General features: G+C 39.5%; 4 protein-coding genes and 2 long non-coding RNA genes across 6 annotated transcripts in view; 2 read left to right on the forward strand and 4 right to left on the reverse strand.

Annotated features, from left to right (window-relative positions):
• Positions 1 to 2,470: 2,470 nt before the first annotated feature.
• LOC124275470 lies at positions 2,471 to 8,625 on the reverse strand. Its single transcript, XR_006898296.1, has 6 exons — positions 8,315 to 8,625; positions 7,537 to 7,682; positions 6,138 to 6,397; positions 5,599 to 5,787; positions 3,450 to 4,443; positions 2,471 to 3,348 (listed from the first exon to the last, which is right to left on the reverse strand). It is a non-coding gene; the product is annotated as an uncharacterized LOC124275470 (long non-coding RNA).
• Positions 8,626 to 9,892: 1,267 nt separating this feature from the next.
• Positions 9,893 to 18,488, forward strand: LOC124275471 (R3H domain-containing protein 4-like). The gene is made up of 7 exons (XM_046711047.1): positions 9,893 to 10,046; positions 11,729 to 11,898; positions 14,063 to 14,181; positions 14,628 to 14,766; positions 16,715 to 16,800; positions 17,093 to 17,234; positions 17,808 to 18,488. The coding sequence occupies exons 1-7, from the start codon at positions 9,985 to 9,987 to the stop codon at positions 17,915 to 17,917; spliced, it is 828 nt and encodes a 275-aa protein (XP_046567003.1). The 5' UTR covers positions 9,893 to 9,984; the 3' UTR covers positions 17,918 to 18,488.
• LOC124275473 lies at positions 18,416 to 18,629 on the reverse strand. The gene is made up of 2 exons (XR_006898297.1): positions 18,534 to 18,629; positions 18,416 to 18,473 (listed from the first exon to the last, which is right to left on the reverse strand). It is a non-coding gene; the product is annotated as an uncharacterized LOC124275473 (long non-coding RNA).
• Positions 18,630 to 22,258: 3,629 nt separating this feature from the next.
• On the reverse strand, positions 22,259 to 52,023 carry LOC124275474. The gene is made up of 4 exons (XM_046711048.1): positions 51,709 to 52,023; positions 30,938 to 31,166; positions 26,942 to 27,091; positions 22,259 to 23,904 (listed from the first exon to the last, which is right to left on the reverse strand). Exons 2-4 carry the CDS (start codon positions 31,125 to 31,127, stop codon positions 23,693 to 23,695), a joined length of 552 nt encoding a protein of 183 aa, XP_046567004.1. The 5' UTR covers positions 31,128 to 31,166; positions 51,709 to 52,023; the 3' UTR covers positions 22,259 to 23,692.
• A 14,406-nt stretch (positions 52,024 to 66,429) lies between these two features.
• Positions 66,430 to 67,905, reverse strand: LOC124275236 (mitochondrial import inner membrane translocase subunit Tim29-like). Its single transcript, XM_046710718.1, has 2 exons — positions 67,763 to 67,905; positions 66,430 to 67,188 (listed from the first exon to the last, which is right to left on the reverse strand). The coding sequence occupies exons 1-2, from the start codon at positions 67,866 to 67,868 to the stop codon at positions 66,686 to 66,688; spliced, it is 609 nt and encodes a 202-aa protein (XP_046566674.1). The 5' UTR covers positions 67,869 to 67,905; the 3' UTR covers positions 66,430 to 66,685.
• A 223-nt stretch (positions 67,906 to 68,128) lies between these two features.
• The window catches only part of LOC124275502 (protein YIPF1-like), a 10,805-nt gene continuing 6,844 nt past the window's right edge, over positions 68,129 to 72,089 (forward strand). The window contains exons 1-5 of the mRNA XM_046711084.1: positions 68,129 to 68,199; positions 68,406 to 68,442; positions 69,204 to 69,304; positions 70,666 to 70,834; positions 71,602 to 71,715. Of these exons, the coding sequence (XP_046567040.1) occupies positions 68,158 to 68,199; positions 68,406 to 68,442; positions 69,204 to 69,304; positions 70,666 to 70,834; positions 71,602 to 71,715 (463 nt within the window). The 5' untranslated portion in view covers positions 68,129 to 68,157. The remainder of the gene's footprint in view (positions 68,200 to 68,405; positions 68,443 to 69,203; positions 69,305 to 70,665; positions 70,835 to 71,601; positions 71,716 to 72,089) is intronic.

Below are 72,089 nucleotides of genomic sequence, written 5' to 3' on the forward strand. Positions count from 1 at the left end.
TTTCAACTGCTGCTCATGACCAAATGTATACAAATAGATAACTGTATATATGTTGTAGGTTTCACGCCGTACATGCTTCTTGTAGTGAGAGGGTATGAATGGCTGTATTGAAAGTTGAATAGTTTATTGACAGCCAACAAATCAGACTGGTCACCGCACAAATATACCCACAAAAGAGGCAAGCGCTCGTCCTATACTGCAATACAATTTTCGATATTAGCTGTCGTTCATATGAATAGATATTCAGGTTATATAGATAATGTGCATAATAGCATAAATCGTTTCGTCGCTCCAGTGAGTTTATGATTTGTACAGCCTCTTGTTGACAGTAGTGTGTCACTGACGTGGGTATTGGACAGCATTTAGTAAATGCATGTAGATGGGGCGATGTTAGTGATTTTAGGCGGGCGAAGAGAACAAATAAATGTGATTGCATATTTCTCGCTGCTGATATAGAGGGCGTCCTAAAGGCGAAGGTTGATAGGTTCAAATCCCTGATTCGCACTGTATATGGTCCTCGGTGTTTCTTTTATACAAATTACGGTATGTATGTATAATATGGGAGGAACGTCCCACGTAAGGCGAGTCATAGGCATTTATCACTTGGTGAACGTTAAACGTGGTACCTGTTGAATCTCTCTGGGTTAGCATAATAAAACCGGTATTAGTCCGGCCAAGCACTTGCAAACAGCTCACGCATGCACTCTCACACACACAACTTATGTCAGCCCAGTCTGCTTTTCTATGTGTGATGGCTCAGCAACCCATGCTTGCCACAAAAGGCGACTATGCTTGTCGTAAGAGGCGACTGAAGGGATCGGGTGGTCAGGCTCGCTGACATGGTTGACACATGTCATCGTATCCCAACTGCGCAGATCGATGTTCATGCTGTTGATCACTGGATTGTCTGGTCCAGACTCGATTAATTACAGACCGCCGCCATATAGCTGGAATATTGCTCACTCTCACACTATATGTGCTGGCATTCTAGTTAAGGTTTCTTAAAATCTAAAATTTATTATTACGCAAAGGCTCATATAACAGTCGGGCTGATTATGAATGAAATATTAATCAGAAAGTAATTTAATATAACCAATAAATGTAGTTTATGAATGGCATTTATTATCCAAACCATGTCATATTTAATTAAATGAATACAACTGCCAACTCCTCCTCCACTCTCAAGCAACCTGCTGTTTCAGTATATCACAAAACACATGCTGGTTCCTATATGAAAAGTTTATCTTGCATCAGAATCAAACGACAGCAATGCCGTATTATTTCGCTATACGCCATAACCTGTCCTTTGTCTTTTACATGGGTATAGCATAATTTTGTCAAATTATCCCTGCCATCGTGAAAAAAATACACGAAGTCTGTCAAACGAGGTGAATACAGCTGACATTGTTCTAATGGTGAGTGAGTTTGGTTTTACGCCGCTTGTAGCCATATTCCAGCAATATCACGGCGGGGGACACCAGAAATGGGCTTCACACATTGTACCCATGTGGGGGAATAGGTGTGAGGAGCGAACGGTTTAACCACGAGGCTACCCCGCCGCCCCTCTCCAGATAAAGAGGGGCGTTGGGATTTCTTAGTGGTTAAAGCCACAGCTCCTCACGCCAAAAACCCCAGTTCGAGTCCCCAATGTGTACAACGTGTAAAGCTTATTTCTGGTGTTCCCCGCAGTGATAGTGCTGGAATATTGCTTAAGTGGTAGAACCACACTCATCACTCACTCCAGATACATGTGTAAGAGTTCTCTACATTTTACTGGTGCCTGGAACATATGCTCCGTATCTTGACGAGTTGCTTCACTTTGTTTCATTACCAGTTAATCATACAAGCTTTTGGATCTGCAGTATAAGTTTCAGTAAGTCACAAAGCAAGGCTCAAAGTAGGCCATGACTAACTTTGTCTTTATTGTTCTCATTATGTGTGTTACCAACTGAGATAAGTACAACTGATTTGAAAGGAGCCTCAGCGCAGAACCAAAATCATAAACAAGAATATGTATTTCAAACATATTTATTAGTAAAATCTCAAAGTTCTTTCTCAATAAAATATTATCAAAAGAACCACTGCAATGGTATACGAATACTTCTCACCTGAAAATGTATAAAAACAATAAATAATTTGCCAAACTTTAAAAAAATGTTGGCTGTAAGGCACTGTCACTGGAAAAAATATTCATGTTACCCGTTAAACCCCACTCTCTCTTACACACATACCACATATCCATGTGTGTTTAGCTATAGATTTAGACATACATACACTGGTGTTACATATATGTGTATGACTGACTGACTGAGTTTAGTTTTACGCCGCTTTTAGCAATATTCCAGCAATATCACGGCGGGGGACACCAGAAATGGGCTTAACACATTGTGCCCATGTGGGGAATCGAACCCGGGTCTTCGGGGTGACGAGCCAACGCTTTAACCACTAGGCTACCCCACCGCCCTATATGTGTATGACACATCCAAATCTGCAGGGCAGAGAAGGAACCCATACCATAACATTATGACACCAAACACACGAGCACATCTACTAGTAATATCTATAAGTGGAATAAGAAACATATTATCCCTACTGAACACTACACCTGTACAATCTGAGCAATTAATCAAGGTTGAATACCTTTCTGAGGTCATATGTATACAAACATTGAGCATCAAATGCCTTGCAATTTCGGAGACATTGAAAATCTAAAGATTTATGAATATAACATACAACTTTATGGATGACAACTTCGTATTCATTGCATGAGTCTCTATGCAATAAATAAGAAGTTGTCATGCATAAAGTTGTATGTTTCATTTTTGAGTCACCAACTTCAAGAATGACGATCAAACAATAAAGATTCATGATAGACAGATGTATCACATAAAGACAAATATTAACTTATAACAAACTCCTCAATTATTCACACTACTCACAGTTATCATTTCAATATGCTTTTCTACATCAAAAACAAGGCAGAGAACACAATTTGGTAAATCAGTACCTTGCTAAACATGTAACACTACAGTACTTATGATGTATGCAACAAATAAACATAAAGACTTAATAGCACACCATCAATGGGAATACAACTGAAATACATACAGCAATCCTACAAGTCAGCTGCAGTACATGGCAAGTAATGGCTTTATGATGTGTAATATATTTATCATTTTATGGGTAGTTTTTTTTGGCTGGATAAAGGGGTAAAAACGGCATGTACTGCAGTCATGAACACATGAAAATGCAAATATGAAATGTCAGGTAGGTACTACTCTCAGTACTGACATACGATCATGCTGCCCTTATCAGTTGACAATCAACTCAGAATTAACCATCAGGAATCTGGAAAAATTACTTCTACCAAGTGGGTGGTGGGGTAATGGGGTAGCCTAGTGGTTAAAGTGTCCACTTGTCATGCTGAAGACCCACGTTTGATTCCCCACATGGGTAATATATGAAGCCCATTTCTGGAATTCCTCGCTGTGATATTGCTGGAATATTGCTAAAAGTAGCGTAAAATTATACTCACTTGCTTCCACGAAACAGGACTGTTGAATGTTTGGCAACTTCGGTGAATAAATGTATTTTCAACATCAAAATTTCAGAATAACATTATATAATGAAGAGGCCATCATGATAGTGTCCACTTGACGCGAAAGTTTGCTAAATACAAAGTGTATTCCTAATACAGGATATTTTGCATCCCAAAACACGTGTGATAACTTCCATATCTGCATATATGTGATACATGACCTCATGAACCAAATCTTGCATTTATTCCACAAAGCATTATGATACACACTAAGGCTGTTAGATTCACTCATAAATTTGCTGAATTGAAACATATCCTGTCATGAATTGAATTCATTCATTGCAAAGACTAGAATCGAATATTCATGATATTTTTCAGTGACTTCAGGTCTTAATTCTCAAAATGTGATATGCAAAAATGAATATATTCAATCCAGGAAGGATAACGTCAACACTCTAACATACCCAGTTTGATAGTACTGTGGTCACTGGTCGTTATCGTGAATAATTAACATTGTCAGCATGATCAAAACATGTCAAATAACATATTTTGTTATGGTTTCGCTCAATATACTGAATAATATATAACACTGTAACACCCAGTATTCGTATTTGTTACCCAATATTCGGGATATGTATCAAATTTGCCTCATTGTGGATTTGTTGCAGTCCTAATGCACTCATACATTGGTGAATAATACAGCCATACACATGAAGATGGCTACTTCCCCATCTGCACAGAACCTAAAACAATGGGTGCTCCTGAAGACAGCTCACAGCACTTGAACCACATTTGTGACCTATCAATTTTGTCTTTACCATACTGTATCTTCGCCACACCAGGCATGAAAAGAGGGCGTTTGAAGGTGGCATCAACATGAATAGGATAGGATTTCTTCACATTGTCTGGAAGATAAGAAAGCAATTCATTTGAAACATACGGTATCAAAGTCTCATCAAACCATTCCCCATAATCCAGGATTAGATGCTGCACATTAGGACTATTCTGTTTAACAAATAACATTTCCATAAGTGATTTTTTTAAATTTAATAATAATATTAACCCCTACCAATACTTTTGCATGTTATTGTAACCATATGAAGCATTATAAAATCTCCAACCTTGCCCCTGTTTGCCAAAGATAAGATATCCCACAAGCCTGTAAGGTCAAAATTTAATGAGGGAAGCTTACAGTAGGAGGACTCTCGATGTTGGAGAGATAACTGAATAAATGGACACAGTATTAGACATCTAAAGGCAAATGATATTTGGACATTTATTGATTTTATCAACATTTGATAGGACATTCTCTAATATCTCTACCATATTTGAAAACCATCCACAGCACATTTTCAGTTACAATCAGTGCTCCAGAAAATAACCATTCTTAAAAGCCACAGTAGTATCTGATGTGATATTAACAGATCTGGACAAGTCCAGCTGCACATCCATATGACATCAAGGCAAAATGTTGACTTGGAAGAGTTTTAGTCCGTATTAGAGTTGATCAGTAAAATACTAAAAGAATACCATAGATGTATGGTAGCAATTCCAAAAAAACACAGTCTTGTATCATATTTGATGACATAGCTTTTTTCAAGGCACTACAAGAGTTATACACTGGGTTGTTTGTTTAATGACACCTTCTGCAATATTCCAACTATATGGTGTAATAAACCAGTAGTTTTCTGGGGCAAGGGTTGAATAACCTGCAATATACATGTATATCTCTGGATTTCCTCTATGAATCCAGCTGATAAAGAATGCCTTTTTATAATTGGATTGGTTGTTCACATCTTGTGTTACAGATATTCTTGGACAAAATGTTACGGCAGGTTCCTTTGAGATTAATGTCTAAGGAAACATTTTTACAAATACAAATACATAAATACATCATGTTAGGACGTTTCAAATTTAGAACATTTGAAATTGGGCATGTTTTACTTTAGAAATTTAAAGGAAGGTTCATGTTTAGAATAAAAAATATGAATTATCCATGCTTTAATAGGATGAAGATATTTTGCACAGGACTATCAGATTATTCCAAAGCCTGAGATTACCATTTCCAAAGAGTTCATCCAGTGTCCTAGCCAGAGTCCACATTCCATGTGCTATTGGTGCCCTGTAACCCAGCAGTCTGGCTGTCCAGGGATATATATGGTGAGGGTTCCAGTCTGCTGTAGCTCGGGCATATTGCACACCTGTATCTAGGGGTACTTGAAGGAGGCACTCACCAAGCTGGTTATCATCTGTGTGAAATAGAAACCAAAGAACGAATCTTTCTACATTGAATTCCAGGAACGTATTTCTCATCATTGTTCAATAATTAACTCTGGTACAGTCAGATTACATCCTAGATCCTATCATTGCAGCAGAAACCTGTTAACAATCAAGTCTTGTTCAAGAAGGGGGGAACATAGCATAAAAATCTGTGAAATATTGATGATGGCATGTGAGAAATTCTAATCTGATATGTATTGTGGTACTGAATGATCAGGTTACCTGTCGTTACTTGGAAGACTTGAGGACAACTGAATGAACAGAATATGTCTTTTTGACCATGTTACATAAAACGTAAGACCAACTTTTCAACTCATACCAACAGTTTCGGTTGTAGCTGTTCTCAGAGTGTTTCTTGATGTTCCACTTTCTGTGCTTTTGGACTCCTGGACAACACTGTGAGCATACCTTCCCAAACACACAAGTTGTGACAGTCAGTGACCTTAAATTCAGCATATCCTTCAATCCCTTTCTCTACTTCCACATAGTGTACTACTCTAGCATGGAGGTCGAATCCACCATCCAGGAGATCATCCAAAGGACAGTGCTGAGTTATTGTCTGCTTAATGTGAATCAGACCTGTAACAATAATAAAAAAGACAGCGTAAGAATGCTGTGAAAATAACAAGGAACAATGAACATGAACAAAGCATGAGGAACAATTGACAACAAGGGTGTTGGGTGATAACGTGCAGTTATCCAAGTCACAGAGCTTGATCACTTCATCCATTTCAGTTGATGTTCAGTGGTAATGGGGTAGCATAGTGTTTAAAACAGTCACTCATCACGACAGGTTAAACCCGGGTTCGAGTCAGCACGTGAGGTAACATATGTGAAGCCTATTTCTGTACCCTGCTGTGATATTGCTTTAATATTGCTAAAAGCAATCACTCTATGATCAGGCAAGATATGTCCAAATACACAAAATAAAAAAAGTCGACCCCTCCCTTTTGGAGAGAAGACCAGATTGTTATACAATGTCTGTAGGGTATTATATTGATTGACTAATCAGTACTGATCATTCAATATGTTCACTTACAGAAAAACTGCAAAGTCAGTTCAAAAGCATAATGACAGTGCAGTGATCGAAATAGTGTTTAATCTGCATGCCATGGCATGACACACACAATTGCTTGAAAATATGTCTTCACTATTAAATAATAGTTCAATATGATGTGAATAACGAATCCCAAAGTCCTGAGCAAAATGTCTACCAATTTGGAAACAATAGTGACCTAAATATGGTATTAATTAAGGTAATGTATCTGGTCTTTGTCAGTGGGTTAACTATTACATACATTTTCAAATTTAGTGGAGAATAAACCATAAGCATTGGATACTGTTTCCCCAAAGGGATCAGTTCAGGTTTCATCATGACTGGTTTGTTTGTTATAGGTGACATTATTATTATTGCCTGTTATAGTCTGGTTTGTGGATAATTTGTATTAATCACAGTTCCAAATTATGGTATATCCTTTGTAGTGAATTTGCTTCATCTCTATTCACAGTTGATTTTAGTTGTAAAGAATATTTGATAAACATCCGCGATGAGAATGGGTATGAGTGAAAAAAGAGGAAAATGAGCAAAGGGTCTTGGGGGTTAAGACAATTCACAAGAATGACCACAGTGCTATCAAATTCACGGAATTCCGCGGATCTGCGGAAAATTCACATCCCTGAATCTATCAAAAAATAATACTTGAAACACATATTCTCACCTAAGGGGCTCAAAAAAGCTTTCAAAGAGGTTGCAAGAAACGTTGATAATCGCATAAATAAAGTTTCAGGATAGCAGATAGGAACAGCATCATGTGTCTTCACACATGATATCTTCTTGTATGCTTCTATGGACTTTGTATCCAGTCTACAAAAAAGATGAGAGTATTATGTTAATCAACAAGTGTTCCTATGCCAGTGTTGGCAATGTGACAAAACAGGCAATGGTCACTGATATACCATATAGAAACCAGAAAGAAAAAATGAATACGATAACAACAATATTTTTTTAGAATTCAATATGATATCTTTATGAATCCTGTCAAATTTGTTATTAAAACAGGGGCAGTGGGGTAGCCTAGTGGTTAAAGCGTTGGCTCGTCACACCGAAGACCCGGTTTCGATTCCCCACAAGGGCACAATGTGTGAAGCCCATTTCTGGTGTCCCCGCCGTGATATTGCTGGAATATTGCTAAAAGCGGCGTAAAACTAAACTCAGTCAGTCAGTCAGTGTTATTAAAACATTGAAGCTTTTCTTAACCTGTCAAAAGATGCATATTTCATGCACATTAGACAACATTTGAAATGTCACTGGACTAAGACTACACATGAAAAAATATTTTTACTACAATACAATATCAGTAGAGATGGTCGAACAAATACTTGACTGCAACGCAAGTGTGAATCTTCAGGTTTTGGTGGCATTGGTGCTCTCTGTAAGGGACAGACACTGATTGTCTTACACAAGAGAGAGCTTACATAGCATGATACGATACATACCTGCAATTCGTAATTGACACTTTATGCAAAGGGTTAGCTGGTCTGATATTCCTTTCGTTTAACACGTGTGACTTCCCACCTGTTCCGACTTGAGTGGGCGTGTCTCGAGCAGACGACACACCTGCGCCGTTCTTGTTAATGTATAAACGTCCTTGTTTTCGTCCGACAATTCGGAAAACAGCCCTTAATATTATCCTTTGGAAGGAAGGTTTGTTCTCAAATGTATACTCAACCTTGTCATTTAAAAATAGTACATATCTTAAGAGAAAAATCGTGAGCACTAGTATCAACATGCCAAACATAAACACGAGTGCGGCCATTTTGAATAAATCAAAATTTGGATCTCGAAAGGTACGAGATTATTCATCGCTCTGAAAACATCATTTTTACTGATCGTGTGTTACCGTTTATATTTTACGCTCTTTATTAGAAGAAATACATTATTATATATCAAGCTGGAAAGAAAAACATTTTTTTTTCATGTATGGTATGATTTTGTTACATACAAAAGCTGGACCCGTACACGAAACGAGATTATTTAAATATCCAATAGTAAATATAAATTACTATTACCTTTTGAAAATATATTTTTTGTTCATATTTATTCTCCCAGAACAAGTGTTTCTTCATCATAATGTACCAAATTAAAAAGTAGAAATATTTCCATGATGCATTTAAAAATAAAGCATTGTCTGTGAACGGATTTAAGCTTAATTATTTGACTAAAAGAGGGTTTCCTTTTAACAAAACGAAGTCACTTGAGAAATTAATTAGGTATTGGAAAAAGAAAACCAAGTTCTATGGATAGTCAACTTCTTTATTGCAATTAGTACGACATTTCGATGTACGTACTAACGCCGTTATCAAGCAAGCGATGAATCGCCTTCATCTTTACAACTTCTAAAATGGTATTGGAGATCCGATCACTGGAATCTGATTTGTGTCCGAACCATGGACATATCGCTTGCTTATTTAAAGGTTTTGATTGATTTAATTTTTTAAATCCCCAAATTCATTTATTAAGAAGGACTGTGAAAAATAAGAAAGCTTAATTTGCTAATCCCCACACTGTACAATGACACCAAGCATGGGCCTGGGGAAATACACACTAGGGAAACATGTTACTGAGCTGTCCCTGATGTAGGCTACAGTTTCACGGATTCAACAATAAAACATTCTTTTCACCTCGAGCATGACAATAAGAACGTTTGGTAACATTGTGCGTGCGACACTGACACAGAAATCTCACCAATACTGAATTGGAATTTAAACTGATGCGTTGTGCATGTAATATGAATTTGTAACAATGACAAGAAAAATGTCAACCATCAAACTGTTCTCTTTTACAACAGTTTAGCAGACGCCTGACGCCGGTGTTATTTTCGTGCCAGCTCCTGTTAACGTTCAGAAGTTAGATTGCGTTTACATGTTTTCATGTTGGTTTTCCACTTTCATGCCTGAACATATGTCTTTGTGTAAATTCGCGATTATGTAAGATTCCGTTATTTGAATGCACTTCACAATGTTTCGTCTCGCTTTAGTCGAATAATCCATCTTTTGTACGTTACCGTTGTACATTTCGTCATTGGCTGGCAAGAAGTAGTCTGTCGACATCAGGAAGGTCGAAGAGAAGTGAGATTGAGCGCTCTTGAAGATATTCAGGAACAACGATGGGTGTGACAAGAGAAAACAGGGATCTGTTCATCTATGAATTTGTTGAAGATGACCTCGAGTATGTACCATCGACGCATAGACCAAAAATAATATTGACAACCCAACTGTCAAATTTCTATCATTGCGCCAGATTTTCATATGTGTAATGTGAAACATCCCCGAAATAACGTGGAACATATCGGCTGATTCTTATAAAAGGAGTTGTTTGGTTGTTATATTGTTGATGACAACATGAGGTAGCTGTTATAAGTATTGCAAAACAACGTTCCAAGCGGTTTGGTGATGTTACTAAAAATAGCCTTGCACGAGTTCAATGTTTTTGATCACAAATGGGTCACGAGTGAAGCAGGTGCGGAACGTTATGACAACTGAGAATGTCAAGCTGGGGTCATGTTCACAGGGAGACAGAGAGGATAGGTGTATGTTTGTTAATTTTATGCGCATGGTGACGTAGGATATCACTCAGGTTTCATGCAGAATTGAAATGTCAATCGGATAATTTATTTCGTGTTTCAGCGCTCATATTGTACTGGCCGAATCATAGTTCGCCATAGTAAATATCCGACAATAAATGGGGCCTACCAATACGTTTAACGTTGTTGAACTAGCCGAATCATTGTTCTAATTTATAATTGCAGGGGACGGACAAAATCCCAACCGAACAACATTTTGGTTGTTTATGTTTTTAATAAACTGTCACAATCAGCCTATCAAAACTTCTGCGGCAAAACTTCAAAGTGACAAATTCACAGCTGAATGCAACTTAAGTGTAAAATTAGATGAACTCCAATTTACGCTTTATCCTTAATTTAGACCCTCATACAACAGTGGTATTGGTAATGCTGTAGCTTTTGAAGTTTCCTCACTTACGGCAAATAACCTCTTGTGTCTTCATGTATATGTATATGTATAAATATATATAGTAAGAGTTTCTAATGAATATATTTGTAACATATATGTACTGATGTTTTGTATATGATGAACAAACATAGTACATAAGATACAGTGCACACTTTAATATTTATTGAGTCACATAACTTCCCCCCAAGAAATCTGACAGTCAAAATGTGTATGAATAACTAGTCATAACAAACTAAAATTTGTGGTTAGTTTGAGTTTGTTATAACTAGGGATGGCAATGTGCCACTGATCCGCGGATTTTCCCTGATATTATTTCAAATTGTTCAATTGTGAATCGTCTAAATCCATTGAGAAACCCTCAACTTGATGGCACAATATTAAGTTTTCCGCTGAAAATAGATTTTCCTGTTACCATCTCTGTATAACCATAGTTGACTTTAATTATTGTTCCAGATTAAAACGGCATGTGAAGATCCGGGTTTGAAAGAATATCGATCTTCAGTAACCCATGCTTGTCGTAAGAGGCGACTAACAGGATCGGGTGGTCAGGCTCGCTGACTTGTTTGACACATGTCATCGGTTCCCAATTACGCAGATAGATGCTCATGCTGTTGATCCCTGTATTTTCTGGTCCAGACTCGATTATTTACAGACCGTCGCCATATAGCTGGAATTTTGCTGAGTGCGGCATAAAACTAAACTCGCTCACTGACTCCCAGGTTTAAACAGTTAATACAAATATATGCTGGTAATATGCACGATGTTGAGTGGTTCCCCTTTTTTCCATTTCTGTTTCTGGTTGATTCTCCAAGATTTACAGTTTGCCAGTTCTGTCCAACTGCAGTGACATATAATATCAGTCGATGACTTTCATTTCAGGTTATTAGAACAACATGCTGATGATGATTCCTCCACAGAGCTGCCTCCACAGAGCAGCAGGAGGAATGCTAATCGAAACCGTACAAGAGGCAGATCCGGACAGATTCTTGATAATCAATGCTTGAACAGGAGAAAGATGGGGGCTAAGCAGGCCAGGAGAACAGAAAATTGTAAGTTACGAAAACAGGTTTATTTGTATAACAAGTTTTATGGATAACAACTTCTTTATTTTCGTGAGTGCGACGTTTCGATACAGATTCTTGTACCGTTGTCAAGCAGAGTGATACATGAAGTGTAGGAGCTGCATATATATACTGTATATAACAATGAAACAACATAATAGACAAAGGAAACAACATAATTGCCATGATTGGCTAAGCAGTAAGCTGATGAAGCCAGTAAGTACATAAAGGATAGTGAATGGAAGCCAGAGATGTAGTTACAATGAGATGTTTATACAATGGATGCGATGTTTATACAATAGACTGGGCTTGGTGGAGGAGTGGATCATAAGCAGATGGAATGAAGTATCCTTGGTCACGGTTGATGGTAGGCTTGTGGCGTTTGATGTGAATGGCTTCTGTGAGCTTGCGTTTAGTGAAGTCCGTTTGGTTGTTGGTGGAACGCAACCACTACCCACCTGAAATAGTCAACAGAACCATCGAAGCAACGCTTTCACCTCCTGCCAAAAGGTCTAAACCAGAATCAGCCCCCATCAAGATATCCATTCCCTACATTAATAAACCATCACACCAAATCAGCCGACTCCTGAAACAACAGGCAGGAATAGACACTACCTTCTCAGCGTCCTCCAGCCTCAACAACCTCCTCCATGCCAACGGAAGAAAACAACCCACCGTCAACAACAACAACCCGAAATGTGTTATTTACAAAATAGACTGTGATTGTGGACAATGCTACATAGGTGAAACATCCGACCCATCAACACCGAGTCAAAGAACATCGCACCTCTGTTGCTAATTCCGACACCAAATCAGCTATCTCTGACCACATCAAAGCCAACCCCAATCATCAAATAGAGTGGTCCGACATCACCATTCTAGCCAACAACCAAGCGGACTTCACTAAGCGCCAAGCTCACAGAAGCCATTCACATCAAGCGCCACAAGCCTACCATCAACCGTGACCAAGGATACTTCATTCCATCTGCTTATGATCCACTCCTCCACCAAGCCCAGTCTATTGTATAAACATAGCATCCATTGTATAAACATCTCATTGTAACTACATCTCTGGCTTCCATTCACTATCCTTTATGTACTTACTGGCTTCATCAGCTTACTGCTTAGCCAATCATGGCAATTATGTTGTTTCCTTTGTCTATTATGTTGTTTCATTGTTATATACAGTATATATATGCAGCTCCTACACTTCATGTATCACTCTTGCTTGACAACGGTACAAGAATCTGTATCGAAACGTCGCACTCACGAAAATAAAGAAGTTGTTATCCATAAAACTTGTTATATATTGTACGTCTCAACTTCTAAAATGCCACTCAAACAAGGTTTATTTGTTTTTAATTGATATAATACTGGATAAGTGTGAACGATGTACAAGGCACCTGGACCTTCATATTAGTGTTCCCCGGCCGCGTCATACCAAAAAGACGTTAAAATATGGTACTTGTTGGTCCCTGCCTGGCGCTCGGCATTAATGGGTACAACAAGGACTGGTCAGCTCGGAGTCAGTATAATGTGTCTGAGTGGGGTATTCATGCTTCACTGCGGCATGGTATCTCAGTGGGCTAGCACTATAAAACCAGCTTAAGTCTGGGCTAGTACAAGCCGGCGCACATACACATACACATGCATGCACGTCGTCATATGAGCGAAATATTCTCAAGCACGACGTAAAACCCAATTTCACCTCACCTCATATTAGTGACACTGTAGATGTTGTAGTTAGTGCATGACAGTATTGTTTCTATGGCAGCTAACTCTCAGCACACAAAGTCAGCGATCCAACCCACGAAACTGGAAGTCTGCAAAATGGTACTCTAGTTCAGACAGGTGTAATAAAAAATACTACAATCTGTTATTTCCCAAACATGACAGATGTTACATGTTTAAATTTTTGTTATAATTCAATGCTTTGCATTGATTGAGAGTAAGTGAGAATAACTGTTGTATAGTGATGATGTTCCAAGTACATGTATGTTATAGCAGTTTCTAAAAAATCAAACCTGGAGTGTCCTTGCTATCTGAATTAAAGCAATACACAGTGTGCTATTTGTGTGAGTTTACTTTTTAAGATGCTGTTATCTCAAGGTTTTCTATGTACCCGTTATCAGTGATGTGTTGTGACTTGCAGTTCGTCAGCTGCTGACTCTAGTGGAGAAGGATGAAGTGGGGGAGCTGCAGCTTGACAACGTGTTTGAGCCCAGCAGCTCTGCCTTTGAAAAACTCTTCTCAGAGAGAGAGAAAATGAAGGTACATATCAACAATCTTGGCCACCTTGTCCAAAACAGCTGCTGTGGCCATTACGTCCTGTTGCTGGAAGTATGGAACAGTGTTATGGCATTACAACTGTAATTTTCTACTGATGATTTTCATATTTTTTTAATAATATGTTCAGTTATTATCATTATTAGGATATCTTGATTTATACCAATTTAATCTCCAAAAGAAAACTTTGAAGGTTATGGAGTGAGTGAGTGACTTAGCTTGATCCTATCGGCAGTACTTCCAAGTTTGAATGAATCCTTCGGTATCTAGAAATATACTCAAAAACAAACGTGAAGTTTAAATGTCCCAAAGATCAGTTCTTTAACTGAACATTTCAGGTATTCTCAACCATCATCTCCAGTACTGTTAATTCAGTTCTTCTAATAAATGTTGGCATCTGTGTATTTGAGAGAGCATCATATTCCCTTTAGATCTGGAATGATTTTGTGAACCGAAGTGAGGAGGAACAGGAGACGATCCTGCATCCATCGAGGAGCCAGAGCAAGAGAACAGAGTCGGCGGATGAGAACCTGGATGACTCGTGGGAGGAGATTCCAGATAAGAGAACTGGTGCGTCGTACCACCACAGTAGATCAGAGATAGTAGCATGGGTACAGATAATTCTAGGTGTCACATATCCTGATTGGTGCTGGAAACAGTTTGAACCTCGCTGTGATCCTAGTAGATGATAAATCTTAGAGGAAATGTTAGGCTGGATCCTTCTCTGTCTGATTTTGCAGAATGGATGAAAAAATGGCTTGGATGTTTGTAATACTGCTCAGTTCAGCACAGCGTGTGATACTGTTTTTTGGTATTAAATGTGTCACGTTCACACTTAAGTAAATTATTTATACTGAACTTGCAGATGAGCTTTTCGTCATTTCCAAATTTTGACAGATTTTTCATTATTCCATCAAGCTAGAGAAATTTGTTTTGCTGACAAGAAGTTTCAGGAAAAATGTTTACTATGGAAATATAGGAATCTTAACGTCATGTTACCCTTGGTGAAGCACACAAAAGGGATATGTGACAGCGTGTGAATCTTTCGACAAGAATCTTGTGTCCCATGTTTGCTGTCTCTGTACTGTGGCTCTGGGTGAAATCCTCCTGCTATCAGTGTCCATGATGACACTCACACTAGGCCTGTTGGTGGCTAGCCACTGCTTAATACACATCTGGGTATGTGCTTGACTACTCATGTGTACAGGTATTTCCTTGATTTTCTTGCTTGACTTTAAAGGGTATGTTTTATGTGCATGTGTGTTAATTTCATGGTGGTGATAGTAAGTTGTGTCCGTTGTGTAAATAGATACTACTAAACGATGTCCCATGTAATACCATATTTATGAAACGAGTGAATGCTTTCCCTCGTTAGATACCAATACCATTCATGAGTTTGGTATTACACTGGACATAGTATAGTATTTTATTTATTCATGAGTTTGGTTTTACACTTGGCATAGTTTAGTATTTTAAATATTACTCACCCAACATTAGCAAAATAATATCGAGCAAAGTACTTCTTTCCTAACAGGGATGGAAATAACTTTTTAAATTGATAGTGTACATGTAAAGTCAATTGCCCTGATAATTTTTCCACTATTCCGACCGTTTTCTTGCTGATTTTTTAAATAAACAACATAATTAACATTGGAAAGTCAACTGGACACCGGTACAGTGTGATATAAAAATTTGCTTGCCCAACAGAAAAAAACACTGGACTCGGACGTCGGGCAATGAGTTATTTCCACCCCTGCCTAAGAATTCAACAAGTGTGATCACTCTCAGCTTTCCGCGAGTCAAGCAAGGTCTAATACTATTGTGACAGAGGTATTGGCAATGTGAAGTCATAACTGTAAACCAGTTTTACGTCATATGTACAGCATCACATGATGTTATTACACAATGTGTAATGTGTAATAACATTGTAAAATTATTAAACAGTGACATCTTCAATGGGTGAGTAATAAACATGAATATACTTTCAGTGGTTTTGATATCCTCAGCATAATGCAGTCATCTCGGGATAGTGGACTAGGATGTATTTCGAAAGCTGTAGTCATGGAAACAAACCAAATGATATATGTCTTGGTGTGACAGTATATAAGCATAAATGTAGTCCAGTCCTGAATTGTTTTGTATTTAGCCAAAACATAGAGGTTGTAGTCATTTAATCTTATACAGATAATCTTCTCGTAACTGTCCCACAGCATTCATATCTTGTAGCATCATGAGGGGTGGTTCGTTAGCCTTGGGGTTAAAGCATTCGTTCGTCACACTGAAAGCATTGGTTCGATTCCCTATTTCGGTAGCTCATTTTTTGTATCCCACACCATGATATTGCTTGAATATTGCAAAACTCAATTTACTCACTGTAACATGGTGTCGCAGTGCATCAGAGGTTCAGTGTGTTTGGTGTTTGCTCCTATTACACTGGTGTGGCAGCACTTAGTGGTTGATGTGCCAACAGTATTCAGCCCATGTGTGTCCGAGCTATGAAGGCTTGTTTCCCTTTCAGCTCACCCAGCCTTCACTGCTGAGGAATGTTACAGGAAGGTGGACAGGAAGTTGAAGGATTTACTCAAGAGGAGACAACTACCTATGGTATTCTTTACAACCATGATTTCCATGTTGCCAACCTGTCCCAATTCTTTTGTGTATTTTCTCCAATGTTCAGAACCCTTCACACATTTGTAGATTTCTGTGGTGAACATCACATTTTGAATGTCAGCGTGTTTTTACTACTTTTTGACAGTTTTAGATCACATAATTGTTTCCACCTAAACAATCTTGTCACTCGTAGTCACATTTTTTGTGGCAAGTGTTGAGAAGGATGGTTGAAACATGCTCTAAATGATTGTTCCACAGGGATTTTAATTGTTGTTTTGTTGTGCAGGGAATCCTGGAGAATTTGGAGGAGGAAATTGTCTCATTTTTCAAGGAGTGGCCAAGCTCAGTGTTTGTGTCCAAGCTATCATCCAGTTATGAAAGAATGATGGTCCATGCTCTATGTCAGTTTCTTGACCTGCGATCTCAAAGTAAGTACAAGAGGAAGTCTTCCTGCTTCGATCCAGTTCAGGGGAAAGGTTTTGTCAAAACTAATATATCTGCTGATTGTCATGCATCCAAAATCGCTTGAAAGTAGAGCTGTGACGATACATCGTAGTATCGATAATCGTGATACTTTATCTGACGATAAATATATCGATACTTTTGTTCGTATCGTGGTATGTATCGTTGACCTTAAAATTGTTAATTTTCACTAGAAATTGACGGTTATGTAAAAATTTACACTGTTACTTGCTATCAAAATATACTTTTTTAAAGAAAATAACTAAAGATAGCATATCGTGATATACATCGAATCGTATCGTTCCCAAGATATCGCGATACGTATCGTATCGTATCGTGACATTTCCGTATCGTCACACCTCTACTTGAAGTCTCAGTGAGCCTATCAGGTCCTACAAAGAACTAGCGTATTGCCCAAGAATCAACTGTAGCTAATATCAAGTGATTGCTGGGTTTTTTGTTGTAATTTTGGAAGAATTTGCTTTGATAATGACATATTTAACTATTTTTCCTAACATTGAACTGTGGTTTGTTTGCAGGTTACGATGAGAATGGTGAAAGAAGAACACAAGTTGAAAACAAGCACAACACATTCCTTCCTCCGTCCCCTCTACTCAGCCAGTACTTACAAAAACATCGCACTGCTTAAACCTTCAGATATATGCTGTACCAGGGCCACGCTTGGTAATCTTAGGCCCCAAACAAGGATAGACGTTTCTGGTTCAGCTAAAATCTGCCCTTGACTAGTTTATTTCTTTATTTTTATTACCAGTTTACCTCAGTTATTGATACCTGGTTTGACCGTATATGCTGGGATTGGATTTGTTTGAAGTAGGGATTTGGGGGGTACTTTTTGAAACACATTAATGTTTATGTTGAGGTGTTGGTGCCCATTTTCAGAAAATATCTGTACATAACATCATCATTCTCCCACCTTGACATTCACTACTTCCATTGTTCGGGGTAAACTTTAGCCAAGTGGTTCCAGCAGATGCCCTGACAAGATTAGTTCTCCACATAAGTGTGATGCATGTAGCCTACTGGTGTCCACAGCCATCATCAGGCTGGAATGTTGATGTACGTGGTGTAAGACTCTGTGAGGTCTCTCACCATAAAGATCTGGTGCCAAATATTTCCTTATTTGGACTTTAATTAGCCAATTCAACTTTTGCAACAGTGAAAACAGAAAATATGATTGTTTGTCTCTGAATGTTTCTTCATGCAGTCACATAACAATTCCTGGCAATAATGTCACTGACTCTCACTAACTGCAATGTCCCATCCAAAAGTGTTCCAAGTAACATGAATGATTGTCCTGGACATATATCTATATGAACACAAAAAAACAGTAACATGTTTTAACCCATGAAATGTATACGTCTCAACATTGGATGAGAATATTCTGAATGTGGAACCGAAGTCTATGTGATTGGCTGCTTGGAAATGGTGCCATATTAATAGTATCCCAAAATGCCTTGCAGGGAACATGTTCAGCATCGGTTAATAAAAGTGATTTCCCTATTCAAGTGCATCAGATGCTGCCTCTAGTTACACGAATGTATGAAATAGCCTTGTATCCCTCTCAAATTACAAATATTATATTCCATGAATTGTTTCAACAGACTTGCGAACAAATGTGTTAAACCAAATAAGTCAGCATCTTAAGTTCGCTGTTCCAGAGGCCGATATATGGGCTGTATGTACATGGAAGTTAACATTAACTTGCCCTGTTTTATCTACCTCCTATGGAGGAAAGTGCTCCTAATTTATCATCAGTCATGTTGCCAGATGTCATGACAGTAGCTTCCGTCAGGCTCTTTCTTTAATATATTTTCCGTTGTTAATGTTATCGTTTGTTTATGGATACTTTGTAAATACTGCTTTGTTAGTCTGAATCTTTTGTATATAGAGATATTGTTTTGTTGTATTGAGGAAATCAAAATCTGAAATTCTAAATGATTTCTATATACTTTTGGGGGAATTCAGTGGCCCAACCTATTTAAGAATATGAAGTTTAGTTAATGACTCGGTAAAAATATTGTTTGTTACCTTACACAGCTAATGTGTCATGTCTGTCAATTGTATGATGAGAGTAATGAGAGAGTGATAGTTGATAGGGATTGTATTTGTTTGTCCTCATTATTCCATTATTTATCAAGCATCCCTATGTAAGAGGACTGCTTTAACGGTTTGCAATTACTTGACTGACACAGCTGCACTTGGTTTCAAAACTATGTGCTTGGAGGTCTTAATGATGTCATATCATTCATATCTCCATTATTGCCCATTCTATTTTTGTGTCTGGGGTAATGTTTATTCTGAAGGTCATAGTTTCAAGCTAAAGAAGGATTTACAGTTGGTCTTTTTAACTTCTGTTGCCTTGTGTAGTGAACAATCCCTTGTATTTGTAACACGTTTATAGGGGGGGTTACTCATGGTTTAAACTATAGCAGAAAATGTGATTGGCTGAAATAGAGGGTTAAGGTTATTATTTGGACAGTGAAAATTACTTGATCATTTAGATAGCTAAAGGCATGCCTCTTTCTGTTATAAGGTTGTCTTGCATTGGGTGTACTTTTTCCAATAATAGAAAGGTATATCATTATACCTTAAGTACTAGAGTCATAGTATCAAGCAGTAGTGAGAGCTGTTCAGATGAATGATGCCTGTTGATAGTGATGAGGTTAGCTAACAGTTGATTCATAAAGTCAAAAAACTGTTCACAAAACAGGTTTTATGTGGGAAACTTTGGGTGGGGGTAATCAGGTGAAGAAGGGGGCGGGGATGGGGACTTCTGTAATTATCTTTTTAGTTTTTATAATAACTTATCAATTATAACACTTTGGTTTTGTTAACCCACAAATATACTTCCCACATGTAAATTCGACAGCTTGCATGTAATTTAGATGTTAGCTTTCAAGTCAAAAGCATGTGTTTCTCTGCCAGAGGGTGTGTGTGTGTGTGTGTGTGTGAGAGGTAGCAACCATTTCTGATGTCATATTCTGTATAATTGTCAGTTGATGTGTGTTATGTTGCATTGTTCATAGTGCTAAATGTCTACTTGTGTACTCATCTTGTAGTATCTCTATTTTTATGAAACCATATTGGTGCATGTTCATGACTGTAGTACAACAAATCTTATCTTACCCTTCTTACTCCTTATATGCATTGCTGATACATGTGAAGGAAGAACTACGCCATGCCAACTTGTGTTATTTGTCCTACAAGGGGGGAATAACTCTTGCACCTCTAGTTCTTTCCCTCCAAAGCCATTCAAAGGGCATTGCTGTTGCTTGGGGTCAACATCATAACCATCACTATAAGTTTACAGAGCAGCTGGTTGATCTTCAGCAGAAGGGGCTCGGTAGGAGTGTATGTTTGTTTTACATTATCTATGGAACATGTTATTTTACCATACATTGGTTGTCTAATAAATACAACTGTACTGTATTGTTGAGTGTCCTGTTGTGCATGATGTTGATAGTGGATATTGCTCTGTGAGAATACTTGTTGAATGATGTGTTAGGGAACAGATGGCACAGTGGTCCAGGTTTTTATACATGGTGACTTCACTATGTATCCATGTTCAGGTTTCATAAGTGATTCCCCATGACGTTCATACTGGGCCACCCATGAAGATCCGGGTTAGAATATTGATCTTCAGTAACCTATGCTTGTAGTAAGAGGCGACTAACCGGATCGGGTGGTCAGGCTCCCTGACTTGGTTGACACATGTCATCGGTTCCCAATTGAGCAGATTGCTGCTCATGCTGTTGATCACTGGATTGTCTGGTCCAGACTCGAGTATTTACAGACAGCCGCCATATTTCTGGAATATTGCTGAGTGCGGCGTAAAACTAAACTCACTCACTTCTATTTTTGTAAGCACCGTATCATATGGTTGATTTCACCAAGGTGGTAAACATCTCATACCAGCATCACTTCGGGCTTTCCAAGAAATACTCGGACCGTTGTCATGGCCAGACAAAACAACAGTTGACTAACGATGTTCGTGTACGAATGTCCACTGGCCATCTGTGTAACTTGTTCAACCGTCTGTTACAATGCTTTGGAAAGATCGTATAGAAGGGCATTAGGAGAGAAGTTCAGTGTTGAAATTGATCACATAAATGTTCTGACATAAATTGATTGTATAATATGGTAAGACATAAGTGCAATATTCTGCTAGAATATATAACGCGTTATGGGATGGCAGTGTTTCTCGTAGTGACTTATTTGAAGAAAAGGTTTGATCCCGAAAAAACGATCATGCACCATGACAAAAAAATATTCAGTCTCGAACAAATGTATCACTTTCAGCTGTGATCAGACTGGGTTTCCTACACCGGCAAAGTGTGCTTATGCTCATATTGTTGACCATTGGTTGAGTTTCAGTTACATGACTCCAGCTGTTCTTTAACTGTAACATGGGCGGTGGGGTAGCCTAATGGCTAAGGCGTTCGCTCGACATGCCGACGACCCGGGTTCGATTCCCCACAAATGGGTACAATGTGTGAAGCCTATTTCTGGTGTCCCCTGCCGTGGTATGGCTGAAATATTGCTAAAAGCGGCGTAAAACCAAACTCACTCACTCACTTTAACTGTAACATGGTTATGGTGTAGAATGGCATTACTCTTTGTCGGTTATCACGGGGTTCAGATCGCAAATCGCTATCAACCTTTCAACTCGATTTCCTTAGAGAATTGGGTCTATAATAGGGCTTGTCGTAGGGGTGCTTCTTCGGATGTAATGGTCTGGGCCCCGTTTCACAACGCTCTCGTATGCCTAAGATCTCGTAACCTTTCTCGTAGCATTCGTACTTCCTATACTGTAACATTGACTTACGACAATCGTAGCGCTACGAGGGCTTTGTGAAACGGGGCCCAGGCTCGGTGTCCTTCGTGTCTGCGTGACAACAGAGTCCGACGCCTTGGTCATATCATACATCACTGGTTTGTCAAGTCCAGACTCATATGACAGTAAAAGATCAAAGGCACTTACGTTTACTAATCTACATCACTCGTTTAAAGTGCATAACACTGTTGAAATAAATACAATAATAAGCGGCCAAGAAGCCCACATAGTAAGCAGCTATGCATTTACAGATCAGCATTAACTATGGTCCCGACACTTGTGCTTATCTGTACAAACACATACACTGATCTCGACTACTGAACTACGTGGTACCAAAGCCTCAGTCAGCCACCTTCGATATATCCAGTGTAGATCTATATAAAAAGCATATGCAAATATGGCACTTACTCGTCACCACTTTCACCGCACGTACCACCTTAGCGGGGGATTTCTCCCGTGCATGGAAGTTAAGATTTAAAAAACCCAACTTTTCCAGGAAGCAATTTTGTAATACAGTCACACACCGAAGTGACATTCGAAAAGGCCAAGCGCAATTGCAATGCGGATATAACACCCTGGACAATCGAGGATGCCAGTCAGTGTGAACATAGCATGTGTACGAGGTTTTGCAATCGAGGTCAGTCTCAAACGATATTGTACGAGACATAGCGTTGTTGAAAAATCTATGTGAGAAACTATATCTGTACGTGTCAGAATATTAGCGCTATGGCTTCTCTAGTACGATCCATCATGGAGCGAGTAAGGATGAGTAATGTTCAAACACGTACGGCTCTTCCCAAAACAAGAAGATGGCATCCATCCTCGAAACTGGCACATCGTATTCATAACATGTTATCACTGTTCGGGACACTTCTATTGAAAAAATGCCAGTATCGGTTGCTTGACGAGATCTGGGAACGCATTTGGTTTGGTCAACTTATTTTAACGTTGTTGTTACGAGCCATTTGTTTAGCAGCTTGCAGTCAAGGGCATCTCAGATGATGCAAAGGGCTCTCAGAAATAGCTTAGTTTCCACTTTGAGGTACAGGAAGTACACGACACCAAGTGTAACAAATTGTCCGAAACGTTTCCAGCTCAACGGGAATTATGTTTAGGATTCAGAGCTCCGAAGTTTACGAAGGTTTTGTGGAGGTCCAGAGAGTGGAGGTGGCACTTTCTTGCGATGCCACCATTCCTCAACATGACTTGCCAGTTTTCCATGAAATCATCACGGACATACACGTAAAGATATATTTTGTTCTGAACATTTAACGTCTCCAGATGACATCGTCATGGTAACAGGCTACGTCATGTGGCCATAATTCACAGTGAAGGTTCTAGGTTCTGACTGGGAATGAAGTGATTCATGATGTTTTCAATCATTCTTAACATCCTCATTTGCTGTTCGTCTTTCAACATCATGTGTCCTTTGTTGTTCACATTTTCAAATCCAATAGGAAACCTTTATCAACACTGACAAAAAACGTAAAGTTTGTTTCTCAAATCTGTCGTTTCCTCGGAATTATTCTGTATCGTAGAAATGTCCCTTTTAAAGAGGGATCTTGTGCTTTAAAGGAGATCTTCGATTGTGATGTTCCTCAGCTCAATAAACGTGCACACTCCCGCTGCCGTGCCAACAAGAGTGGACACAATGGCAAAGGCAAATGACCAAGAAATGGACAATGAATCGAGATTGTGGCTGAAATGGCGGAGCTCCACTTTCCGGAAGTACTCTCCGACCTTGACCCCGTAGACGATCATTGTCATAATCTGGAGGCACACTGCAATAAAAGAAAGAATGAGCATCCCGTACTGTTGTCATGGAAATACAAGGATCATTACAATAATTGTTTCTGTCATGTCTACTGTTGTAGATAGTCACTCTGCATCCGGCTAAGTTCTGTTTACCTGTTCATTCTCTATGGCGGCGGCGCGGTCATTGTTTTATGGTAGTTTTTCCTGCGGTATAAACAGAGAAAAGACTGTTCCACCGACTGCTTTGTGTCGACAGTTCGTAGGGGATACCAATAACAACATTCGGGGCGGTGGGGTAGTCTAGTGGTTAAAGCGTTGGCTCGTCGCGCCGAATCCCGGGTTCGAATCCCCACATGGGTACAGTGAGTGAAGCCCATTTCTGGTGTCCCCCGCCGTTATGTTGCTGGAATATTGCTAAAAGCGGCGTAAAACCAAACTCAGTCAGTCAGTCAGTCAGTCAATAACAACATTCACATTATTAACCATTGGGGTCACATGGACACGCGCACACGCACATACACACACAAACACACACACACTAATGCAGTACTGACTTTGGTCTTATGCCGCATTAGACAGCAATATCACAGTGGTCGACCCCACAAAGGGTCTTCCGCATTGTAAATTAAACCCGGGCAACCAAATGGCGAGGGATGGCTTTGTCCACAAGCCTACCCCACCGCTCCTCATTGTGATGGACGCCGCCATATAACAGGAATATAGCTGAGTGCGGCGTTAAACAACGACCAAACCAAACCAAACCTTTGTGATGGTACACAGCACATATTTGAAATGACATGAATCAGACCATTGAAAACAAAACCCTGGTAACAGTAGCACATCTTTTCCCTACATGGATGTTAATACTGAGGATGACAAAATGTGCCGAGAAAGGAAAGTACAATCCTGAAAATATCTTTTATTACAAACTTTATCTAACCGTTACGAGGTTGGTTTCAGTCAGTAACACGCTGATTACTTAGATGCTAAACACTACTATCATGTCCGAACCACATACATCATCCAATGACCACTACGTGTTAGTTTCCTGTTTAGCCACTATCAAATGTGGATCTACACTAATAATAAATTTTCACTTTGTGTTAATTCACTGGAGTACATTTTGTATATGATATGTGTGGCTTTTGTGATTGGTCACTCGGCCAGATGACTGGGAAATGTTTTCTCTTGTAACGTGTGTAAACGTCAGAATGTGACGTTCATACACTTAAGAATGTCAGTTCCCTGGACATGTAACCTTCCTCTCGTCTAATTGAAAAGCCGTATATCGTGTAAATGCGACATTAAAAAAATAGTTTCTTATTTTTGTTAACAATCCTATCAAAACAATAAACAGTTCAGCCAAGTGTGCAATAATTTAAATGTGTGTTCAGGATAATGTAGGTATGAATAATTGACAACCAACCGCCAGTTCGTGAAAAACAATGGACTGTTTCAGCAACCGAGTGACGTCAAAGAAGTGTTTTCAGTGTTAAATCATTACAGTTTCATAATCTCAGAACCAGGCTAGTGTTGATTCAATGGCGTCCAATGAATTGTTTATCTGGACAGTAATGACGTTTCTTCAGCCAGAAGAACAAGATCACAAAAAGCTGCTCAAGGAGCAGGGTTCAAAGGGGGAAATACGTTATCTGTGAAAATATATTTCCAGAAAGGATACTAATTTGTAAGCACTTGATTGGCAAAGGGTTTCCGAATTCAGGTAAACAAACAAACGGTAATGAAAACCATCAGGTGAAAAACGCGCTCGTTAAAAATCTCAAATGGCTTGGGAGTTGCAGACTCCGTGTCTAGCCCCGACCCGTATGCGTAATTTCTCCCGTCGGCTCATCGTGAATCACGTTTCTCATGGCTTGTAGGGAACTGCTGTGTTAATTTGTATCATCTTTGCTCTTGTCTGAAGTTAAAGAGATTTGGGAAATTCCCGTCCCTTTTTCTGAAGATATTCTTTTGATACGAGCGAATGTTAAGTGGTTGTCTAAACAGAAGCAGTGACATCGTTGACTTAGGTCCCCTGGGATCTCGTTTATCATTTTCAGATTCGCCTGCACGTGCAACATCGTTAAACGAACTCTTTTTAGTCGAGATAGTTTGAAGTATATTTTCAATGCAATTTGGCATATGTAACAAGCGTAATTTTCACGTTTGTAGTGGCAAGTGAAATGTTTGTATCACTTCGCTGCGTAATTGGTGGCTTTGATGAGGGGTGTGAGTTGACATGGAGATCTCAACAGATGACGTCATTGACGTTTCTCAAACTTTTGTTGTCTGCAGATTCATTTAACAGAGAAATAATTCATTTTCTCACTGATTGTAATCCCACAAACGATTAAACTGTGTGACATACAGCTTCATTACCGCTGCATTATATCAGAAGAAGATAACACATGTTGAAAGTGTGTTTTTCACAAGGAAAATGTGCCTCTTGGATATGTCAAATGTGTTGTTGTCAAGTATATATGCTGCTATTTTTTCCTTTCCTGTTTTAAGATAGTTTGATGTATTTTTAACCGTAAATTCTCACAAGTATAGTGCAGATGTGGAGTTCATATTTACTGTTACACGCTGATGGTTCTGAAGCGGTTCCTTTTAATTTGCTATCATTCATCTTAAGCAAAAACGATATGTTTTCCTGTTGAGTTTGCCCTATAAATTCTGCAAAAGTAGGAAAAAAGTGAAATGTATTTTTCTCAAGAAGTTTTATGAATCTAACCTCAAGCCAACCATGGTATTGAGTCTTATTTCTTTCATTTTGCGTCCTTCAACTTGTCATCAGTAAACCAATTTGCCTATACTTATATCAGTTGAAGAAATTACACGAAATAAATGTTCATGTCGATAGGTAAGGTTCTCATGACAACGTGAAGTGTTGTCTGGAATACATACGATCAGCCTCAAATATAATTAAATATTTTCTTATGACTAAAATTAGCGTATGTATGTATAGATTAGCGTTTCTGTATCTTGATATTCACAGTTCAGTATAAATTCAACTTTCGCGTATATTTGGCATAGGTGTATGTTTCACTTGATTATACCTACCAACGCAGAAAGAGAGCAGGCAGAGCCCCATCGTGATTGGCCGGGACTTCGACAACGACGGGAAGACGATGTATGCGAGGTAGAGGAGGAATGAGACTGCGTAACACATCACAGCCAGAATAGAGAAGGCCTGGGCTGCCATACTGAAATCTGAAAAAAATAATCATGATGATGATAATAACGTTGAAGATAATTATAATATGTTCTCATTACAATTTGATTGTTTATATCGAGTCGACACCAGTCTCACAGAAATCAGCGAGGCAATGTTAATGCTATATTATGTGAATGAGTATTGTTTTATGCCGCTGTATCAATATTCAAGTTATTCAAGTCACACATTGTTACTATATGTTCAGAGGACTCGGGTATTCGGCGTGGCCTGCTTACGTCTTCATCCTGGAAGTATTAGTAGCAGCAGCAGCAGCAACTGCTGCATTTGAAGCGTCAGCTGCAGCAGCAGCATTGGGAGCAACGTTAGTAGCATTAACGACTGCTGTTGTTAAGTGAGCGACTAAGTAACTTGGTAGAGTCTGAAGGAGTTGCAGAATCTGCGGTGGTGGTGATTGTGGTAGAAATAGCTATGTAGTAGGAGGACGAGGTAGAGTGGCAGCAGTAGAAGTAGCAGCAGCAGTAGTAGTAGTTGTATTATTATTATTATTATTATTTATTAGCAGTAGTAGTAGTAGCAGCAGCAGTAGTAGAAGTAGCAACATCAGCAGTAGTGGTAATAGTAGTAGTAGACGTAGCAGCAGTAGTAGAAGTAGCAACATCAGCAGTGGTGGTAGTAGTAGTAGTAGTTTTAGTAGTAGTAGTAGTAGCAGCAGCAGTAGTAGTAGAAGTAGGAACATCAGCAGTAGTGGTGGTAGTAGTAGTAGAAGTAGTAGTAGTAGCAGTAGTAGAAGTAGCAACATCATCAGCAGTAGTAGCAGCAGCAGCAGCAGCAGCAGTAGTAGCAGTACACCGTGAAGATCCGGGTCAGAATTGCTCTTCAGCAACCCATTCTCACCTAACGAGGCGACTAACGCGGGACTGGGATGCTCTCTGACATGGTTGATGCATGCCATCGTACCCCGACTGTGTAGATCGATGCTCATGTTGTCAGTCACCGGATTGACTGCTTCAGACTTGATTATTTACAAAATCGCCGTCAAAAAGCTGGAATATCGCTGAGTCGGTAAACAACAAACAAACATAATGAGACTGACGTAAGTCGATTCTTACTAATACAGTAGTTTACCTACAGTCCGTTTGATTTCATTTGAAAAAATAGCGAGAAGTGACAACAAAATAATGATCGTTTGTTACACAACATTTTTATTCGGGTGTCCAAAATTATGTGACAAATCATCAGAGTTGGTCTGTCGATTTTATGTGACTGTGCAAAATTTGGTTTTGTTGCAATTATTAGAGTTTGTGTTAGTGAGCAATTCACGGTCTCAAATGAAATCAAACGGTCTGTAGATTAAAAACTAGTCTCTGAAATGAACATATTTTACAGAAAGAAAAGTTCACAAGAACAAATAATAAAACATAATGAAAAGGAGCCCTGAGACTTTTTTCATTTTCAGAAACTGTGAAATTCTAGACTTGACATGGGCTTTCTTGGATATATTTGTTTCAGGGTCTGTATGACAGACTATAGCTCACCTGGAATCGATCCATAAAAGAACTAGGTGTGAAAGCAACAACAAAGCAATATGATAAAAATAACAATTTGATACATGTAATATCTTTGGTGAAGATCGACAGATCGATGCTCAGTATTTCAATCACTGGAATGTAGGTTATTCACATACCGCCGTCATGTACCTTAAATATACGCGGCATTAAACAAAAACAAAGAGAAGAGAAAGAGTAGTAGCAGCAGCAGCAGCAGCAGCAGTAGCAGTTGTAGTAGTAGTAGTAGTAGTAGTAGTAGTAGTAGAATTATTATTAGCAGTAGTAGTAAAGGTACATATTATATAAGTGATGTAAGTATTCATGCTATCCAATACACAATAAACCATTCTTACCTTAAGCAGATAAGATAAAACGTTTGACATACAATACCAGTTCAAAGGTAAATACAGGCAATCAAGAAAATATTTCTATCGTTTAACCAATTCGAGAACAACAGTTCTTTAAGTGAACCATATGGAACTACCCATGTTCTCAAGGTAATAAGCGAGGTCGTGTCTTCGTGCTAACAAAACCTAATTACCACAACAGATGCACTCGCAAAATTAACGCACTTATGTTAAAACGTTCTCTTTTTCATTACAGAAAAAATGCGCTTAAAGAAAATTTGCAATCCACACGGTCATATTAGATTTCTCGTCTGAATGGATTCGGACCTCACAATTCGCGTTGTCACTGACAAGTGTTATCTGTGCAAACGTTGTACCTAAGCTGTTAAAGTAATTGGCCTTTCTATTAACCTCCGTTATTAATCATTATTGCCTCCGCCCCTCTGCATCGTTACACATGCCGCCATCTTTAATCGAGTTCTGATGTCGCCATTTCGCTCAACCGTATCTTCTGTTGCCACGAGCGTGACACGAGCTGATGAGATCCCGCCGAGAAGTACTACATTGGGGAATTGGTAATGGAAACGCCATCAAATAAAAGAAATGGACACAATGTTAGAAAGGGGCAACCAGGTTTATTCACGTACGAGAAATTGGAAAGTCATAAACATGTAGGCAAATAGGCGTCTTGTCAGACTTTTAAACTATCAATGAATGTTTAGCCCAAGGAAAAGCAATAAATGGCCGATAAACCGCTTAATATACAGTTACTGAAATACGCTCCTTGAGAAACAGTTCCTACACCAAGTAGGTTTTATTTCGTTTTCGGAAACTTAATGGGGTTCTGATAAAGTAAATGGTAACTTTTTTATCCAAATTGTTTAAGGGTTAGTTTTCAAGTGCTGAAACTCGTCAAACTTTGTAGCTCTAAGGAACAATTCTTCCGCATATGGGTCATTAACCCTGTAGACACTGATTATCTACTTATATATATCACTGCACACCATGGTGCCCCGCGGTTATAAAGCGATTGGTTTAGGGTTAAGTCGCTTGCAATCTCTACATCTTCAATTACACGGTTTGGGATACATCATTGACCGTGAAATTAAACGATGTGGTTATTTCTTACAAACAAATACCTTTGAGCATAATACTACTATTTTTGGCCAATAAATGGCGCATTTGATGATTTCATTATCGTTTTAATAGTTTGTTTAAAATTCAGTGGAAGGGAAAACACAACTGTTAAATATTTACCGAGAACAAGATGTGTTTTGTAACACCCGCTTCTAACATACACGTATAACAAGGGGTTTTTCAGACACATAAGAGCTCTCTGAACTAATCTGGGATTCGAACCCACGATTAGTCGATTGAGGGGCGTTAGACCACTTACCAACTCCTATCCTCCCCATTAATAAGAAACCTCACTTCGTCACTTCACTTATACTTTGTCATTTTTTACGATGGGTAATCGTTTATGGCACCATGGAGAAGTATCGCGATATTCAACTTAGAGTGCCGATATTATAATGTGGCATCGTCAGAACCTGCCCTGGAAGCGTTCAAAGAGATCGACATAACCAGAAAACCATGAAGAACTGGTCTTCAGTAACCCATGCCTATCGTTAATGGCAACTAAAGGGATCAAGTGTCAGGCTCGATGGCTTGGTTGACACATGTCAAGGTGCCCCAAATGCGTAGACTGATGCTGATGATATTGATCACTAGATTGTCTGTTCCAGACATGATTATTTACAGACCGCTGTCAGATCAAGCAGTCAACCGTATCCCAACTGCGTAGATCGATGTTCATGATTTCACGGTATAGTCATTACGTAGATCGATGCTCTTAATGTGAATCACCTGATTTTTAGGTTCAGACTCGATTATTTACAGACCGCCGTAGTAGAGTTGGAATGTAATGCTGAGTGCGGCGTTAAACAACAAAACAAACATATTTAGACGTCACTGTCAACGCTCTCACCAGCTTTATTGGGCAGGCAGGTCAAGCGGTTTTCTCCATCCATCAATTGTAAGAAGCAGAAGTTCCAGATTCCAAATGCCAGATCCTTCCCTGACGTTGACCATGACGTTGTTGCCAGGGAGATGAAGTAGGCGACGGCTGCAATCAGCAACATCACAAGCGACGACGCGAACAAACCTGACATGTGCATCCTGACTTGATAAGTGGCTTACTGGCGGTCACCGGCCATCTGAAATATACATGTGTCAGTTGCTTTTAGTGAAGCATATCATTTGACAAGAAAATGGTGGTATCGTTACCTCGACATCTTAACATCAACATAAACCTGTTACTGAAAAAAGAAAAGAATTGTACATGATAACAGTCATTTACATTAACAGTAGAAAGTGCATGTTGTCTTGTCACATGCTCTGTGAAATGTACATGATTTTTGTTTTGGTTTGTTCTTTAATACCGCACTCAGCAATATTCCAGCTATATGGCGGCGATCTGTAAATAAGTGAGTTGGACCATACAATCCAGTGCTCAGCAGTATGAGCATCGATCTACGCAATTGGGATACGATGACATGTGTCAACCAAGTCAGGGGAGCCTGACCACCCGATCCTGTTAGTCGCCTCTTACGACAAGTATGGGTTACTGGAGATCAATTCAAGCTGGTTATAACACCATCCGTGTCAGTCAAGACTTGATATTTTCCGTAATTTGAGATACATAGCATTTTTCATAGGGTTAGTAAAATGGTTCAAATCGATGTATGTATCGACATAACGGGGTTACACTTTTGGATGAAACCTTGTTAATTCGGACGGCACGGTGAAAACGCAATAGGGGCGTATGATAATGTTCCTTTGGAGGTATTTGGAAGTTCCAAACAAAACCTCCGGGTGCTGGGGTTCCTGGATTAACGTTGGATTATGTTTTTAGGCCAGAAGATTACAGATTTGGATTATCCCCTTAAAAGAGGATTCAGACTGTAGGAATGTAATTTATTGTTGAGGTTAAGATGAACAGAGGCAGTTGCTCATACCGACACAGAAATACACCATAAGAAGTGATAATACTATAACATGTGCCAGCGTTTTTGCCTTTTCTAATTTAGGCAGTAAGCTTTTTTGTGAATTTTTTTTTTTTATTAATGTCCGTTTTTATATGAATCAGTGATATGTCACCTATCATTCTCCTGTTTATCTCAAAACGACATTAAACCTCACCCTGTGGAGTATATCTACAGTTGGAGTTGTCTAAGATGTCCTACACGTTGCAATCACCATCTACCGGAGAACTCTCTCCCCGGTCGTATTTCCACAAATAAATAATGCGTTATCTGTCAAACACACCTGATGTCATCCCGACGTCAAGTGATTGGCCATGCACGTCCACATGTCCGATATAAGATATATCCATCACTTGAAATGTACATCCACTAGCGTGTGATTATCATATCACTGGATATGAAAACAGCAGGCGAAGCAAAATATATATTAAAAAAACAAATTTTGAAATAGAATGAACATATATTTTGGGCATTATTTTTTTTCCGTTTCTTAACAAAAACTCTTCCAAAGAGCAGCTGTGATGCATGTCTCCTCCTGGTCAGGTTGCTGAGGGCGAATGATGAAAATGGCAACATCTGAGGAATGAAGAAATCCTTGATGGCATCAAAAGTGTGCCAGAATCAACGTTGCATGTTGATAAGAACATCCTTATGTTCCAGTTGGAGATATGCAGAAGTGTTGCAATGGCGTGTACTCCTAAGCTGACTCTAGTGACTACAGTGGTGCCTGTCGAGTACCGATGATAACGCCGGTCTTGCATCAAGAATTTCCATCCTAAATGTAGCCCTCTAGTTATTTATTCAAAATCTGGCTCCATTCGTATAATGAATTTCACATGCAAACTATAGACATTTATCATATTTGAAAAGAGAAACTAAATTCATTATTATCTTTACTCTTTGTAATTCATGCCTTTTTGAAAAGCGATTACAAATGACAGTGAAGTTTGTTAAGGTTAAATCTGAATTTCAATGAGTATATTATTCTTGATTATCACATCTACTAAACCTTTGTTGGTACGTATTAAAAGCCATTCCGCAATTCCCCTAATACCTATTATCAATTATGATGTTCAAGGGTCATTTTAACTCGCCCAAATGGTTGTCTCATGCTTGCATGTACGAAATACCCTCTTTGCATATTTCCTCATGAGTGAGTGAGGTTTTCGCCACTTTTTGCGATATTCCAGCAACATCACGACGGGGGACGCCAGAAATGAGCTTCACACATTGTACCCATGTTAGGAATCGAACCCGGGTCTTCGGCGTGACGAACGAACGCTTTAATGACTAGGCTACCCTACCGCCCCACGTACGTTCCAAATAAATCCTTGAGAATCATAATTTGGCCGTAAAAAGTTAATTGAACGCTGACCATGCAGATTGCTCCGAACAATAATACGCTTGGTATGAAAAAACCCCCATTACTTTTCGAGAAAAAAACATGTATCTCACAAAGACAAATGCTTATAATTTACCCCCACCTTTCCCTATTCACCCCCACCCTCCAGGAGATTAAATGGTCTTCTAGAGTACATCAATAGTCAGTTAGTTATCTAAGACCTTTCTATGGGTAATTGCATTCTCCGCACACATGTACTCCATTTTAGTAAACAACCTCTCGGCATTGTTGAGCTAAACCGCACATACAACGTCTTGGTCCTAATTTCAGTAAACCTTCATTTCAGATCGACATCAATGATATAACTTAACGCTTTTCTTTCCCTACAGAAGCGAGAATGTCTGCACAGTGTGGGTGGGGTAGGTTTGGCATGCGGTGAATCTGCCAGCTCGACTTCTCACAAATGGCAAAAATCCGGAAAAAAATAATAATGCTTGAACAATACAAGAAACACGCCTTGTCTATTGGAGGTTTTTGTTATGGCGACTTGACTAGGCCATTGTGGAATGGTATCTGGAATATTCTCTGGCGCGGGTTTTGACACGCGAAGAGCCCTGCTCTGGTTTGGAACGAGAGACACAAGCATGTTTTTCCAGATAATTTCACTTCATGTAATTTAATTCTCCGCTCTGCTTACACCTTTCGTCGATTGTGTCCGACATTTCGCCGACTGCTGGTACCGAGGAAGATACGTACCGTATTTCCCATGGTATGCGTAACATGGTGTAATCGCGTGTATTAGCATTAATATGAGAATTCCAGGGCTGATACCAAACACTCTTGTTTTTTTCATAAGAATCGTCCACATTGAGAAAATCGAATGGTTACCGTGAATGAGTGAGTATGAGTTTACGCCGCTTTTAGCAATATTCCAGCAATGTAAAGGCGGGGGATATCAGGAATTGGCTTCACATATTGTACCTGTGTGGGATTCGAACCCGGGTCTTCAGCATGACGGGCGAACGCTTTAACCATTAGGCTACCCCATCGTGTGTGAGCATGTGTCGTTATGTCGTTGGAATACATTGTCTGGTTCACCTCGATTACATATACGTTTTCGATTACAAATGTTAATGCAGTGAATGTGTCGAAAAATTATGCAAAAACGTTATTTTTGTGAGTACATTGTATCTATATTCGACACTGGAGATTATTCTCGAAGAAATCTAGACAGCAAACTGGAACACAGTGAAACTCCATGGCAATCTTCGTAACCCACCATAGGAGACTTTCCCGACCTATTAGAAACTACCGGGTACCCATATGTGGGTACATTACAGCTTCCCTTGACATTTAACATTCTAATCGATATATCAAGGGCACAAATGTTTCTGAATTCTCTATTTTACCTATAATATAGTGTCCCCGTGTTTTTTCAAGTACAGTAACCCACTAGCCTGTGCATGTATTCATGACGAGCGCCACCGGTCGGGCAAGGTACGGTCATGATGCCGGGGTATCATCGTTATTTGACAGCTATTTATAAACGCTTGCTTATTCACAAATTAGGAATAATAAAATCGGCTCTTCGCAAAGATTTCTAAACATTTTTTAAACTGTTTTGTTCATTACAATCTCCGATCAACGTAAACTCAATGTGGGACACATGTATGAACTCAATCGAGTTGAAGTCATACACATTGTTCGTGTTGGGGATTTATCCTCGGGAACTTAATCCGCCTTTTCTATTGGCGTACACAGGACATACTTCAAATGCCGGACAAAAGAAACACCCGTGTCCAGGGAAGGGTCCAGAGAGGATCCCCTACTCCAAACTGCATGTCGGAAGAAAGCAAAAATGAAACCACCACGAAATTGTTAGTCTATGTTGATGCATTTGACATGGATTTCGATTTTCTATGGGACCTTAAGATTGCAGTGTTTCAGCGCCTGTTTTCAGCCCAGTTGTTTGGGGTCAAATTCAGTTTTCAAGTGTATACTTTCTTTTGCCCCACAGTGTAGATGCGAGTCGATACCATCTCTGTGATATGAAAAGTTGTTTTAAAAGCTGTGTTATACTGACGGTAAACTAGTAGGCGAATGTGTTGCCTGTGTGTGCATTAACCACGGTATGTGTCTACCTAATGAAATATACACCGTACACGCAGAAACATGTCTACAACATGCCCGCCAACATGTTGGATATATAGCTGTAGTCCTGTTTCCTGCCAGGCTCTTCATTATTTATAGAGAGTCTTTGGGATTCAAAAAATACATCTACGTTTATCACACATTGATACTCCGATAGAATATACCTTTACTTATTTAATATATTCTTTGAGCCACTTTACATTTTAAATTGTTTTCAAGTGTACCCAAGAATTGTCTGTCAATTCCATGAATTGAAAATTGCATTAAATGAAAAACGAAAAACGGCTTAACCAGTCCCGCACAAGATCTACATTTAATCTACAACACATCTGAAATAGAAATATAAGCATTTCCCTGCAATTTTTAAAAAACCCCATAATGATTATCTAAATCCAAAACAAATCAATTACACAACCAGTAATGTTACATAATTGTCACTGGATACGAAATAAAAGTATGTAAATATAAATATACACTGTCTCTGATATTTATTTCTGTTAGACGATGCAATCTTAACGCATGTGAAACAATGACGTTTCAAAGTGAGAAGTATTTTATAAGTTTAATTTTATTGTAGGATTCAGTGTTTTGTATGTTTGAATCACATGTTACCTGTTTGGTCATAATTTGAACACAAAATGTGATTAAAAAGATGTAGTGACTGATATAAAATAATCAAATTCTGCAATGATTCTACCATTTTCTGGAAATATAGTCCCGCCTTCGAGGAATCGCAGAATTTGACTTGAACTACTAAAGGAAGTAATTTTGGTGTACAAAATTGGAACCTACAACGTCGGATGCAATATAACTTTACAAGTATATAATTACTAAAACGCATTCCGGAAAGCATCCAGATGTCCCTTGCTGCGTAAAGGTATGAGCACTTTCCATGGAAACAAATAAGAGTTGAAACTACTCAGTCCAGCTCCCATGTTCGACTGAGCAAATGCATACCTTTGTTGCATGTGTTCAACCTTGATGCTATCGGTTGCTTTACTCAAGAAAACAAACATGTTTTCTCTGGAAGCCAAACTACGTCAAATTGTCGATTTTACTCACAATGTAAACGAAAAACAAACCAAAAATACTTTTCTCAGTGTATGGTATTTAAGATCAGGTTCCTGTTCCTCTTGTGTTTATTTTCGGGTATATCATCAGATATTTCTGGTAGAGACGCTCACAAGATGTGTCAGAACGAATCACAAAGGGCGCTTTAGTTACCGTTATGACCCGTGAAGATCCGGGTTAGAATTGATCTTCAATTACCCATGCGTGTCGTAAAAGGCGACTAACGGGATCGGCTGGTCAGGCTCGCTGACTTGGTTGACACATGTCATCGTATCCCATTTGTGTAGATCGATGCTCATGCTGTTGATCAGTGGATTGTCTGGTCCAGACTCGAGTATTTACAGACCGCCGCCATATTACTGGGATATTGCTGAGTGCGGCGTAAAACTAAACTCACTCACTCACTCAGTTACCGTTATGTATAATAAAGATCTCGCAATGCATTATCCGGTTCATTGATAGTTATTCACTACCTCCTGGGCGAAGCAATTCGCATTGATGCCATCAAGCTTTTCCTTTCTAAAAACACATGAAGAACAAAGTAGTTTAAGTCCCAAGGTCAAACCTGTCGTAATAACGGTACCTATCTGGACGTTAACATTCGTTTGTTACGACTTTTTCTCCAGTGCCAGTCACGGGTTCTGTTTGATACACTATTCACGAAGCATACGACTCATGCATCTGTCGTGGAAAAAAATACATACCCATGTTTGAGGGCGGCTAAATATGAAACAAAATAAATTGATTTTTGAAGCTGATACGGGTATGAAAAATGACTTTTGTACCTTACGTTTGCTCTTTCCAGGTAAGTAATGTTCTGAAAGTTTGTGTATGATTATTGCATGAAAAGATATAGTGATTGATACAAAAAACCTCTTGGGCGAAACAATCCGCCTCGATGCCACCGGGCTTTCATTTTTAGAGCACATAAAGAACAAAGTGGTTTAAGTCCAGGTGTCAAACCTGTCGTAATAACGGTACTTTTTTTGGATGTTAACATTCGTGCTGTTTTGGAGTTTGCTTTGAAAAGTGTATTTTTCGTACTTTTTCGAGTGTATGCTTTCTTTTTGCCCGGCGTTTTCTTCTCAGTCTTTTAATACATATTCCATGTCAAAACTCAGCAAACAGCTTGTTTCGAATTATTTACCACACGATGTGCTGTTTGTGATGTTATGCACATCGAGTGCGATGATAACACTGCATATTTCAAGAATATTAAAACCCACGCGCAAAATAGAAAGGTATAATTATCGTGATATACTGGCCAGGTGTACAAACAATATTAGGGTATCACAATCTGTGATATTTATTTCAACAACCCAAATACATCCACACTATACCTCTCTGAATCTACTTACTGCTGTTTTCGGTGGGAAATATGTCAAAACATTTGCCCGAGTGGATGTTAATGACGGAAACGTGTAGGTCAAGTGAAACCGACATGTAGAAGTCAATTTCGTCTAAAACAACAAATAGGAGGCATGTTAGTTTATCAATGCCAATCACACGTGCGCCCAGATAGATAGTTCTACTTATGTTTGATAGTTCAGTCGATGTCACAGAGTGCAATGAACATATGAAATCGAATACGATACTGGGACCGGCCATTCGATATGCGGGGGTATCGGGTGGTGTGTGTTGGGGGAAGGTGTGATGATCCTTTCCCAATAATAACAGATAAAGTAATGCGTGTTTCCCCGTTTACAAGAAATCGTCCATGGTACATTGCTGTTTAATAAAATAATGTGTCGTAGGTCAAAATGAATTTTTTACTCCCCTCCTTCGACCCCTACCAGATAATGGCCCGTCCCTTCGAGGAAATGCGGTTTCTCGACTTCACAAATGTTGGCAGAGCTCTTGATTTCGGTGTTTTGATGAACAAATGTTTCACAGTGAACCAGGTGTATTCCACCATGTGTATTTTGATGTTAACTAAAATATCTTTTTGAAGGGATAACTGGATAGAATCCATTTGCTGTGTTTATCAATTGTCACGCCCATTACACTATGTATGAAGACACACGCAGTGTACTTGAGATACAAGCTTTGATTGTATATTTATAGCAGTATTTCTGCTACGACGGCACCCAAGAACAAACAATCCAGTGACTACGCAATTGGGACGTGCCATGGCTTTATTCAGAACAGGTACAGCACCACTACGAATGGAGACAGGGAGATATGAAGGACTGAAAGTCGAGGAAAGAAAATGTTTTCGCTGCACTGACAAAGTTGAATCGGAAAAACACGTTTTTTTAATGCTCTCTATACTCCCACATCCAAGAAGACTTTACTTTCAGCGGACGTTGAGAAATTAACACTCCTCTTTAGCTGTGAACACCTTTTTAAAATATGTGCCAAAAGCTGCTTTAATATGCTTGTATTCCGTCAAATATATTTGTATAAATAATCTATATTGTTTATGCTTTTATCAATTTAACGCATATTCATTTCACACAGTATTTTAATAATTATTCTATGATGTACATTTTATGTTTTTTATCTCGTCTCTCATAACTCCATATAGGAGTGGCATATATACTTTTACTTACTGTGTATAAATTGAATGTAATGTTTTATATGTATATATGGTGAGACGCTAATAAACAATCTGTCTGTCTGTCTGTCTGGGATAGGACTACGGCTGGTAGCCTGGCCACCCGATCCCGTTAGTCAAGCATGGGTTACTGAAGATCAGTTTTAACCTGGATCAACATGGGTAGGTGTTAGCATTCTAACATGTAAGATATAAAACCGTAAACATATTGGGTATACTTATTATGGTATTTTCCCCCATACAATGAATATAGATTTTTAACACATGTTCAGTTTAATATAATTATGTGACTTCTTTGATTGGCATTCTAGAAGTTGAGGAGTCCTTAAAATTGTCCTCATTCTTCAAGATTATATGACCTGAATATGTTAATGAGAAAATACAATGGTAGGCCGGTATTGTTAAATGTCATGTCATTATTGAAATTAGCATGCTATATATATCAGTGTTGAGCCATGTGGTCCATATAGAACCCCTAAGTCAACGGCAATTGAGAATGCCTGGATTGGAACTGAATTTCAGCCTCTCTTGTATGTCATAAAAAGCGTCTCGCGGTTTCGGATGGTCAGGTTCACTGACTAGGGTTACACATATCATCGAATGCCAATTGTGTAGATCGATGCTCATGCTGTTGATCACTGAAGTATCTGATCCAGACTCGATTATCTACAGACCGCCGCCATATATAGCTGGAATATTGCTGAGTGTGGCGTAAAACTAAAATCACTCACTCACGATCGGGTAGCATGCCTCAGTCCCCGATCCATTATGTTTCCCCTTCCACCTAACCCTATCTGTAATGCAAAGGAAGCAAGTCGATTTTCTTCAGGTTCCAAATCTCCCGTCTCAATGGGGCTCTGGTTTATTTTAATTCATATATTTTCGGACACAAAGCGTTGGTCTAAGGACTGGGTGATGAAGAAGATCAAGAGAGGGGATGGGCTCGAGGAAGAGCATCCCAACTTGAGTAGAATGTTAACATATGAGGAATGTGAAATGAACCGGGGAACAACACCACAGCAAGCTTCCACCTGTGAGGGATTACCCGAAATAAGCCCAGCAGAGCGGTCTGTTGTGTATGTCCGCGTGGAATCCCAGAATGCTGGAACTCCGAATGTATTGAGTTGTGTGTTACTTTCCCCCTCTAAAATACAGTGTCAGTCTTCCACAGACCATGCATTGCTATCTGATATAAAGGGTAACTATGCCCCCTGGAATCACCCTACATCAGAGATGGAGGTAGGTTTCATCAGAGACCATAAAGTATATTTTATCGTCTCTGGATGTATTTTGTTAGGTTAATAATATATACACCCTCTGGAGAAAAGAAAGTACATTGTATTTCAACCTAAAATTAAAAAACGTTATCAAAACTAGACTGAAAAGAGTCGCCAAAAAGCTGGAAACCGAAGGGCAAACACGCAACTTTGATAACCGTTGAAATCCATCACTGTCTAATAACCATTTGATTTAGTGTTTGTTTATTCTTAGCCACCATCAAACATAGGTGTATACATAGTTTTGCCTAGACTAACGCTTGGTCACTGGAAATGTAAAATCTTGATAGAAACAATTCCGTAACACAGGGGAATCTGTCAAATGTGGACTCTGTGTAATCCGGTTTTCTCTATAACCCGGACTACTCTCTCAGTCCCGGCAAAATTGTTCTAAATTTATCATTAAACCTTGCTGTGTAATCCAGACTCTTGCAGTTACGGATTACGAAATGAAATAACAGTCCCAACAATCAACTTGCTTGAGAACAATGCTTTGTAATCCGGACTTAGCTGACTAAAATAACAGTCCGTTGAATAAACATTGAGCCCAAGTGAGATCCAGGACCTGAAGCCAAGGAAATCCCGATTTGCTTCATGTAGGGCTTTAACATTGCAGGACAGGACGGAAGGGAAAATAATGCGGTTCACCGACTGTGAGACAGACAAACTTTTGCGAGAATAAAGTAGAAAAGGGGCCCATCTCAAGTCTCGAACCATTGGACAAGTCTAAGAGTACTAGGCTCCGTTTAAATTCAGTTTGTTTTTGTGGATATTAAACTTTCCTCGGGACTAAATGACAGCCTAACCCTTGGCAAGCAGTTTAGTTAGCCATGTATTGCCACCATTATTTCATCTAATGTTATTTTTTAAATCATATATTTATATAGAGAGAGTTTTCGAATCAACGAGTGAATGGTCGGCACTGTATATATTTAAGGTCACAGAATCTAAATCACTGGTCACAGTGACTTTCCAAGACAATGCGGTATTCAGGTTATTGAAGGGTTTGAAAAGCTTGTCGGCCATATGGGATGCAGCAGGCTTGGAAACAAAACAAGATGCCAAAGAGCGCCACGATCTACACCCAAAGCAAACAGGAAGTGTTCATCTGTTTAATTACATAATCAGGGCCTAATTCAAAACCGGTCCTGAGAAACAGTAAAATCGTTACCGAGCCGACTTAGCTGACATCACTCAACAATAGTCGACGATGCTCTGCCTACATGTGTCTATGGTTCAAATCCAAGTCTCCGGCTGCGCATTCCAGCAGAGATCCCAGTTATACACCGTTCAAGAGGGCATTGTGTGTCATCACGGGCCGACTTCACGAAACCGATCCTTCTCCGAACCTTGCTCAATTTAATTTGAGCCCTGTCATTTTTTTACATGTTTCCCCCTCAAATGATGACAGATGCCAATTTTGATACTATCTCTGTAAAACTGATCAAACTCTCCCTCTTCCGGTACAGACATTCCACCTCACAGTTCTGTCATCAGTGCCGTAATTACAGCGACCCCTTGTCACTTTCAGCACGTGCAGAACGTGTTCGTTTTGACACTGACATGACAGATGACTTATGGCACTAATAGGTGTACATTTCAAGGCGACCTACGATCTGGAAAGATACTACACCGGAAAAATGATTACAACACAGTTTGTTTACATTGATGCTCCGCAAGTGAAATGTATCCTTTCAAACGAGGCTTTCGTAAATGACTTGTTGAAGATAACACCGCTGAAATAGACATTGTTCTCACGCACCTTTGGTGTAAATTTCAACAGCGGCATTTCGTAATAAACAATATTTTCTAATGTAATGATGTTACACGTAATATTTTCTTTATGGTTCGGGTAACATTCTGTTATTTGAAAAAATTGTTTTGAAACTTCAAAATAATGTGATTTGTTTTCTTCCTACCGCAATCTCTATTAATTTTATTCGCATGAACCTTCTTTCTTCGAATCTTAAAACAACACCCGCTTTGCAATGACATCATTCTCTCGTTTAATGAAACTGTCAAAAATGGACATATTAATTATTTGATTTTCTACTGGAGTATTGTGTTATTAAACGCGATTATTGTCAGTTAACTCTCTAACCACTTTACTTTTCGCCGTTAAATGCAATGAATTACAGTTTTAAAAATCTTAAATGAAGTATGAAGACGTTCCGAATTAAGTGAGTGAGTGAGTTTAGTTTTACGCCGCACTCAGCAATATTCCAGCTATATGGCGGCGGTCTGGAAATACTCGAGTCTGGACCAGACAATCCAGTGATCAACAGCATGAGCATCGATCTGCGCAATTGGGATACAATGACATGAGTCAACCAAGTCAGCGAGCCCGACCACCCCATCCCGTTAGTCGCCTCTTACGACAAGCAGGGGCTACTGAAGATCAATATTCTAACCCGGACCTTCACGGGTATCCGAATTAAGACATTCCGGTTAATCTCAAGGCATTATTATTACAGTAGCTACTTTGATAATATGGTTGATTACAGTTATTCGACGGCGATAAATAATTTAAGAATCTAACCTTGTAGAGTTAAAGGAGAACCAACCGTAAAGAGATATTCAATATGCAGTGAGACGACCTCCAATTTTGAAACGACTATAGGTTTTTCTTCTAAGTCGATATTGTCCTTTATGTCACGTAGGGATTGAAAATGAAATTCATTTTACACTGATACGTCCTTGTTATCATGAATTAAGACAGAAATATAAACCACACCATTGTCTTGCAAAACAACCCCTGTATCCATATGTATCTTTGATACAAACTAATAATGAAAATATTCTTGTTCAGTTGTCTTTGTATATAAAGCATGCATTAGCAAAAGGACATCTTCCTATAAAACCAAATGTATTCCTTAAATATACATGAAAACATCCAAAATATTCCTTTATCACTGTAACTCTCATGTATATGGGCCGGAGGCCTTTCATACAACACTCTCCCCCATCCCCCCAAAAAACAAAAACAAAACAAAACAACAGTAAAAAAAACAACCCCCAAAACAACCAAAAAACAACAACCAAAAACCCAAAAAACAAAAACAAAACAAAAACAACAACCAAAAACCAAAAACAAACAAAATACAAAAACAAAACATCTTTTGACTTGACTTTGACTCTTCTAAGTCTCTGTGATCAACAAGAAAGTAACACAGATTCTATTCAAGTCTTTCAGTAGCAAACATGAGTCATGGACATCTCTTATCGTGGTTCAAGAACAAAGATGACAAAACATGACGAACCAGTAATATCACACAGGTGCTGCTGTTTTATCTGTACACTCTGAAATATGGTACATCTGAAGACATACTTCACTCGCTCACGCCTAATCAACATTATTGCAACAGCTTCGATCCTTCATGCACCGTCTGAGGACGCCAATTAGTTGGCGTTATATCAAAAGACGCCGCACATCACGAGGCCGCCTCGCTATGTTCTGCCAGTATCTTCTAGCGCAGGGTGTTTTAACAGATACTCTCCGCGTTTACACGACTTCCGCGATGGATAAGATAAATAGCGTTTACTCATTAGGCTAATTAAAACAATTTCCCATGTTCACCACAGATACTAGCACGTACGCTGTGAGAGGGACCCTGTGAGAGTTTTCGTGTAATTCAGCATAAACTATGACGTCACCAGTACGTGCGTCACTGACGCAAGCAGGAAACATTTCGTTTAATATTTTTCACACATTGGTAAATAACTCGGATATAATCTATTACGTTTTATGCAGAACACAAACGAGAGCGTATGCTACAATGTAACCAGATTAGACTGGTAATGAGGCCCAATGCTATGCCCAAGGATAAAGTTATTCTTTTGCAAAGGCATTCTTCGCACACAGAATGCGTCAGTATTTATAGCGATTTGTTGCAATAAATCTCAACGCATGTTTGTGGAAAACATCCAGCCGCGAAACAGAAGCTGTTCGTCAGGTGTAATTGCTCACGTGGGTCCTGATTGTGGCAGGTGATCGTAGGGAACATTGCTAACCCTTAAACAGAGATGAGACATCACCCACAAGCATATTTAGGCAGCGCTAAAGAGACCATTCCACGGAAATATATGATAATAGTTTATCAAATTAATTTTTAAAAACGTGTTAAAACAAGATAAAATACAGGCATCTGTATTGGACTGGTACATCTTAGGGTATTCGAAAATTACTCGAAGCACATTCAAAATAAAGAGAACTTCCCTTGTAGAATAACTATAACCAAAGTACGGAGGCTGTATACACACATAATGTATATCAGAATGCAAGGACGATTAAATAATATTTCTAAATTATGAATAGCATAAATGACACGAAACATCATACATAAAGTGAGTGAGTGAGATATGGTTTCACGCCGCTTTTAGCAATATTCCAGCAACATCACGGCGGATGACACCAGAAATGGGTTTCACACATTGTACCCATGTGAGGAATCGAACCCAGGTCTTCAAAGTGACGAGCTGACGCTTTAACCATTAGGCTACCCCACCGCTCCTGATACATAAGGATTGCATGAAACACTAGTAATTGCAATCGTTAAGAAGCAAAACTGATGATATATTGCTGAATACATGCATCGCCGATGACCTTTTAATCAGATATCTTACAAGGATCTATACCAACAAACAAATGATATATTTTACCGTATTCACTGTGTAATAGAAAACAAACATAATGTTTTCAAGTAAATGAATGAATATATTGCCGAGATATGTCTTATCCTGTATCATTCAACACATGGTATGTGCTCAAGTGAATCAAGAAAATTAGATTTCAAATGAAAGGGACAAACCCCGATTCATATTCATAAGAAACGTACTGTCACTCGCACATTGCATATTATCGCATAGTTGTCACTACAAGCTCAACAGAAGATAAGACCATACCTCCAACTGAAATAAATGTTACAACAAACACTAATATAGTTCACATTTCTTCCGTCTATCCGTTCATTCATTAGATATACGGTTACCTTTAACAAACATCTTTAAAGCCGTACACATAATTCCCGAACCGAAAGTGTTATAATGAAGCCAATCATTCCTATGGACCACACATATACCTCAAATACCTGAGTGCACAAATAGACTCTGAAAATTGCGTCTTGTAACAGTTACCATGAATAAGACCGGACAGAGAACATAGCCCCGCAGTGCGCTACTACACAGAAAATACCTTCTTTGTTTCTACTGCATCAGCAGGAAGGTTACGGTTTATCGCCCTGGTACCACATTGAGCAAGACAAATTAGCAACTCTCTCTAACTTAATGAAGATCGGTTGCGATAGTCTGATACACTCACCATCCGAACTGGGAGCGGGGGTTTCTAAACGGACGTATGCTGATAACGACTGCCATTAAGGTTCTCAGAACACAGTGGTAACCATTTGTCGCTCGTTGGAGATGTCGTACACTATCGACAATCGTGTTGGTTAACTGTAAGCTGATCTAGCTTAATGCTGGGTCAGTCAGGGGCGTAGAGCAGAGTAGTAAACACAGTTAAATAGTGGTATCATATTACTTTATGCGAATTGTAATTGACCAGTGCATGTGATAAATATGAACTTTTCTACACCCCCTAACTTCTGTTGGCTTTCATGCCACTATTAAGGAGTGAGTGAGTGAGTTTAGGTTTACGCCGCACTCAGCAATATTCGAGTCTGGACCAGACAATCCAGTGATCAACAGCATGAGAATCGATCTGCTCAACTGGGAACCGATGACATGTGTCAACCAAGTCAGGGAGCCTGACCACCCGATCCCGTTAGTCGCCTCTTACGACAAGCATGGGTTACTGAAGATCAATATTCTAACCCGGACCATCACGTGTTCCCACTATTTAGGAACTGAAGGTAGCTTGTATTAGATCCTAGGACTTATAACACACGCGTTCCGTAGTTCAAGTCAAGCAAATTCAATGTGCCTGTTTGGATGGTGTATTTTACCACAAAGTTACGCTACAACTCATGACAACAAACGATAATCAATACAGGGCACTATCTGCAAAATTAACGGATACATCAGTTATGTATTGCATCATAGTATCTCAGCTGAATGTTAATTTCTTAACCAAAAAATAGACAGTAAATTCAAAGAACAACTTTAATCAACTGTACAAAACCCCGACTTCATTGTAATAACTCTCAAACTCACTCCCTTTATTAGGTGAACATTCTGGTTTGAATCAGAATAAGACTCAGCGAGCCTTGGTCATGTATACAAACACAGTCAATATACACAACTTTCATTTGACGGAAACATCATGAATAAGGCCCTCAACTCTTATCAGTGAACCACCAACTTGTCCTTCTGTGACGACGTAACGTGCGGATCAAACGTAATATTAGTCTATGAAAAGAATACGGGTGAATGAGGGCGATTTTAGCACTATTCCAGCAACTGGGCAATATAAAGCGGCTCCAGGTAGATATACAATTTACTCAGTATAAATAATCTTCGTTGATATATCGGCTCGTTGATTAGAAAACCCTGTAATAGGATAGTGTCTATAACATAACACTGCATGTATTTCTTATAAAAACATGTAAGTGAAAATCCGCAATTCAACCGGACATTTAAAACTATTGTACTCAGCACACGTTCGCAGCTCTGTCAACATTCTTCAAAGAAGAAAAAAGACAAACTTCCACTTTCATTCCAAGAATTGGTAAACTCAGAGCTACGATTCTGAACCTTCACTTCAGTCGTCCTTCGTTTCCCGAGCCTTGGAATGGAATTGATCGTTGAATGTCTAACAGTCCAGATTAGAAGTCTGAGACAGACAGATAACTAGAGATTTTATAGATAACAAAATGACAATTCATTACCCGACTGTTACTCTTGAAGTTAGTCTGGCAACTGCGTTGCCTTCTGCATATCAACACTCCTCTGCAGTCATCGAGGTGGTCTAAAGCAATTATTTCGTTAACGAGTACCTCTCACGAATTAGATTTAAAGAACACACTATACGCACAAAATAATCCAATTTCTTTGAAGAGGGTAAGACAAATTTAGGTAAACCTCGTAAATATCAAATGCTATCGACAGAGAATAAACAGTCGCGATTATCAGCCGATTCCATTTGCGCAAAAGACAAGATAGTAGTAGAAATGAAACGGGAAGATTAATGAAAATCAGCGATGACACAATGTGTCTATGAAAAGGGTAAGCATGCCGTGCCCTACCTGTAGAACCCGCCATTCACAAAATTTGCATAAATGGCGATAACTGACCACTGAGCCGAATACCGAGTTAATGCATTTCAGGTTTGCTCATTGGACAAATTTGTTTTAAACTTTAGTATTACATTCAAATAAGAATATGTTGTATGTGGAAGCAGATACAACTAAATATCTATATACAAGGGCTTTCTAAGTGAAACGGGCGGTGGGGTGCAATGTGTGAAGCCCATTTCTGGTGTCCCCCGCCGTGATATTGCTGGAATATTGCTAAAAGCGGCGTAAAACCATACTCACTCACTCACTCACTAAGTGAAACATTCACACATCGATAATATCCGTAAAGATCCTAGTTAAACATTGCCTTCAGCAACCCACGTTTGTCATAAAAGGCGTGTAATGGGTCAGGCTCGCTGACTTGGTTGACACATATCATCGTATTCCAAATGCGTACTAGATTGATGCTGATGATATTGATCACTGGATTGTCTGGCCCAGACTCGATTATTTACAGACCGCCTCCATATAGCTGGAATATTGCTGCGTCAAATAATCAAGCAGTCAACCGTATCCCAACTGCGTAGATCGATGTTCATGATTTCACGGTATGGTCATTACGTAGATCGATGCTCTTAATGTGAATCACCTGATTGTTAGGTTCAGACTCGATTATTTACGGACCGCCGTGGTAGAGTTGGAATGTAATGCTGAGTGCGGCGTTAAACAACAACCATGACTCCCGCCATATAGCTAGAATATTAGTGAGCGTAAATACATATATCTATAAACGGTGTCCGACTGAAGCATATACATCTAGAGGCTGAGAAGTGAGTAATATGAGATATACTACAACGGCTGATCATTCATCTTCCATATACATCGACTGCTCCATGTTGTTTCACATTTCGTAACCTGACACATGTTCAGAGAAAGCGAAATGCTATTTTTCAACCTTTAAAACCCCATTCCAGTGCACAATATTACACTTAGCTTTGATAGAACATGTTTTTCGTGAAGCAGGTATACATTACAGTACTAGTGTAGCAACACATTAGCTGCCAAAACTGCATCAACAATTTGAGGTATATATCAGTAAATTGCCATTAAAACGAATTTATGTCCGCTCAGAATTGAAAAAAATCATTCTGTAGTCATGTTTTGCATATTTTTCAATTGAAGAATGAAGGCATGTTCTTACATAAGTAACATTTACATAATTTCACATATGAAGCTAATAGTAAACGCATTTGGATAAACCCCTTGTTTATCGAAAACACATGTGTGCTAATTCTCTTGCGTCAGAATGTTTCAATGGCAGTTTTCTTTATGTAATTCGTTGTGAATGCTGCAAGTGTTTTGGGTGTACAAAAACTATGGGAAAAGATATCTATGTACTTATAAGACTAAAGGGTCACAGTCTTATCAAAACGGCATGGTCAACACGCCTTGATCGGACGTACCTGGCCATGGGTATGGTGATACATTAGAACAGCCAGGTTCGTAACAGAAGAGGAAAAACTCAGCTCTCTTTAAAATTTGTTGTTGTAGTTAAGACATGCTTGGTAGACACCTCAGTTACAATGGACACCATACGACCTTTGTAGTATATCGACACCACGGCGATGTCTGGGGTGAGTGAGTGAGATTAGTTTTACTCCGCTTTTAGCAATATTCCAGCAATATCACGACGGGAGACACCAGACATTGGCATCACGCATTCTACCCATGTGGGGAATCGAACCCGGGCCTTCGGTGTGACAAGCGAATGCTGTTACCACAAGGCTACCCCCGCCGCTGTTTGTGTCTGACGGCAGGCCTGGAGCACTGCGACTTTCTCCCTTTAGTGTAGCACACTGTTATGTGTAGCACGTCGACTTTCTCCCTTTCAAGCATCGTGTAGCACACTATTATGTGTAGCACGTCGACTTTCTCCCTTTCAAGCATCGTGCAGCACACTACTATGTGTAGCACGTCGACTTTTTCCATTTCAAGCATCTTGTAGTATACTACATCTTGTAGGCACACTACTATGGGTAGCACCACGACTCTCTACCTTCAAGCATCTTGTAGCACACTACTATGTGTAGCACGTCGACTTTCTCCCTTTCAAGCATCATGTAGCACACTATTATGTGTAGCACGTCGACTTTCTCCCTTTCAAGCATCGTGTAGCACACTACTATGGGTAGCACGTCGACTTTCTCCCTTTCAAGCATCTCGTAGCACACTACTATGTGTAGCACGTCGACTTTCTCCCTTTCAAGCATCTTGTAGTATACTACTATGTGTAGCACGTCGACTTTCTCCCTTTCAAGCATCGTGCAGCACACTACTATGTGTAGCACGTCGACTTTTTCCATTTCAAGCATCTTGTAGTATACTACTATGGGTAGCACCACGACTCTCTACCTTCAAGCATCATATAGCACACTACTATGTGTAGCACGTCGACTTTCTCCCTTTCAAGCATCTTGTAGTATACTACTATGTGTAGCACGTCGACTTTCTCCCTTTCAAGCATCGTGTAGCACACTACTATGGGTAGCACGTCGACTTTCTCCCTTTCAAGCATCTCGTAGCACACTACTATGTGTAGCACGTCGACTTTCTCCCTTTCAAGCATCGTGTAGCACACTACTATGGATAGCACGTCGACTTTCTCCCTTCCAAGCATCCTGTAGCACACTACTATGGGTAGCACGTCGACTTTCTCCATTTCAAGCATCGTGAAGCACACACAGTAGTAACACCACAATTCCCGCCTTTTCAAGCACCTTGTAGTGCTCTCCATGTGTACCGCAAGGCAAGTAGCGTGACTCTTTACATCGTGCGGTTTTACAGAGATATGACAATGACTGTCACTCTCGGGTCACCACAAAGCGTTCGGACACAATAGAAAAATGCCACAATGGTTGTCTCCACAGGTTTCCACAGGAGCACCACAGGGAAATCACAATGGGTGTCTCCACAGGAGCATCACAGGGAAATCACAACGGGTGTCTCCACAGGTTTCCACAGGGAAATCACAACGGGTGTCTCACTGGGCAAGCATGATTGGTTTGGTCGGGTTTGGTTATTGTTTAATGCCACACTCAGCAATATTCCAGCTATATGGCGCTGGTCTGTAAATAATCGAGTCTGGACCAAACAATCCGTTGATCAACGGCGCGAGCATCAATCTACGCAAATGGGATACGATGGCATGTGTCAACCAAGTCAGCGAGCCTGACCACCCGATCCCGTTAGTCGCCTCTTATGACAAGCATGGGTTGCTGAAGATCAATTCTATCCCGGATCTTCAGACATAAGAATGGGTGAGTGAATGTTGTTTTACGCCAATACCTGTCACATATTGTGACCACCCGATCCTCAAATTAGTGGAGGATGGGGGTTGCTAATGGAAACAGGTCGGCTGTACTATACTGTTATTAAGGGCAATACAACAATGGTAATGTGCGGTATTGTTATTGCTAAATTCATTGCTAAATAATCCAAGTGTTGAACTGGGTGTGATTTAATACAAGGAAATGAACTTGAAATGTGACAGAGTCTGAAGATGAGTACGAGGTACTGTTAGTCTGAAATGCACACTAATTTCAAACTATTTATTCCCAATCGAATATATGTGACATTGGAATCAGATCCGAACATGATGTGAATTCAGAGCACATTTGTGAGTGTAGAAATCAAACCAGCAAAACGTCATTAATTAACATTGGCCTGGGTGTCATTCTGTTCATGTGGCATATGATAATATATTTTTTTACGCAACAGCGTATTATTTGATACTAATTAAGTAAGTACTGTTGGTATGTACGTCATACCTTTTCTTCAAAACTTCACCGTATGTCCGTACGCCTAAAAGTTATCACGAATGACTTCGCAATTCCACTTCCACTTCTACTTGTTGCAATTATAGGGTATGATATTTTTCGCGTTTTTCAATGATCATCAAAATTGGCTTCTTGACAAATATTGTATGAAACCACATACATTTCCTATTTCTTCATTGTATTATAACACACTGTAGATGGTTTTCACTAATGACACATGATGAATTGTTCAATGTAACATGCATTATATATAAACTTACAGCAACCTACCGCGCTACTTTGAAACCTACCTGCAATTGACACTGACAATCCATGTACATTTCAGTATATCCAGGTATATTCTCAATGGCAATGCTGAACAATGCCGGCCCACCTGGTAATCGACAACCTACACATGGTGCATATAGCTCAGCTCCACATCGCACGCAGGATTCCACGGGCCGTGTATACACCTCCAAATGCAACACACAACTCGACTCCCGGTCTACCAGGACATAGAGAACTCGAGTAACTGCACATGAAGGGGAAGTAACTGCTTCTAGGCGTGTCCATTTCACCATTGGATCCATGTCTTTGTTTATTTGTGTTTCCCCACGATAGACAGGCGTAGATGTTCGTGCTGTGAGAACTGGTTTTAGTGGGTATATTGGTAGATATTTACACGGAGGTGTTGACAAGGTGTGATCGCCAGGTGGCCAGTTTGATTGATTTATCAGTTATAACACTGATATCAGTTCTCCAATTAATTTCTAAATTATATTTAGATTCCATGCGATAGTATGTTTCTTCGTTGTATTACCACCAGCTTTAAATCTCGTAAATACAAAAATGTCAGATGCGGCAGTAAATTATGTTAAAGTAATTAACTTACTGTTATATATTGCGATAAATTTTCTAAGAGCCCTTTCAAAATACATTTAAAAAAGATCTTATCTCCACCTAAAGTTGGTAATGAGTAGTTTAAGTCAGATTATCAAGGATGTTGTGGAAACCCTATACCGTTAATAATGGATTGAAAAGGCACCAGTATGTCTCTCTTTAATCCTCTAAAACGGATGAACTACAGATATGTACTGATGTGTGATGATACAGATATGTATTAAACCAGAACAAGTTTCAGACATCTGGACACAACATGTGGGTGTTATATGTTTAAACAATCCGAACTGACCATAGTGACTTTGATGATAGTTATTACATCCGCCTGTTTGGTTTTCTTCCGAAAGACGCCGAACAGAACCGGGGATTGAATTCGTTTCTACACTGCCAATACTCGGTGAAACTGAGATGAATCTGATGAGATGCATGAAGGAATTCATGTAATGTCTGCCACTGGTATCACTGATCACTGCAGCTTGATAACATCGACACTACACTAAATGCAAGACGTTACATCCACAAAGTTGTATATTTTCTTATTTACTCACCATCTAAAACGTGAACAAACAGATAGCAATGGTGTTTTTTAGGAAATGTGGCAGTCACATATATTTGTGATACCTTCAGCTAAATCATAAACTGTACAAGAGCGGAAGCAGGTTCATATACACCCGTATTTTCACTCCGATAATTTTTACAGTGGGTGCCTCAAATTGATCTCTCTCTCAAAAGGATCGACATTGCCCTATCAAAACCACTGTTCCAACGCCACGGGTTATGCGTTTCGATGTTTAACCCAACCTTTGGCCTCGCATTCAGAACCCAGAGCATATATTTAATAAAACACTCCCATACTTTAATTCCACTTCGCGTCTATTTCTTTATCAGATAATAAACATTCCTTGGCAGCCCTAGCTTTGGAATTACGAGACTTGAGACCTGAATACTGGCTGTTTCCCATATTCAGTTAATATTCTTCCCCTTTACCACATAGCCTTATTTTAGAGACTTTATGTCAGTCTGCCAAGCCTGCTGAGACTTCAGTCCGGAAAATTGCCATTTTATGATCCTCGGTTGCTCCCATGCGGTTATCGAACCACGATCTTCGTCCTAACGAGCGACCGCTTACCCTACAGGCTACCCACGGAGAAACATCGTGAAATGTTCACCGGTAATAAATGGCCCCGTTTATGATTTACTTGATATATTACCTGGAGCGAGAGAAGACAGGGGAGATAACTCCAAACAGATTCCAGAAGGGGGCAACGTGAAGGTCACCGAAGGCCACGGCAAAGGGCAAGCCCGCAGTGAAACTCCGTCTGCTCACAGCAGTGAGAGGGGTTGGGTTTCTTGTCAAATACCACGAGATGTTGAATCTTGTGAGAACATAACGCACATTGTGTTGTACTGCTGTTCCTTATCTTCTTTGATGTGATGGCTTAGCATTTAGAATGGCGCCGATGTAGGTTTGGAACCAGTTCCATATGAACTATTTGCATGCAGGTTTTTATACTTCAAATGCGTAACATCATACACTTTCAGATGTTCTTTTGTATATATTCACATAAATGTAAGCATAACGATTGTGGATACGTTTGTTTGTTTTTCGTTTAACACCGCACGCGGCAATATTCCAGCTTTATAGCGGTTGTCTGTAAATAGTTTGGACCAGACAATCCAGTGGTCAACAGCATGAGCATTGATCTGCGCAACTGGAATACGATGACATGTGTCAACCAAGTCAGCGAGCCAGACCACCCGATCCCGTTAGTCGCCTCTTACCACAAGCATGGGTTGCTGAAGACCAATTCTAACCGGGATCTTCTCGGTTGGAGACAAGCATGGTTACTGAAGATCAATTCTAACCGGAATCTTTACGGGTTATGTGAATATGTGATCAGTATCCAGTAACCAATCTCGACACGTTATAATTACTGGGCAATCTAAAATTTATTTATGTCGAATTAAGGCCATACGGCATCTTTGCAATACCTGCAATAACGGGACCTCGTTAGACCGGTAACCCCGCATTACGAGCTGACTATTAATCTAAGGGACATATGTACACAAAGGATATCGTTCATAAAACAAACACCAGAAAATACATTTCACTGGTACTGATACTCGTTCGGGTAGAAGGATGTATATTATACCTCATGTAAATTTCTTGAGATACTGATCTGTATATAATGCCATTTTTCTGGTTGATAATACAGATATTTACTGGAGCATTAACATTACCAATTTGTGATACATGTGGTCTCACCTTAGGCAAGTGAGTTTGTTCAAAACTGCGTCTGTTCACTCAGCAGAAAATGGGTACCCGGTATGATAAAGTCATGTGACTATAACCTTCTAGCGCCTAACAGGCAGCTTGGGTTATCCGGGGTAATAATCATCAGATTCTGATAAAGCGCCGCGAGCAGTCACTTGGTGTTTGGAGACTGTGCGCTATAGAAGATGACTTATTATCATTATATAGCCTATTTCTAGATTGGATAAAAGGGTCCAAGTTATACAGATAAACATTTCACAGTTATACTTTCATATTAAAATAAGCAAACTATCCAATTTGTTTTCGGGGTACAGCTCAACTCAATCATGCATTCATGGAACAGGCAGCACGTGTACATGATTAAAGAAATTGAACAGCTGATCATGCAATATGAAGTGAATATGTGAGAAGTAAATACATAAACTGCTTCCGATGGAGAAATATTATATTTATGTTTATGATCGACGGTTTTCACCAGACAGGAAAGTATGTTATTTGACCAAAAAGAGCCAAATGTTTGATCTCTGATGTGTTTTCTTACTGATCTTAGACTACACACAAAACACTCGAATATCAGAATGTCTAAGTGATTATTTTGAAAAATGAAGACTCGGAATTTACTGAGAAAATAGTCAGAACTACATACCTTCGACAGTAATCGCCAATATTAATGAGTTTGGGCTCAGGGGTAGAAGCAAACCTAATTACATGAAGTGGAGTTGCCAGAATACAAGGGCGGATTGTTTGGGGATAATAGACCGCGCCAACACAGTACATATAGCCCTGGAGCCTTGCCATTCATCACGACTGTGAGAGATTGGTATCAACTTCTTTTCCCATAACAAGGTGACCACAAGTGCACTGCAGTAAGTGAGGTGAGGTGAAATTGGGTTTAACGTCGTGCTTGAGAATATTTGGCTCATATGACGACGTGCATGTGTGTGCATGTGTATGTGCGGCTGCTTGTACTAGCCCAGACTGAAGCTGGTTTTATAGTGCTAGCCCACTGACATACCATGCCGCAGTGAAGCATGAATACCCCACTTAGACACATTATACTGACTCCGAGCCGACCAGTTCTTGTACCCATTAATGCCGAGTGCCAGGCAGGGACCAACAAGTACCATATTTTAACGTCTTTTGGTATGACGCGGTCGGGGGGGAATCGAACCAGCGACCTTCCGCTCTCCGGGCGGACACTCTAACCACTACACAACGGAGTCGGTCTTGCACTGCAGTATATTACGCATGTCGAACAACTGACTGACATATACCCCCCAGAGGGACAATAATGTTTGCAGTCTAAGTTTGAACGACGATCATCAATATTTCACGTGTTTGGTCACATTCACTTCCTCCAAGATGGATGAATAAAGCCGTTGAAATATTGACAAATTGCATGTTTAACGACCAGACTGAAAAATATAATCATTTTGGGACTATAATGGAACGTGTAAGACCCGTTTAAAAGATACGTTTTGTCTAGAAATCATTGATCGTGTATTTTCATGGTAATAACAACGTGACATATGAAACGTATTATCCTTGTTCTAACTCTGCAAAACATAGACTAGTGATCAATACCATGAACACGGCCCGACTGGTAAACATGACTCGAACTTTTTACTTTTTTGTTAGTTATGAGTATAAGCTACTGTAAAAATGCAACAAGAACATGCAAATATAAGAAAATAAAATTTAAAACATAACTCGAATTCAAGTAGCCGTAACGTACCATCCGATCCACTTATTTTTCTCCCACGGCCAGCATATAGGGTGCGTGGGACCCATTCTTACATTCTATTCTAATACTGATACTCGTCAGCATGGCAATACTGGAACAACAAGGTGATCGCGACATACGAGAAAGCGGGTATGTGAACGTTGTATTGTGTAAATATGCCTACTGTATAGGGGTGGGTATTGCAGAGAATTTTCATATTGCGCTATATTGCGATGCGGAAGCATATATTGCGATATGTATTGCAATATATTGCAAGGATTATGTTTTTAACAAAAACTACTTATAATCGAGTTAATGCTTGATTATAAAGCAAAAAGCCAACAAATTCACTTTGATTGATTAACCTTTTATAAAAACTTTTAATCATGACAAAATATAAATGTAAGTAACATTTGGCACTAATGAAACAGGGAAAAGAACAATTAAAAAAACGGAAATATCCGAAGATTTCCGAGTGTTACGAAGTTTTCCGAATGCATGTCAAAATACCGGTTTTCGATCAGCGTATCGCAATACGTACCGTTTTCATGTCTGAGCCGGTAAACCGGTTATATTGCGCAGCCCTACTACTGTATCACGGCAGTAAAAGCCAGGAACACTAGTGGTTCGCAGCATGAACATACAACCAAGAAGCCTTCACGTTGCAAACTACCAATCGACATTTTGTTCACATATGCGTACATATACTTGAGTTTTAATGGGCATATTTTCGCATGGCTATATTAAGAGTGAGTGAGGGAGTATGTTTTTACGCCGCTTTTAGCAGCATTCCAGCAACATCACGGACGGGGGACACCAGAAATGGGTTTCACACACTGTACCCATGTGGGTAATCGAACCCGGGTCTTCGGCGTGACGAGGGAACGCTTTACCACTAGGCTACCCCACCGCCCCGGCTATATTAAGAATAGGATCTGGGTTATAATAGAAAGTGAATAATAATGTACTGAAACTGAATCAGTTATTTAGGCCGTTGAGGAAGAAGAACCCCTCCGAAATGGTACGAGGGCATATAATTAATGGTTGCCTTGATTGTTTATAAACGAGCGTCTCATCACATGATTTCTACAGACACAGCAAGAGTTAGCATTTAATTTATTACCGTGTGTACCATTGCTGACGTATGGGTATTTCAAAGCACGGGCGATCATTTGTTTCCTCTAATACAAGTAGCAGCTGATGTACGATGTCGATTTCACAGCAGCTAGTTGCATCTGGAAGACACGTCACCTGTCAAGTGTGTGAGTTCGGGTAATAGTTTAAATTAAAGTCCGCCTTATAATGGGGGACTTGACACAGGTCATTATCTTCTTAATAAAATAACTATATACAGGTTACGAACTTTGTGATTCAGTAGCTGAGAATATCTAAACTGACCCCGAGCAGTGGCGGTACATGAACACACGTGGATTCTGTCAGACATGATGACATTTTCTAAAGAAAGAAATCAGAAAAAGATGTAGTGATGATTGTAATCAAATAAGATTAGTTCTCTTCTTACTGACACAGATCCATCACGGAGAAGATCCATGGAAGGACAGAATACGCAATAACAGTTTTCCGCTGGTGTGGGTCCGTGACTTATTTTGACACTGCACCCCGACGGCGTGAGATGTTGCTCGTAGTATCGACCACTGGTTCGGATTCGAATATGTGCAGGTCAATGTGATATAACTGGAACGGCGTTACATACGGCGTTAAACAACATTAAATACATTGCGAAAAATATACTTTACTAGAATGCTTTGATATGTACATGTTTCAACAATGAACTGATTATCCCGGAGTTGTGGAGTGCTGTGAGTGAACGCATGCCAACAGGCAGTACACAGTCTTGGATCTGTCGAGAACGTGTGTTTCATTTTATTTCTTTGTGAGCTAGTTCATACGATCAACGTGGGCTTGAAAAATCAGCACCTCACCTTCACAGGCTTTAGTTCTCTTATACAACGGCATAAACATGGTGTGAAGAACAAACGACAGGTTTGAAAGTTCTCTAACGTAAAAAACCCACACATCTAATTAAGTCTTGCGATTAAACTAACGGATTTTAGAAAGGTCCAGATTGATTAGGAATCTGTTTTAGATTTCAACAATATTCCATTGATATCACGGTGTGTCGGGATGAGAAGCCCAACGTGATGCAAGGCCCAGACGTTTACCATTTTGGTGAAACCCATGGTGAGACCCATGGTGAGACGGGTATAGTGAGACGGGTATGGCGCTGACAAACCCGGAGCAAAACAACAACAACAATATGTGATTGGCATAATGCAAACCTCGTCAGTTACAAAATGTCACGCTTGAAATCCCAAGTACCAAGTTGTCCGACTCCTCATTGTCCTCAGTGCCTTGGGTATGGTACCTCTCCATCTCTTGACTGACATTTCTAGAGTACCCGGGTTTGCTGCCATCAACACAGCCCTTTTGACACTCGTGTTAATGCTGAAGGCTGTAGTGATGGAAAGTCTACACATTCTCTTGGTGGTTCGACAAGGCAGAGCTTCCTGAGAAAAGTCCCTTTCGCTGTCTGGGCTGCGTTTGAAAGGGGTATCGACCCTGACCAGACGATAAGCCTAAAGAGCCTGACTGCCTTGATCACCTGAACCCTCTTTGCTGCTTTCATTTGTTTTAGACGCATCTGGGTTTGAACCCACTATCAGAGGATTCTGTACGTCTAAGGGAGGCAACTCTGTAGAGTCCTCCGAGAGTCTGTTAGATATAGATGTCTTAGTGACTGAGTGTTTCAAGAGTCAAGAACAAATAACGATGGCGAGCGGCGGGTTAAGAGACAAATTACTCACCCGATCCTCTATTTAGACGGCTATAAATACACGCGAGAACAGGGGATCTGTTCTCTTCGGTCTGGAATGGATGCTGCTGCTGCTGCTGATGATGATGATGGCGACAACGATGGAGATTTAACGAGCGCTTCCGGTATCGCACGTGTCTTACCAAACCCTATTTCTGACCAGCTGACTGATCAGTGCTCTCGGAGCTGTGGGTTATTTTAGTTCTTCTCTGGCGAGGGTTCGATTTCCCACCAGTCCAATGTAACAACCGGTTCACCATTGGTGACCTGGCAATAATATTGTGGTAAACGGCCGAAAGCGGCATAAAACCATATTCAGTAACTCACTTAATACACTTAGGCTTTCTTCTAACGACTTCCAGGAACAGTTCCTGCCCCAGGTGCTGGAAGAACGTGAAATACAAGACAAAAACTGTTTCCCTTTGGTAGTACACGTCTAAGTGAAGTAATTATGTAACATCTTGTAATTGACAAGACCAGCACGCGCGGGTGACAGGTGGAGATGTGTATCTCTGCACGTGCAGACAGATAGCACGCACGTCAATCAATAGCTAATTCAAAACGTCAAAATTCTTCCTGTGTGATCCTTAAGCTTGAGAGAAAAGTTAGACGGATGGTGTAAACCAAAAGCAGTAGCGTTTGTAATTCCGGTTGGGATTTGTGCCAGCCCTGCAATTTACAAGGAAGTATATGACGCCAAACGGAGTTTAGTTTTCGCTCAATGCAAGTAGGTCACCTTCTGTAACAGTGAGTGGGTGAGTTTAGTTTTACGACGCTATTAGCAGCATTCCAGCAATATCACGGCGGGTGACACCAGAAATGGGTTTCACATAGTACCCATGAATCGAACCCGGGCCTTGGCGTGACGAGCGAACACTTTTACCACTAGGCTACCTCACCTTCTGTAAGATCTGGTGAAACTATACAAAGACAGAAAACAAAACCATATAAGTGTTTGCCGATGTGAAGTAAACGGCGAAATCCATGACAGTGATATTTCAAGTACGGAATATAGTCATTGGTTTTCGTAGTACTATATGTGGCACTATTTGAGCGACTTAGTATTGCTAAACCCGTATCAGCGATCTTGCAGTTTATAAACTGGATTTAATTGATCCAGAGGAATCTTGCATTTATGTGCCCTTTCGAGGGAGGCCAGTACGTATACCGCTTCAACAGCTTGAGAGTAAACATTACGGTGTTTGACATTATCCGAGCCTTGCAGCGTTTGTCAGAACTCACACGATTCCATGTCGTTATGTAACCGTTATGTTCAAGGCTAAAGGCAATTTACAAACACACCTGTCTTTATGAATCCCCGAGCGAGGTGCTGCACTGAGAACATGTTTATCTCAGGCATGGGTCTGTTCCAGAACTTGGCGCTGCTCCTATTCATTAAACAAAGACGTGGGTGCGATGTCTTGCTACAGAGATCGTACTGTGCATCTTGGTATTGAAATCAGCAGGCAGGAATATATAGTTCCTCATCTTTCAGTGAAACAACATTCCAGGGTCTGATAAGGACGTGCGTATTGCGGAAAGTGACTTGTGGACCGTAGTTGTGCTGTTTCATGTCCCAGTCAACAGTTATACAGTTGTATCACTGTTTAAACCTGTAAAGCCATCACACTGGGAGTGAGTGGGTTTAATTTTACGCCGCTTTCAGCAATATTCCACCAAAATCACAGCGGTGCCATGGGCGGATCCAGGAATTTTGAAAAAGAAAAGGGGGGTGGTGGTGTTCCAGGGGTTCGAATCCCCCGACACATCCCCTCTGCTCCGCCAACGCAAAAATAAATCTTCAATGTGGTCTGAAGTCATTTTCAAAAGGGGGTCGAAACCCTGACCGACAAAAACAAACCCCCACCCCACCCCCGATCCGCCCATGGGGGCACACCAGAGAGCGGCTTCACACACTGTAGTCTAGTAGGGAATGGAACCCGAGATTTCGGCATGACGAGCGATCGCTTTACCCACATGGCTATCCCACCGCCCCACACCGGGAACGTTAACGAGTGGTTGATAGGGTGAACATAGATCAATGTTGTTGTAGTCATCAATGTGTCACCATGTCTTTGTTTGTGAAGTGTTTGTGAAGCTGTTCGTATGATTTTCCGTGTCCCATCTCCCGCAAGCCTTGAATTTTCATTCAGATGTGAAATAAAAAACCCCATCTATGTCAATGTGCATTGCCGCTTTAAATTTACAAATCAATATACTCTTTCCTTGCACGTTTGATCTTTCTTGCTCTATATTTAATGATAAAGAATGTTTCCGAAGCAAAGCGACCGAATCTAAACCAGAAATGAATTTTGGAATATCACCAAGATATCCAAACTGAAAAGGTTCATAGAATAAGTTACACAATTAGGGAAACAACTTTCATATATTTTTAAAAATGTTCACGCATTTATGGGTGCAGATACGAAACACGTAATTACATATGACGCAATGCGTGTGGCTATGTCTGTTTAAAGTTTACATATTTCACAGATAGGTATGGGTTTCTTTGGAATGCCTGAAGATGATAGACAAGCCAATTAAGTAAAACCTACACTGATTTTCATTGTGGCCAAAGGAAACCCATTTAGCCATTTCTAATCTTGTTGCGAGGATCAGCGCGCTATGAACAAATCACATGTCAACTACCAGTGTAAGCACTGTATAAGGTTTGTGAACAATTTCCTGCAGCTTACAATCTAGTGCCTGACAAGCATCTGTCCACGGTCACGATCGTAACCTTACTAACTAATTAAACAGTACTGACATTGGTAGTTACCATATATCTTGTATACTCCATTTTTACATATTTCTACAAATTACTTCAGTTGCTATTTAACATAACTGCATATAGTAGCAGTGTAATATTTCTTGTGCTACATGCTTCGGTCTTCAAAATATATTAACAATAAACGACCACTGTTTGTAACATTACTCATAAACTACCTAAAATATGTAAACGAACACCCAATGTTTTGTTTATTTAATTTATATTTTTTTTATGACCGTAGTTACTATCTTATGATTGGTGTGTATTGCAACAGACAACCTTCACAGTGTGTGTGTGAACATAAACGACCCACTTTGGTTCGAAACATCCACTTTACAATCACTTAAGATTTCTCAGTTTCTTTGGAAACGTCTACACATGAATGAAATATCTTTACTGTTGTCTGTTAATCCAAACGATTTCAGTTGAGTGAGCTCAACGTTACTGTTCTGATTAACGGTGTTTCATTGTAGGCTCACTTATAAATCCGGTTCTTCATTAAGTGAAATGGACAGTGCGTAAGTGTTGCTTTGGAATGAGATTACCTATTCTGCAGTACAATTAACTCTTAATAAATCAACTACAAAAGGTTACCTGTGGATATTTTTGAGCACCAGTAATCGTATGGTTGTGGCTTTATCACAGTGTGATCAGTCTTAAACTGACAACCCAGCGATAAATTGTGCCAATGGGACTATCAGACATCTCACACGTCAAATCCATTGTTAGTTCGTTTTCACAAGCATTGGGTACTGGAGACGTATTGTTTGTTTTGGATGAATTTAGTCTTCACTCGATGTGACAAATGTATGCGACTGACTTTGAATGAAAAGGAGCTATGATCACCTACAAACCACAGGCCCTCGGGTCTTTGCGAGGATTAAAGATTTTTTAAAAATATATAAAAATTTGAGATGCCCCCCGACGCGAAATGCTTCACAGTACAACATTGATAAGGTCATGATGTATTCTAATGTGTAGCATTTCGAGTCGGGTGGCATCTCAAAATATATATTTTTTTAATCTTAATCCTCGCAGACACACGAGGGCCTGTGCTACAAATCTGTATGTTTATGTATTCAGTTCCTTCCAAGTACAACATCAGTACTGAAACAGGTAAATACATTTATGTGTACGATACGACTTGCTTAGTAAATGATTCTTTCAGATATAGGTGACCTCAAAAGTGATATTACATGTACATCTACATAACTTGTGACATCCTCATTTCCCTGACTGGACAGTCAGTGAACGGTAGGAGACCAACCAAACAGCTTTCATACATCATATTACGTTTGCTTCACACACTTGTAGCCGTGTGCTGCTTGTCATGGACTATTCCTTGGTAAAGGAGACCCTCCTAATGCAATATATATGTACAAAATATGAGCATCAGTAAAAATGTTGACATAACAGGAGCCACTCACATTGTGCACACATTTGATAATTCAATAACAGGCAAAACTAAATTGTATGGAAATTGCCTAAATTCCACTGATCTGCTGATGACTGTCATTAGTATGGTAATGAAGTAGTGTCTCAGGTGTCCTCCCAAAACTTCCACAGCTTATAACAACATTTCTGGTTGACTGCACACACTTTAGCGGTTCACACCCGGACTGTCGAATGTTTTATCGAATACACACCCGGACTGTCCAAAAGCTCAACACTGCTCTAATAACACCCTGGGTGTCGACTGCCTTGGAGAACATGAACCTGCGAATAGCAGAAAGACTGCGCTAATTCGCTCTACTCTAATTAACGAGGGAGAAGACATCAGTACTATTGTTGTTGAAATGAGAAAAGAGTCTGAGTTTGAGTTAACTATATAGATTTGTCACATTTCCTTCTCAATGATACAGATACAGGCAGAAGTACACAACCGTTGTTGTTGAAATGAGAAAAGTTACCTAGATTTGTATTTGTATGCGTTGTTGAAATGAGAAAAGTTAACTAGATTTGAATCAGATTTGTCACATTTCTTCTCACGGATACATATGTAACTATATAAGCTAGGTAAGTAACATAAACGATGTCTATTTCAGTTATATAACGTTAAAAACACCCCCAAACCATTAATAAACCAACTACTAAAACTTTATAATACAGCTTGGATAAACGGTCAAATACCCAAAGCCTGGAAACATTCCCTTATCATACACAAACAAGGCCAAAACGTAAACAAAGCCGAATCATATCGGCCAATATCTCTAACATCTAACATATGCAAAAGCATGGAGGGTATGGTTAACAACCGCCTCACACAATATCTTGAAACACAAAATGTATATAATACAACTCAATCAGGCTTTCGCAAAAAAAAGGGGCACTTCTAAATTTTGTATCAGCCTTTCTAACAGACAGAGACTTTAAAATCTCCGTAGAACATCAAATCTGATGATATATTATTCAACAACCTCCATAAAAACATAAACAAATCCCAGTTTGCCGACGATGGAGCAATATGGGTTAATGCAAACCAGCACTTAACGTGGAACAAACACACTCAATTCATACAAGAAAAATGCTAGTCAGATCTCAACATTATTAAATACCTATCACATAATAAATGGGGTAGCAACAAACAAACATTACTACTATTATATAAATCACTCATCAGATCTAAATTACTCTATGGCTGCGAAATATTTCAAGATATGGCACAAACATCAATTCCAAGCACATTCTAACAAACCCCAAATTAATTAAACCACTCATTAAATATCTCATTCAAACAAAATTATACCAAACAATCTAGCAAAAAAAACCCCAATAATACAATAATTCCACTTAAAAATTCGACAAAAAAGAGGAGACATATGCTCGAGCATGCCGGTATAACAAAGTGGCCACAATAAAGAATGTACTGTATAATGTATTTTGTTTTTCTTAATGCCCGGAGCGTCCAACGCCATAGTGTTAATGCCTAATTACCTCCTTACATAATACCCAAAACATCGAATTTATAAAATTTCAATTTTCGACAGTCTGGATGGACACCACTTTAGCATACTGATTACCTCAGTCTGTAATGGTTTATTCCATTAATCATGTTAATCAGTACTATGTTATGCAGACAGGCTGTTCTCAGACACCTTAAAACAACATTTCCAGTTCAATGAATAGATAAGCTTCTACCTGTTACCTACACAGTATAATGGAATAGTCCAAATAGACACACAAGAAAAAAACTGAAGCTATATTATTTACTTTGAAAGATGGCCGAAAAGACATTAATTTGAATTTTGATTGCTGCAATATAAAAACAGTTGATTTTCATAAATATTTTGGTTTAACCTTCCCGTCTAACGGGAGTTGGCATCATCATATTGAAAACATTGTCAAAAAGGCATCTAAAATGATTTTCAGAAATTAAAAGTTCCTACTAAATAGAACAACACCAATTGTTTCTTCAGGATTTACTCCCACCTGTAGAAGGCAACTGGACAAGCTATAATCCCAATAATTTTAACCAACCATGTACAAGACTGAGGTACTCAACATCATCATTTATTAAATTATTCCATCAGCAGTTTAAATGTCGAGAAGAGAAGGCAGATTATCATTTAATCACAACAAAGTTCTATTTACAAACAATCAAACTTCTCAGTAACGAACCTGTTTCAGGCTCACCCTACTCTACTCACTAGACAGTGGACTGTTCCATTATACCCATAGGTGTTACCCAAACTAACAAATAGCTGTCATCTTCCATCCTCGATAATCTCCAGGGTATACGCTACGATAACTCTCCACTATACCCTGGATGCATCCACGGCTTGGGGCGATGATTTTATTACCTCCCTTGCCTGGCGTTTTATCCAATTAGGTACCTACGCTGGGAAGTTGAGCGTACCAATCACAACTCACTTTCGCTTCTTAAATTATCTAACCGTTTAAACTTGGCAACACAATTGATGCAGAGGTACTCTGAAAGAAGTAGAAGGAGTTCTTTCATATATTATTTGAAAGTTTCAGATTTGTGAATTTGTCTTTATTATTTCCTTCCAAAATCTGAGTGGCACTGCGAACAAACCATCGCGACTACGACCGCTATCTTTGTTGACACTGGCCAGGTTGGTTGTAACGGCGGCTTAGCTGATTGGCTACTGTGAGAATGCGGAGTCAGCCAAGGGAGGTAATAAAATCGCCCCAAGCCGTGGATGCATCCAGGGTATAGTGGGGAGTGATCGTAACGTATACCCTGGAGATTATCGAGGATGTCATCTTCAGGCAAACCCTGAAAGCATCTCCATTTGCATGGACCTGCTTCATTTACTACCAAAGTCATTATATTTACACTTTCAGAGGGCAGTGTCATAAAAAAGAAGAGCAAATACAATTTGATTCTTGTTTAATACTATAAATAATTCATACAAGAAAATAACAATTTATTACATGATTCTTCACATTATTACACAATCCATGTGCATTGTCTCAAGGTCTGGTAAACATAGAATTACCAGACCCCATCAGGTGGAGAATATAGACCAGCATCAGGTGTTCTAACCAGACTAATAGACATGTTGACAGACATGGCTTTTGATTAGCAGGTGTCAGATTACATCTTGTTGGTATAAATTAATCTTCTGAATTGATCACAAGTCCTACTAGACTGTTTCTATGGTGTACGAAAACAATAAGAAGGATTTGATCATCACCATCAATCACCTCAACTTTCAGGTATTTCAGTAATTTTCAAATCATACTTTGTGAATTTCATGAAATATTTTCACAAAACAAACCACGCATATGGTTGCAGTAAAGAGTATACACAGTGATTATATTCACACATGCTTACTCCTCCCATCCTCATCCCACTCTTCAGGGTTGATGTCATAGTCAATCATAGCTTTATCCAGATATATCCATTTGCCCAGCACACCCACATCCACAACATGTTTATGAAACTCTGACCACTGTGGCTTCAACTGTTTGCATTGGGCATCATAAAGTCCAGACCAGTGGCTATGTTGTGTCCTCCAGACCAGTGTTAATATTCCTAAACTTGTAAACCTCAGTTTACCATCTTTCAGTGTTAAAGCGAGATCCTGGATATGGTTGTCAGAGGTTGGGTTTCTAATAGGTTCACCTACAAGCAGTAAATCTTGTGAGCTGTGAATGAGCCGTGTTCTGAAACTCGTCTCTGAGGGGTTAGTTTTGTACAATAGTCCAAGTCCTGCAAGTGTTGAAATGTAAATCGAAGACTTCATTGGATACTTCTTAATGTCTTGAATAGTCTCAACAACAACTGTTTTGTAGTCTTGAAAGATCATGTTGAAGTAATCGGCTGCAACAGAAACAGAAACAATGAATATATGAATTCGAGATTGACACCCCTCTGTACTTATCAAGAATTCATAAATCCTATAGGGCATTGGGAAGACATAGTATAGCATTGTGTTCTAGAACATTAATTGATCACAAACTGCAACAGTAGACAATTTTTTAGTCAAAAAGCCTATGCGTTTGTAAAGCTGGTATGTTCACATCAGTGAATTATTTGAGTATTTAATATAAACCAACGGCTTGATTCTGATTTGGCTTACTTGCTAAATCACTTTGAGGGCAACGAGAAACAGAACAAGTCGTGATACGTTGCATCAGAATCTAAGTTGGGTTAACAGAAAAAAAATATTTAGTTCAGGCATAACTGTATGATCACATCATAGTGAATGTTACTAAGTCGACATTTGGATGATGTCAAACTAAATGTGTCATTCTCTTGAAATCATCATGATTGAGACAAAATCATCAAATGAGAATATCAAATGTCCAATCCACTTTTTACATATCATCCTTGGAATTACTGTCAACTGTATACACATTCTTGGACCTATTTATCGACGATCAACATGTCTTACCAATCTTCTCTATTCTTCCGCCTTTCAATTTTTCGGGAAATGAAGGTTTAAATTGTTTGACCCCGCCAGCCATGCGAGCCGCATGGTTCTTGAAAGCAGACGCCATATCGGTTTGTCTATTCCGCAGCAAATAGATTGCCGAGCTCTGAAGCATCACTTTGTTCCAAATGGCCTCATTCTGCTTGCGAAGACGAAGCCCAGTTGTGGCTTTTGGCGGTATCTCTGTAAGGAGCTTTGCATTTATTCACGATGACTATTACGAAAATATATTCTTAGGAGCTTATATAAAGCGGTTATATGATGAATTTTTTTTATTTTTGGAACTATATAAACGGAAACTATTTCTTTTTCACTTTATGCAAAACTGATTTGCTCCTGTACCATCATTCTACAAAATGGCGTCCTTTGCGATCGACGTGGAAGACGACACACTCATTGTAAGGCATATCTTCCAACTACAGTGGATGTCCTTCATATCCATTAATTTTATAAACAATTTCACTTTTCTTCCCGCCACTTTTTCAGTTATTAGCTTTGACTAAGTTGTGATTAACAACTATATTTTCGAGAATTAGTTTGTTATTGTTCGGTTTTCGATCATAAATTTCACATCCGATTTATCAATATCACTTTATACTTTCAGGATCAGAACAAATCGAGTGATGGGTTACAGTTTCAAGGTAAACACTTCATGACTCTTTGACCGATTTAGGTGTTATGTATTTGATTTTATTCTGTATGCCGCAAGAAGTTTACATGGAAAAATGAGATTGAAATAGTAAAATCAATTGAGATGATACTGATATTGTGAAGCTAGATCAAGTTCTGTTCACATGTTGTAAGAGTGTTAGTTATGTTGATGTATATGTTGCCACGTAGTCACGAATATAATGATTGTGTCATGGTTTCATATGGTCCTAGAAATGTTTTGCTTCAAATTTGGTAATGATAAATAATATATGGAGGATTGCATGCACCAAAGGCATATGTATTGTCTATTGTCTCTGGACATTATCTCTTCTTCATGTACATGGATTGTCGACCAAAAAATACTAGTGTTATGTCAGTTTCAATTAGAATGGCATATGTCATGAAAAAAGACATTATCAACTCCTGTGAAAAGCATTCAGCTAAGTATAATCAGAATTAAATTGTTCTTTTCAGTATAATTTACAGTAACTCATATTATCATGATCATGATGGATGACATCTTAGGACAATACACACTACAGTACCAAGAGCCTAAGTTTCTTTTTAACTTATGGCATTTCTTGATTCATTAATCTTTTCAGGTAGAGGGTCATGGATGCCCTTTTGTAGTGTTATATCATTTGCTTACCAGTATCTGCAAGTAAACTAACTGAACAGTTGTGGTAAAGTCTGCAGCCTGTTTCAGTAGCATCCTCTATTTGGTTAGTTGTATTGAATATTGTTATTGCAGATATTCCCCACTCTGAGGACAAGGGGAAGGTACAGACTCACACCTTTACAAACTTCCCCCACACAGCCGACTCTGATGATGATGCAGGGGATAAATCAGAGGTAGGAAAGTTTGAATCTCTGTAAGGTGCCATAGGAACTGCGATGACTGAAATCAGTCAGTGCCTATGTATATTGTGCATTGAATGTTTTGAGGACGTAACGAACCTGATGGATGAAGAGGCAAGGCTCAAATGTTGATTTTCAAGGTTTAGCGAAATCACTTTTCTAATAATGTGTTTGAACATGAGCAAGTCTTCAACTAATGCTGGGGGCGGTGGGGTAGCCTAGTGGTTAAAGTGTTTGCTTGTCACGCCAATGGCTCTGGTTCGATTCGCCACGTGGGTACAGTGTGTGAAGCCCATTTCTGGTGTCCACCTCCATGATATTGCTGAAATATTGCTAAAAGCAGCATAGAACTAAACTCACTCACTCACTCAACTCATGCTGGAATATTGCTGAGTGCGGCGTAAAACTAAACTCACTCACTCACCCTTGCTGGTTTGCTGAGAAGCCTTATTCTTTCTCTTAAAACAATGAGGGTCTTGAAGGGCCCATTCGTCCATGGCACCACAGTTTGATTTGAAGTTGCATCCTTTGGGCATGCATAAACCTATAATTGTAGGTTCAAATCCTCATTACTCATGATACATTTCTAGATTTATCAGCCCCATATGCATGTGGTTTTAATGAAGTGGTAAACATGGAAGACCTACATCACTTCAGGCCTCCCTTACAAATATGAATCGCAATGATGTAACTGGAATTCTCTTCTCACTTATTCCCTTAAAACATTGACATCATTAACAATAAGACCGCCTCCGTGATGTAGTGGTTAGAGCGTCCACCCGGAGTGCGGAAGGTCGTGGGTTCGATCCCCGACCGCGTCGTGCCAAAATACGTTAAAATATGGTACTTGTTGGTCCCTGCCTGGCTCTCGGCATTAATGGGTACAACAAGGACTGGTCGGCTCGAGTCAGTATACTGTGTCTAAGTGGGGTATTCCTGCTTCACTGCGGCATGATGTCTCAGTGGGCTAGCACTATAAAACCAGCTTAAGTCTGGGCTAGTACAAGCAGCCGCACATACACATACACACGCATGCACGTCATCATATGAGCGAAACATTCTCAAGCACGACGTTAAATCCAATTTCACCTCACCTCATTAACAATAACATGATTAGTCTTCCTTTGGTGAAGGGGCGGTGGGGTGGCCTAGTGGTTAAAGCGTTGGCTCGTCACGCCGAAGACCCAGGTTCTATTCCCCACATGGGTACAATGTGTGAAGCCCATATCTGATGTCCCCCGCCGTGATATTGCTGGAATATTGCTAAAAGCGGCGTAAAACTAAACTCAGTCAGTCCTTTGGTGAAACTATTTTGTAATTATCACAACTAAACCTCCTGTTTTGTTTATCCTCAGCTGTTGAAAGATGAAAAGAAGCCACCATCCTTTTGGACATTTGAATATTACCAGCAGTTCTTTGATGTAGACACACATCAAGTCATGTACCGAGTACTTGGGTCAATGACGCCACGGCCAGGCCGCAACTTCCTCACAACGCAGATACGTCCAAAGCCAGATCTGTATGGTCAGTGCACTGCTTGCTATTATGGTTAAATGTTTAATTCCTTCATTTTCTACTCTATAGGATTTTGTATCCTTTCTACATTTATAGATGTGATAGTGAATTGTATGATAGTCACATGAAGTTATTATTGTAAGTTATTATTGTAAGTCTGTACTATTTGATGTGAAGTTATATATCTTGTGACATGTTTGTCAATTAGTGTTCTGCATGTTTGGGGGCGGTGGGGGTAGCCTAGTAGTTAAAGCATTCACTCATCCTGCTGAAGACCTGGGTTCAATTCCACGCATGGTGTCCCAATAATATTGTAAGTAGTATTATATTGATTGACCCACCTCGGCTGCCATGATACAAAATACAAGATGATGTTTTGAAAACCAAGAATTAATGAGATTATAGTTTGTTTTCATCAAGTCAGCCCATATCTGGTTGTGGGTGCCATGATGACTGCTGGAATATTGCTATAATGGATGATGGTGTAAAACCATGTTTATAATGTTGAATATTTACTCCAGACACAAGAAATGCCAAATGGGAACTTAAGTGTGTTACCACTAATTATCAAACTCACTTACTGGCACTCACAGATTTTTACATGACATGACTCACTTCACACATTGTATCCATGTGGAAAACCGTTCGTGGGTGAGAATTGTGCACTGTTGTCAAAAGGTGCCAAATTTGCATGGGTACAATTAAGAATTGTGGGTGTGATGATGATGATGATGATGATGATGATGATGACCATATTTTCCTCCCCATGATTCCAGGCCCATTCTGGATCTGCACCACACTGGTGTTCACCACGGCCATTGCAGGCAACTTGGCAAACTACTTTCAAGCTGCTGGCAAAGGCTACACATGGAAGTATGACTTTCATAAAGGTAACTTAACTTATATCCGTCTGCAGTGTTCAGGTTAACGCAAAAATCTGCGTGTTTCTCGCAAATAAATCAACATTTCATGCACAATATTTCTGCATGTGTTCTGGGAACAAGTAATTGAAAAATGTATTTTCCCCAAGGAAACAACAAAATAAAATGAAGTTTCTCTCAGCTAATTTGATTTGTCAATGATGACAACATTCTCTGAAATGCATGGAAATGACGCTGAAATGCAAGGGGAAATGGCGCTTTATAGCTTGGGTGCATGCCCACGCAAGATTTTGGGGCTATGCTTTAGGGGACCTTTTTCCTACCATGAACACTGATCTGGTAACATTTATGAATGTACTCAGTGTAAATTCCCCAACCGGAGC

The sequence above is a fragment of the Haliotis rubra genome, unplaced genomic scaffold (assembly GCF_003918875.1).
Source record: "Haliotis rubra isolate DU_JTF1 unplaced genomic scaffold, ASM391887v1 Scf2, whole genome shotgun sequence".
Taxonomy (NCBI): Eukaryota; Metazoa; Mollusca; class Gastropoda; order Lepetellida; family Haliotidae; genus Haliotis; species Haliotis rubra.

What these genes read in the sequence shown, in the direction of transcription:
- LOC124275471 (XM_046711047.1), top strand. Translation starts at nt 9,985, where the DNA reads ATGGGTGTGACAAGAGAAAACAGGGATCTGTTCATCTATGAATTTGTT. An exon ending in CAGAGAGAGAGAAAATGAAG is followed by an intron (nt 14,182 to 14,627) that starts GTACATATCAAC and finishes TATTCCCTTTAG; the next exon opens with ATCTGGAATGATTTTGTGAA. An exon ending in AGAGGAGACAACTACCTATG is followed by an intron (nt 16,801 to 17,092) that starts GTATTCTTTACA and finishes TTTGTTGTGCAG; the next exon opens with GGAATCCTGGAGAATTTGGA.
- LOC124275474 (XM_046711048.1), bottom strand. Translation starts at nt 31,127, where the DNA reads ATGCACATGTCAGGTTTGTTCGCGTCGTCGCTTGTGATGTTGCTGATT. An exon ending in CTGCCTGCCCAATAAAGCTG is followed by an intron (nt 27,092 to 30,937) that starts GTGAGAGCGTTG and finishes TATTTTTTTCAG; the next exon opens with ATTTCAGTATGGCAGCCCAG. An exon ending in CCTGCTCTCTTTCTGCGTTG is followed by an intron (nt 23,905 to 26,941) that starts GTAGGTATAATC and finishes CTTTTATTGCAG; the next exon opens with TGTGCCTCCAGATTATGACA.
- LOC124275236 (XM_046710718.1), bottom strand. Translation starts at nt 67,868, where the DNA reads ATGGCGTCTGCTTTCAAGAACCATGCGGCTCGCATGGCTGGCGGGGTC. An exon ending in CGGAAGAATAGAGAAGATTG is followed by an intron (nt 67,189 to 67,762) that starts GTAAGACATGTT and finishes TTTCTGTTGCAG; the next exon opens with CCGATTACTTCAACATGATC.